Raw genomic sequence first — 64,150 nt, forward strand, 5'->3', positions numbered from 1 at the left:
TTTATACTAACATAAATAGGGAAACTTTTAAACATAGATAAGTTTTTCAGAGAGCATTTATTGTTTGGGGGAGGGGGGCAAATTGAATTTTTTTCTGTCATCAGTTGTAGTCTCTGCTAATAGTCACTAACTTGTTACTGAGCACCTTCCATGAACTTCACAGCAGCTGCCATGCCACATAAAGTCACTCTTCACCCTGATTCATAATCTGGTCCCACTTCACCTCCAAAGCCTTCTTTTCTCTCATTCTTCCTTCACCTACTCTCCTTTCAAGTTACAGATATTTTCCATATACTCAAATATGCCTAGCTTAGGCTCACCTCAGGACTTTGCACTACCTTTCCCCATACCTTATTCTTAGAATGCTATTTTCCCAGTCAGCACATACTTGGTTTTTTCTTGTTATAAGAAATGACCTTCCCACTGAGTTTCCCCCAGACTCAATCTGAGTCACCACCAATGATTTTCATTCACATACTTTAATTGCCTACCTACCATTTAACTGGTACTGTTTGTGTGTATGTTCATATGTGTGTGTGTTGGGTTTTGTTTATCCATCTTCCACCCTAGAAATGTGAGCAGTGATTTTTGTCTTGCACACTTCTCAATTACCTAATCTTACAACACTATCTGACATGTGTTAGGCACTCAATAATTATTTTTTGATAGCTTAATGAAAGAATACATGCATATGCTCATGCCATATGCCTAACACTTGTAAAGTCACTGATGGAGGCATCCTTGGACTTGTATTTTGCTCTACTTGTCCTCTTCCTTTCTCCCATATATCACATAGTTTCTTTAAAAAATCAGCTATGTCTGTTCTTCAGCATCTTTCTGTTTGTAGCGAACTCCTTACAGTCTGGTTTGTGCCTGTGCCTCTTAAATGAAACTGCTCACAACAGTTTCCAGTTGTCAACAACTTCCTGGTTGCTAATTCTGGTGCTTTTTGTAGTCTTCATTGAATTTGATCCATCAATAGCTTTTGACAACTTCTTCCTTGAAACACTATCTGTTCTACATTCATTTTCATAATACCATCTCTTATGAAGAAGATGATCTTCCTAACCTAGAGATTATTTTTCTTATATCAAAAAAAAAAAAAAAGTCCACAAACCACCTATATTTACATTAACAGCAAAATTAGTTGGTAGGCCAATTTGTTGGCATTCTTTGTTATAAGATCCCAATAAAGAACATAAGAAATAAAGTTATTAAGTTTATTCCCATCCTTCCAATCTCCACAAAATATTGGTGGGGGGCAGGGGTAGTTTCTTCTCCTCCTGTTTAAAGCTCCTGCCTCCTCAGGGGTTTCGCTCTATCCAACAGTTTTCCAATACTGTTGAAAAAGTATTTTCAACTTTTCCATGTCTACTAGCTTCCTCCCATGTCCAGGTCTCTCCCATTCTAATGATAAACTCTACCACATCCTCCCCGTAAGTACTGACTAATCTTATTTTGCCCCTTCTTACTCATGTTTCTCAAAATAATATATACCTACTATGTGCTTTTCTTCATCTTCCTTTGATTTATTTTAAAACATTTCTTATGAAATGTAACATACATACTGAAAAGTGCATAAAACATGTGTACAATTCAATAAATTATATAACACACACTCAATTTATATGACACCACTTTGTTCAAGAAATAGAAAACTGCAGCTACCCTGAAACCCTCTGTGGGCTCTTCTCTCCGCACAGGAAATAATCACCATCTTGGCTTTTGTGGGTAATCATTTCCGTGCTCTTTTTTTTTTTTTTTAGTTTTACCACCTTTGAATGCATCTCTTCACTCTTCAACCTATTGCCTTTTATCTTTCTACCTTCCTACTGATTCCAAAATTCTCACAATAAAGTTATCCATGAACAGTTGCTAAATCTAGCAGATGTTTCTCAGTTCTTGGCTCAGTAGGCCTCTCTGCTATATTTGACATTGCCGATCAGGTCATCTGTCTTGAAACTAAGGTCTATGACTATATTCTCTGTGCCTCTGCATCCTTTGACCAGACCTTCTCTGTCTCTTTCCAAGGCTCCTCTGCCTGCTCTTTACGTGTTGTTGCACCCAGGAGTCCATCTTTAGCTTGCTGCTGCTCACCTGGCTATGCCAATTCTGTCCACTCTGGACATTTTAGCCTCTACCTCTATGCAGCTGACTTTCAGATCTAATCTTCAGCTCAGACATGTTTTCTAAGCTCTTTCTTACATGGATAACTGCCTGGTGGACAACTCCACCTAGATGCTCAAGTTCCAAGATGGACTTCATCATCTTTCCCTCTAAATTGACTCTTCCTTCTTTTCCTACCTTCTCTGAATCCGTTGTTAACACTCCTACTCACCAGTTCACCCAGTTTGGAAACCTGGAATGCATCCTAATTTCTCCTTATCCTCTACCTAAAATTCTCCATTTGATTTACACCTGAGTCTTTTAGAGTAAGTTTAAATTTTATATTTCAGGAAAGGCTTTCCCTATGTTTCTCACCCCATCCAATGATGGGTCCCCCTTGCCACTCTATTAATACCTTGTACCTCCTTCTATCCCCATATGCTTACATTGTTTGTCACTGTCTATCTACATGTCTCTCATGTTCCACTAGGCTTTTATTTTTCTTTATCTGAGATGCCTAATACCTAACACAGTATTGGGCACAATGCTGAATGGAATGAGGAGCGAGGAAGGGGAAGAAAGTACACATCGATGTTAAGAATAAAAGAATTGTTATCTTGTTACCGTAATACATAGAACCATCTGAATATGGGGTCCAAACTGTAGGAAGCAGTATTTCCTAGAAATCTCTCACCTAAAAGAAGTTCTTTTGGAAAGAATGAAGTTTTGATTTTATTTTTAATTTTTCTTCTGACATCTACTAAATCTTCACAAATATTCATGTTGCAGACCAAACCTGGACCACCCAAAAAGCCAAAGACCCCTTCTGGACAATCAACCTTAGTGTATTGCTACAACTGTGGGCAAGAAGGCCATTATGGACACGTAAGTTTAAGTGGTATTTGGGCATAAAGCCTTCTTTTGTGTAGGAGTGATTGCTGAAAATGAACTCGGAAAGAATAACTCAGAATGCTTATTTTTTTATAAACTAATATCTTTTTATTTATTTATTTATTTATTTTGTCTTTTTAGGGCTGCATCTGTGGCATATGGAAGTTCCCAGGCTAGGGGTCAAATCAGAGCTACAGCTGCCAGCCTACACCACAGCCACATCAACTGGGGGATCCAAGCCACATCTGCGACTTACACCACAGCTCACGGCAATGCCAGATCCTTAAGCCACTGAGCGAGGCCAGGGATCAAACCCAAGTTCTTGTGGATACTAGTCAGGTTCATTACTGCCAAACCACGACAGGAACTCCTATAAACTAACATCTTAAAGTAAGATTTACTATATTTTCAAATGGTTTACTTCTCTCATCCCTATCAGAGTAACAGATCTGTCAGAGCACATTCCTCTTAATTGTTTTAATTATACATGAACAGGTTAGGCTAAAACAAATACAGCTCAAAAAAATCAGTTAGACAAATAATGGTAGTCAGTAGATGATTACAGTTCTCATGAGTTCTTAGGATTACTAATACTTTGATCCAGACAAATTGTAGTTTTAGAGTATCTGCGTTAATTCTCCAGTATCTCTGCTGTTCAGGTCAGTCTTTACCACTCACATGGAAACCTTGGCACTCGCTAGTGGGCACACAGGAGCTGCATCATCAGCTAGCCTGTGTACCCTACAAATGCCCCAGTTCCCTATCCAGCCTGCATGCTTCCTCACTCTAACGGAAAGGGCCAGACTTGGTGTATTCTAGATGCTGAGGGGTCAAAGCAGAAACTTATTGCAGTGAACTGGGAGTGAATCTCCTAGCCAGTTATCTCATTAAGTATGAAATAGCAGCAGCTTATCCCAGAGACGGGATGCACTAAGAACAGACTCAGAGCCCATACATTCTGGCAATCTCGAGGCAGAGGAGGAAAGACAATGGCACAAGAAGTGGAAAAACTGTATGGAGAAATACATTCCCAGTTTCTGGATAGGGTTCCAACAGCCTAAAAACCAAAATAAACTAACATCAGATCTGATGACAGGAGGCAGAAAGCATACAGGGGTAGAAGGTCCTCAAAATGGATAGAGATGTGAGCAGTAGGTTGGAGTAGTATTGCAGGTCACATCTTGAATTCTGATCGTAGCACTTCTTCAATGCAGACCTTGGGGTTAGAGCTCAACAATATGGGGAGAGACGAAGAAGTTTGGAGAAGAAAAAGTGCTGGACAGAGTCCATCAACGAGTGGAGTTTTTCTTCCACATTGGGGCGTCAGAACCGTCCCATGAAGGGGTAGAATATGAAAGCTGGGGTGGAATTCTTTTTGGCCAAAATGTAGCATATGGAGTTCCTGGGCCAGGGATCAGATCTGAGCCGCAGTTGCAGCCTACACCACAGCTGAGGCAACACCAGATCCTTAACCCACTGTACCGGGCCAGGGTTAAAACCTGGGTTCCAGTGCTCTGGAGACGCCACCAATTCCATTGCACCACAGCAGGAGTTCCTAGGGTGGAATTCTGATGCTCCATTCTAATTTTTCCTCTACTGCTAACTTATCTTTGTAACTTAAAACAACCCACCTTTTCTCTCTGGTCTCCAGTTTCTATATCTCCAAAGCAAAGAAGTTGTTCAAGGAGATCTCTCAGCAATGATTTGGTATTTCCAGTATGATTGGATCCATAGTCTGAGAATACAGATGGAGGAACCCTGCAGTGTAATTATTTTATTTCTGTAGAACTCACTGAAAACCTAGTTAGAGAATACTCTTCATTCATGTATTTATTTATTTATTTATTTTGCGTAATTATCATCTCTAGAGCTTTTACTGCTCTGTGCATTCCTCCTTGTTGCCAAAATCCACATGTTGCCAACACTGTGTAGCAAACATATTCATATAAGCAATCCACTGCTACACAAATCACATAGATGTACAATTTATGCTTGCTCACCTCTTTAAAGCAAAGGGTTATAATTTTGGCATTTATGTTTGTTCAATTAAGGAAAAACAATTATAGTTGGACACATACTGCTTACTAGCCACTCCTGTTAATATAGATAGGAAATATTTAAAAGCATTTGGAATTTATCCCTGAAATCTAGATTTAGATAATTTTTAATTTACAATAAAGCAAATTTGGCAGTCTCATCACCGCCATAGATGAAGAACTCTAGATTATCCACACTAATGAAGAAGATCAGTGGTGTGGCTAATCCAGAATAGTAGATAAATTATATAGCCAACTATCAATTGTCTGTGCTAATGGAGGGGACCAGCGATGTGGATAATCAAAATATAATTTACATTTAGCTTTGGAAAACATTTATATACTGTATGGCTCTGTACAGCCACCTCAGTCTAGACTGTACAGAATCCAAATAGGCTGTGCAGGTGGTTACAGATAGCTGACAAGCTCTCCCCTTCAGTTTCAGAAATTCAGCTCTATACATGTTAATAAATGGCTTCTTCATGTGAAAGATGTTCTGAGGTGAATTGTGGCATAGCTCTTCCCTAATTTCACTCACTCTGTAGTTGAGGTCATGAGCAGCTCCATTTGAGGCAGACTGCAATAGGCAACAGTGGTCAGTGTATAAAGAGATTCCTGCAGGGTGACAGGAGTGCTGGGAATATTCAAGAGCTATAGTACCTTTTTGTAACTGTAATTTGCACTTAATGCTTTATAGGTAGAATCCATCTTAACGCATTCAGGCAGCTATCAACAAACTACCATAGACTGAGTGGCTTATAAACACCAGGAATTATTTCTCACAATTCTAGAAGCTGGGAAGCCCAAAATCATGGTGCTGCCCAAATCTGTGTCTGGTGAGGGTCTGTTTCCTCATAGATGGCGATTTTTTGCTGTGTCCTCATGTAGTGGAAGGAGATAGCTTCGTGAGGTCTCTTTTATAACAGTTCCACTCTCGTGATCTAATCACCTCCCAAACGGTCCACCTCCTAATACCATCATCTTAGGGTTCAGATTTCAGGCTGTAGCAAAATCTTAATTCCACATCTTTCATGGGTATCCTTTTTTCTGGAAACTTGGAGCCACCATGGATAGTGGTTTGTAAAAGCAATTCCTTATGGTAGCGGCCGGGTCTGCCTTATAATTTTCAATATGCAAAAAGTCCAGAAAGATTAAGAAAGTCAACAACAGGGTAAATCTAAAGATAGTTGAAAGAAGGAAATGACAAAGATAAGAACCAAAATTACTGAAATAGAAAGTATGATTAATCATGTTTTCACCATCAAAATCAAAAGTTGGTTCTTTGAAAACATTTTCTTTTCAAAAGAAAAGAGACAGAGTTCTAGAAAAACTACTCAAAAGGAAAAGAGACAGATAAAAATAAGTGAAAAGTGTAAATAGATTAAAGTACAGAATACTTTTTTCATTATAAGAGAATACTGTATAAAATTCATAAAGTTCAGTGTTAAATTTGAAAATGCAGGAGTTCCTGTCATGGCTCAGTGGTTAACGAATCCGACTAGGAACCATGAGGTTGCGGGTTCTATCACTGGCCTTGCTCAGTGGGTTAAGGATCCGGCATTGCTGTGAGTTGTGGTGTAGGTTGCAGACGAGGCTTGGATCTGGCATTGCTGCGGCTCTCGTGTAGGCCGGTGGCTACAGCTCCAATTAGATCCCTAGCCTGGGAACCTCCACATGCTGCGGATGTGGCACTAGAAAAAAAGACAGAAAGATAAAAAAGAAAAAGACCAAAAAAAAAATGAAAAATGAAAAGGCAGGTAAATAATTCTTTGGAAAAATACAAATTAATCAAAATGATTGAAGAACAAACCTACATGAACCAATACCAGTAAAGAGACTGAATTAGTCATCAAAATTCTCCCCACCAAAATACATCAAACCCAGGTAGTTAAGTAGTCAGGTTTTATCAAACCTTCATTCAGGTAGATAATCCAGAAGAATATCGCTCAGCTTATTCTGCTTTTATAATATGAAGCCATTTCAAGATATTTACAGAATGGTATCATTTTTATGAAATCTGAATGCTTCAAACTTACTCTGTTGCTTGTTGGAATATTCATTAGTAGTAAGAGTATTAAAACACATAAGAATGGCAGGCACCAACTTTAAGACCATGGCAGTTTCTGGAAAGAGAAGGAGATGAATGAAAAGTGGGAAGGAGAGTTATACAAAGCATCTCAATTATATCATTAATGCTTGGGGGAAACTGAAGTAAATTAAGGGTACGTGTTATAATATGATAAAGCTAAATGGTAGGTACAAATTTCTGTTACTGTATTTTCTGTACTTAAGTGTATTCTTAGAATGATCCCTAGTTTTTTAAATCTACAAGTTATGTTTCTAAGTGTATGGCTACCAGCATGGTCAGATATCTCAGAATTACAAGTTGATTACATAATGATAAGTCAGCTAAATTCTATTTCACATACTTTTTTCCTGAGAGGTATAGATTTCCCCTGCTATCTGAAAGGAATATTCCTATGAAACCTTTCCTAAGCCAAAGTAGCCATAAAACAACGAAGCAGTTACTTTAGGACACATCTTTCTAAAGGGTGCACAAAATAAATGGAGATAAAACACAGTTCAAAGCAATGGCCACGTCTTGCTGAGATCTGAGTGTAGTTCCTAGGGAAAGTGCTTGGTGGCGCCACTGTTGTTGCTCCATGGTGTTCACTGCCTCTGTGATGGTTGCTGCAAAGAAAACAACTAAACACTATTTTCATCTTTTTAAATTTTTATTTATTTTATTTTTATAGCTGCATCTGTAGCATGTGAAAGTCCCCAGGCTAGGCTACGCCACAGCAACACCAGATCCAAGCCATATCTGTGATCTACACCGCAGCTTGTGCCAATGCAGGGTCCTTCACCTACTGAGCGAGGCCAGAGATCAAACCCACATCCTCATAGAGACATTGTCATGTCCTTAACCCACTAAGCCTCAATGGGAACTCCACACTTTTTTTTTAAAGGTGAAAATTCTCTCAATATTTCTTTCTGTCACTGAAAACAGGTGCTAATATAGGTCTTTCATAAAAGTGGAGCAGTATAAAGCACACTTTTGAAAAGCAAAGAGATACCTGTGTTTTAATTTTTCTTCAATAGCTAGCTAAGAAGTATTGAAGTATTGAACGCTTATAATAAATTTTAGGCCAGATGGCAGAAGACAGAAGTGCGAAAGTTCCAAAGGGAAGTTTCTTTCAAATTAAAGACATTATTTGAGGAGGTCCTGCCAGGGTGCAATGGGTTAGGAATCCGACCGTGGTGGCTTGGGTCACTGCAGAGGTGCGAGTTTGATCCCCAGCCCAGAAACTTCCATGTGCAGCAGATGCAGCCTTTTAAAAAAAATAAAATAAAAAAGTAAAAATAAAAAAGGCATTTGATTTCAGACAAACTGAATGGATATGTGTTACAGATCAGCATAATGAAAGCCTGCTACAGGGGGCATAGCTAAGGCCACAGATGTGGATTTGGGAACTAGCAGCCACAGGAAGGCCAGAGTTCTGAAAGTGAGGAGCTGTCCTGGTGTGAATGAAAAGAGTGATCTCTTCTTGAGTAGGGGAGCAAAGAAAAGAGAGGTTTCCTTGAAAATTACCTAGGAGCACTTTCAAGCTGGGCACAGCCTGCCACCACCCTGCTTTCCGCCGTAAGAATCCCTGCGCTTGAGTGACTGAATTAAAATAAGCTTGCAAAAACCACTTGTGTGGAGGAAAAAGAGGAAAGGGCTAAGAACTTATGCCTCACATTTAGAGTATAAATATGAAGGGAGAAGAAAAGGAGGCTTACTTGGTGGACAGCTGTTAGAAGAGACAGACGAGCCAAGGGGAAATACAACATAATTCCAAATAAAATAAACCCCCTAACAAAGGAACAGGATGTTGCTATAGGAGAGGTTGGCAAGGAGAATTAAAAAAAGATAAGAATTTCGGAGGTAAAGAAGTAAAGGAAAAAAATCCAAGCCTGAAAGAATAGCATGTAAGCATGATTGAATATCGGGCTGGCCGATCCTCCCAGTGTCCCAGCAAGACCACATCCTGCAGCCACGTGAGTGAATATGAGTGATGCGGGACTCATCTCTGATTACGGTGGGTCCATAGTCTTGCAAAAAAAGGTTATCTGACCAGTGTGACCCCGTGATGTCAGAATTTCAAATACAATTTGCAGGAATGTACAGAAAGACGAATGTTTAACCAGACCTTTCCAACGTCTCCATTCATCTACTACTATGATGACAAATATGAAATCCGGGAGAGAGATCAGAGAATAAAACGAAAAGTGAAAGGTATGTTACTCAACTTCTTGCTAGATCATCTTTGCGATAGTTCCTAAATTCCTTTTTGTGTACTGTCTTTGCCTGCTTTGTGGGTCTTTGGTTAGGACAGAAAATGTCTTTAACAATTACTGTGAAAACCAGAAGTATGTTAATCTCCACAAATCAAGCACCCACTTCAAAAATCCTGTGTTGTAATCTCTTCATAATGACAGTTTTTCTCACATAATGATCACTTTAGAAAGTGTCTAGAAAGTATTTCTATCCATGTAGGCAGGTAGCGTTTTTAAAGGCTTCTTTGAGATTTTTCTATTCAACAATTATTTTTTTCCCTTTTTATGACTCTAGTATTTTTCACACAAAGAAAAGCTTTCCCTCCTAGGTGATTCCTTATGATTCCTGGAGCATCCCCCAAAAGAAGTCTTTTTTTTTTTTTTTTTTTATCAGCCACCATTATGAGCAGAGCTCCAGGTCCACATGATTTCTTCTTTTGCCGTTGCTAACACAACAGTCTTTCTCACCAAATTATTTTATAATGTGAACCTGTTTTCTCTACTTCTTTCTTGCTGTGTACTTTAAGATGGTTTACAAAGTTACTTTTTTTTCTTTCAGAATAAAATAGTTCTATGTTTTTCAAGGTAACTCAAACAGTTGTTGACTCTATTGATAGTTTGTTGACTTTTGACCTTTTCATCATTCTCTTCCACACTCTTAAATTCAGTCCTTTCAAAGTGAAGCTACTACTTCTGGAGGAAGCAGAGGAATTATTTATCAACTCCTCCATATTTTGCATATTATATTTTATATAAAGTTTTATTGCAGTTATATAGAGATAAGTTATAGTACATGAAGATAATGTGCTATATAATTAGTCAACTAAATTTTTTAAAAGCTCACAAAGAAATGCACTAGAATGTCATCACTGGATTAAAATATAGTGGTTGCTTTCTCTTTTATTTTCTCTATATTTTTGGTATTTCCCAACCTTTCTTCAATGATTATAAATTTTTTAATCAGAAATACCATTTGTTCTCCTTGTTAACTAGTTACATTCACAACTCGGGCACAGATCCACTTTGAGGCTCACTATGATCCATTGGAATTTATATTTTATACTGAAGTCTATAAGTAATTACTTATGTTCACTCTGTATTCTAGAATTCATCTTTGTCCCGTAAAATACTACCTTGCACTCCATTCCATTTTTTTATTGGTGACTTCCTTAATCTTTCAAGAGTCTGTTGATATGTTAGTTTTTGTCCCTCACCATAACCTCATCTCCCACTTATCCCATCAGAATCACTGCCATCAGACACCGATAGTAAGGAGTGCCAAGTCCTGACAAAATCTAACACCAGATCTGGCACTTAAACCTCTCAGATACAAACATGCATGCACATGCACACACTCACTCTCCAAACCAGTGATCTCTCCTCTGGAGAAATAATCTGTCCCGGATGGCATCCACCTATAAGTACTCTGGCCAGACTTTATCTTCAGAGGATAATTGAAATGTCATATGAGACTGTCAACAGGCTGTTTTATATGTCTTGCTTCACCTTACCATCAAGGACTGTCTCTTATCACTGCAGGAACTTGAATTGGTCAGACATGACTTTTCTTCACAAAGCTAAGATGATTACTGTCCTCACTGGTCCTTGTCTCCGTTGTTTAACCGGTCAAACTGCAGTTGAACAGAATAAATATCATTGGCTTTCTGGATGTTTCCATGTTTGGAAATATGTCATTACAACCACTCAATTTTTACTGAGTGATTTTTACCTTAGTAAGGGCTCTTTAGAATGTCATGTCATTGATGCATTTAATGTCTGGCTTCCCTCTGTGTTAAGTTATTTACAGACCTATGAGAGCTCTGCGTGAACTGTCCAGCTGCTGAATATGCAAAAATACTTTTATATTTTCCAGAACTCCAGAAAAATGGGGACTTTCCAAGACAGTTCAAGAGGCCTCATATGGAAGCAGCAGATAAGAGGTCCCACCGTGGTATGAGGAAGAGCTATGCCTCATGGAGAAGCAACAGGTGGCCTCAAGAAAAGAAAGAAACCCAAAAGGAAACCATGGGCAGGAGCAGCCGAGAGCGTGAGAAGCACAAGAAGGCTGACAGGCGTCATGAAGTGGATGAGGACTTCCCCAGAGGCCCCAGAGTCCACTCTTCTTCTGGCAAAACCCAGAAACCTCACAAGCCCTTTCACCACACATCTCATTACCACAAGCCAAGAGAAGACAAGCTGCCCAAAGAGGGCAAGCGGGGCAAGCACAAGAAAAAGGAGAGCTGCTTGGAGGATGATAGCTATGATAATTTATTTTTCATTAAGCAGAGGAAAAAAAAGTCTAAGCTGTGATTCAGCTTCTGATTTGGCTTCCCAGTGTTTGTCTGGTTTTCATGTCTACAACATCCTGGCAATATTTTTTATTATCTGTGATTAAATAAAATGAGTTTTTTGGGTTTTTTTTTTAATCTCAGCTATATTTAGAGCTGCTGAGCAAAAGTCTTAGGAGATCTCAGTTGTGTGTGTCCAACAGGTTATTAGGTAAGAAAACAAAAAGATAAACTGCCTTCCCCTTTTCCAGGATGTTATTTTTATACAGTACCCTAAGGATAGGAAGAATTCATCTTTTCGTGAACTTTTTTTAATGCTTTGAAAAAAATAAAAGTTCATCAAATGTGATTCATCTGCAGTGTATGAAAATTAAATCCTTGCAGGAAGAGAAATTAATGCTAATATGAAAAATTCAGCATTTTTTTTTAACATCAAAAAGGATAACTGTAAATCTAAATCTGGCTTTCCTTGCTTCTGAAGCTGGTGTAAGGTTCTTCCTTTGGTCAGAGCATCACAGGCCACAAATGAAGCTATCAACATTAAAGCACTAAAGAGGCAGGGAGTTGAGTTTTACAGCAAAATATCAGTAAGGAAGCCATCCAGAGTGTATGTCAAGAGACAGATTTCCTGAAACAAGTGAAAAAGAGTCATCAAAAATTTTAACATAATCACAAGGAAATGGTTTTAACCATTTTTTTACAACCACGCTTGAAGACTCTCCCTCAGATATTTAAGATGAATATTTCCCCAATTAAAAAATTGTTTTGTTCTCCTGAGTTTTTTAACCACCACAGAGTTATACAGAAATTTTTGTACTTGTGAACCTTTTGTACTTATCAAAGCTTAATGTTAGACTAAGAAAATAAAGTGTCTGAAATAGAGTAAATAAATGTGTCCGTTATGTAAAAAGACAATGAGAGTTTGAGTGACAAAGGGTGTACTTGGGTTGGCAAAGTAACTAAAGTTATAAAATCTCTATAAACTGGGGTCAAATCTCTTATTGCCCAAGCACCAGCTCTATGCCAAATAAAATGAGATGGAGAAACAAGATGTTTCTCCATGTTCTTCGGTAATGTTGGAATCTTAAATTTGTGTTTTACTCTTTGTGAAATAAACAATCCACTGTGTATGTGGTAAGGTCAGCTCTCTTTTCTTTTGGAGGACAAGGGAGAATCTCTGCTCTGGAATCAGCCTTCCCATCTTTAGTCTACCACCTTCCCTGTAGCTGCCCAGCTTTCAGCCAAGTGTCCATATTTATTCTGTTGGTCCTTGGCGTCCTAACATCAGCTAGCATTGTTGTGGCCCTAAGGTAAGTGGGCAGAGTCTTTAATACCCTGCTAAAAGTGACAGCCATGAAAAACAGCTTCGGAGAGTGGTAAGCTTTGAGATAAATGGCGTGACTTCCCAGCAGGCCTGGGACAGGTTGGCTTATTATTAATGGTGTGACTGGCATTCCATCAGCTCCAAGGACCTGTGCTTTCAGGGCAGGAATAGGATTGCCATTTTTTAGGGCCTTCCATACTTAGAAAATAGTTCGGAGGAGGGAAAAAAGCTCTTTTTCTCTTTGTTTCTACACATTATCTTATTTTTCCTCCCAAGTTTTATTTTTTTATTAGACAGGCGTTTTGTTTTGGGGTGTAATTTACCCTTCAGGTCCATGCATTTACATGCAGATAGGATAGATGGCTGAGCTGCTTCATTTTGGGGCATTAGGATGGTAAAGAAGACAGAAGCACAAGAGGATCTTCTGTTCCATTTCCTCTTCATTGTCCTTGGCAGCTGGCTCTAACAAGTGTTCAGTTAATGTTAACCAGGCTACTTGCATGTTAACTTTCCATACAAGAATGGAGAACTTAAAATATTTAGAGATTTGGAATTCCCGTTTTAGCTCAGCCCTAAAGAACCCAACTAGTATCCGTGAGGATGTGGGTTTGAGCACTAGCCTCACTCAATGGAATAAGGATCTGGCATTGCTGCAAGCTGCAGCATAGGTCACAGATGCGGCTCAGCTCTGGTGTGGCTGTGGCTGTGACATAGGCCAGTAACTGCAGCTCCGATTTGACGCTTAGCCTGGGAACTTCCATATGCTACAAGGTGTAGCCCTTAAAAAAAAAAAAAAAAGAAAGAAGGAAAGAAAAGAAAGGATAAAATATTTAGAGATTTGACAATCTATTTGTCAAAAAGACTTTAAATGGGTAAATATGATTAAAAGAAAAAGGTAATGTCCCAGACCGTAAGGATTCACATAGTTGCTAAGGTTGAGAAGACTAAACATCTTTTGCCTTTGGTCCCACTTTGATTAGAAACAGCCTGAGTGGTACCTTTCCTGGGTTCTTGCTTGAGTCACATTTGGCATTCTTAGAATAGAGCACAGAGAAGCCATCTCCCATTCTCAGTGGAAAGCCTTGGCTTTCGTGGACCATGTTACTAGCAGTGCCTATTGTTTCAGAACCATGCTATTAACAGTACTTACTACAAGCCCTTTATTATTTTTATATTAGACAAGGAGTACATACTCATTTTGAGGGGAAAATATTTTTAAAAATCTGTTCACCTATTGATTAGGTTGCCACAATAATGCAACACTGAACATAGAGGTATGTATACCTCTTCAGATTAGTGTTTTTGTTTCTTTGGAGAAATTCCCAGACCTGGAGTTGGCTGGATTGTATGGTAATTCTATTAATTTTTGGAGGAACCTCCATACTCTTCCATACGTCTATACCAATTTACATTCCCACCAACTGTGCATGAGGGGGGTCTCTTTTTCTCCACATCTTTGTCAAGACTTATTTCTTTTTGATCATAGCTATTGTGACAGGTATGAGGTACTATCTCATTGTGTCTTGATTTGCATTTCTTTGATGGTGAATGACATTGAGCATCTTTTCTTGTGTCTGTTAGCCATCTGTAGGTCTTCTTTGGGAAAATGTCTATTCAGGTCCTCTGCCTATTTTTTAATTGAGTTTTTTTTTTAATATTGAGTTGTATGAGTTCTTTATTGTTGTGAATATTAACCCTTTATCAAATAAATCATTTGCAAATACTTCTGCCATTCAGTAGGTGGCTTTTTTGTGTGTTTCTTGGGGGTTTTGTTTGTTTGTGTTTTGGGGGGTGGCCAAAACATGTGGAAGTTCCCAGGCCAGGGGTCAAACCCATGCCGCAGCAGCAACTGGAGCCACTGCAGTGACAATGCCAGATCCTTAATCTGCTATACGGCAAGAGAACTCCACATTTTTGTTCTGTTTATAGCTTCCTTTGCTGTGCAAAAGCTTTTTAGTCTGTGCAAAAGCTTTTTAGTCTGATACATTCAGTCCCACTTGTTTATTTTTGCTTTTATTTCCATTACCTACAGAAACATATCCAAAAAAATATTGCTAAACCCAGTGACATTCCAGAAGTTTTCCTCTGGAAATGTTATAGTTTCTTCTAGAAATGTTATGGTTTCAGGTCTTATATTTAAATATTTAATCCATTTTGAACTTATTTTTGCATATGGTATGAGAAAGTAGTCCAGCTTGATTCTTTTGCATATAGCTGTTCAGATTTCCCAGCACCATTTATTGAAGAGGCTGTCATTTCCCCATTCTATATTCTTGCATTCTTTACCTTCAATTAATCGACCATGTAAATATGGGGTCATTACTGAACACTGTATTCATACTCTTTTGACTACTGTAGCTTTGTGGAATAGTTTAAAACCAGTCAGCATGATACCTCCAGCTCTGTTCTTTCTCTAGATTGTTTGGCTCAAGAGTCTTTGTGTTTCTGTACAAGTTTTAGAAGTGTTTGTTCTTGTTCCATGAAAAATGCTGTTGGTATTTTTTGTCTTTTTAGGGCCGCACCTGTGGTATATGGAGGTTCCCAGGCTAGGAGTCAAATTGGAGCTGTAGCCACTGGCCTATGCTTCAGCCATAACAATGCCAGATCCAAGCTGCATCTGCAACCTACACCACAGCTCACGGCAACACTGGATCCTTGACCTACTGAATGAGGCCAGGGATAGAACCTGCGTCCTCATGGATACTAGTCAGATTCGTTTCCACTGAGGCACGATGGGAATTCCACTTTTGGTATTTTCATAGGGATTACATTGAATTTGTAGATTCTCTTAAGTGGTATGGTCATTTTTAACAATTTTAATTCTTCCAATCCATGAGCACAGTGTATCTCCATTTGTTTGTGTCATCTTCAGTTTTCTTCATCAGTATCTTGGAGTTTTCCGAGTATAGGTCTTTTACCTCCTTGGTTAGATATTCCTAGGTATTTTATTCTTTTTGATGTAGTTGTTAATGGCATTGTTTTAATTTCTCTTTCTGATACTTTTTGTTAGTGTATAGAAACATGAGATTTTCACATATTAATTCTGTATTTTTCAACTTTACTGAATTCATTTATTAGCTCTAATAGTTTTTTTGGTGGCATCTTTATGATTTTTCTATATATATTATCATGTCATCTGTAAATAGTAACAAGTTTTACTTCTTCCTTTCCAATTTCAATTCCTTTTATTTCTTTTTCTTGTCTGATGGCTATGGCTAGGGTTTCCAGGATTATGTTGAATAAAAGTGGCAATAGTGGGCATCCTTGTCTTTTTCCTCATTTTAGAGGAAATGCTTTTAGCGTTTCACTGTTGAGTATGATGTTAGCTCTGGGCTTGTCATATGTTGCCTGTATTATATTGAGGTGTGTTCCCAATACCCACATTGTGGAGAATTTTTATCATAAATAGATGGAATTTAGTCAAAAGCTTTTTCTGACTATGTGGTTTTTACTCTTAAGTTTGTTAATGTGTTTATATCACATTGATTAATTTGTAGATGTTGAACCATCCTTGCATCCCTGGGATAAATCCTACTTGATCAAGATGTATGAGTCTATTTAAGTATTGTCGAATTCTGTTTGCTAATATTTTACTGAGGATTTTTGCATCTGTGTTCATTAGGGATATTGACCTGTAATTTTCTTTTTATTGTGGTGTCTTTGTCTGGTTTTGATATCAGGATAATGCTGCGCTCATAGAATGTGTTGAGAAGCATTCCTTCCTTTTCAGTTTTTTGGAATAGTTTGAGAAGCATTGGTGTTAACACTTCTTTAAATGTTTGGCAGAATTTACCTATAAAGCTATCTGGTCCTGGACTTTGGTATGTTTGGGAGGTTTGTTTTGTTTTGCTTATGTTTTTATTGCTGATTCGGTCTTGGAGATTACACATTTCTAGCAGTTTATTCATTTCTTCTAGGTTGTCCATTGGCATATAATTTTGGTGGTAATCTGTTATCATCCTTTGTGTTTCAGTGATGATGGTTATAATATCCCTGATTTTATTTATTTGAGCCCTTTCTTTTTCTTGAAGAATTCAGCTAAAGTTTATTAATTTTATTTATCTCTTCAAAGAACCAGCTCTTAGTTTCGTTGATCTTTTTATTTGGGGGGGTGCAGAAGGGGTCTCTATATCATCTATTTCTGCTCTGATCTTTATTATTTCTTTCATTCTACTAACGTTGAGTTTTGTTTCTTCTTCTAGTTCCTTTACATATAAAGTTAGGTTGTTTATTTGAGATTTTTCTTATTTCCTGACGTAGGCTCATATCACTGTTGGCCTCCCTCTTAGAACTGCTTTTGCTGCATCTAATAGATTTGGTTATCATTTTGTTCCCATCTTCATTTATCTCCAGGTATTTTTAAAATTGCCTCTGACTTCTTCAGTGATCCATTAGTTATTTAGTAGCATATTCTTTAGCCTCCACATGTTTGTGGGGTTTGCAGTTTTTTTCTTATAGTTGACTTATAGTCTCATACAATTGTGATGGGAAAAGATGCTTGATATGACTTCAGTTTTCTTAAATTTATTAAGACTTGTTTCATGGCCTAGCATGTGATTTATCCTAGAGACTGTTCCCTGTGTACTTTACTGGGTTTTTTTCTCATGTGTGTTTTAAAAGAATATGTATTTTGCTGCTTTTGGATGGAATACTAGGTAGGTAGGTAGATAGATAGATTGATTGATTAATGGATGGATGGATGGATCTGGTCTATTGTGTCATTTAAGGCCAGTGTTTCCTTACTCATTTTCTCTTTGGATGATCCCTCCACTGACATAAGTAGGGTGTTGAAGTCCCCTACTTTCAGTGTATTATTTTCGTATTCTCCTTTTGTGTTTGTTAATATTTGCTTTATGTATTTCCGTGTCCCTAGCTTGGGTGCATATATATATTTGCAATTGTGTATCTTTTTGTTGGGTAGATCACTCTATTACCATGTAGTGTCCTTCTTTGTCTCTTACTACCGTCTTTGTTTTAAAGTCTATTTTGTCCAATATAAGTATTGCTACCTAAAGGGGAAAAAAAAATTTAACATAAAAATCATACCTGATTCTTCTACCCAAAGATATGGTTGAAATTTCTTACTGTTTATCCTTCCAGATTTATTTCTGTACATAAGTTTTTTTATAATTTTTTTTGGCTGCATCTGTGGAATGTGGAAGTTCCTGGGCCAGGGATCAAACCTATGCCACAGCAGCAACCTGAGCCACTGCAGTGACAATGCCAGATCCTTAGCACACTGCGCCACAAGAGAACTCCTGATTATATTGTTTCATAACCTGTTTTTCTACTTAATAATGAAAATCTTTTTTTTTTTTTCTTTTTAGGGCCAAATCTGTGGCACATGGAAGTTCCCTGGCTAGGGGTCCATTTGGGGCTGCAGCTGCTGGCCTATCCCATAGCCACAGCAACACCAAATCCAAGCCACATCTGCAATCTATGGCATAGCTTGCAGCAATGCCGGATCCTTAACCCACTGAGAGAGGCCAGGAATTGAACCTGCATTCTCATGGACACTGTGTTGGTTTCTTAACCCACTGAGCCACAACGGGAACACCAATAATGAAAATCTCTTCAGTCAAACATATTGACATCATTTTTAGCACATCGACATGATGTCCTACTATATAGTTATACTGTAGTTTTTTTAATCAGCTCTCTGTTGTTGAACTTTTTGGTTGCTTCTGATTTTCATTATTTAAAAAATCCCTCTACACACATCATATCTTCTGCATTTATTCTATATAAAACAGAATTTATGGGAGTTCCCATTGTGGCTCAGTGGTAATGAATCCAACTCGTATCCATGAGGATGAGGGTTCAATCCCTGGCCTTGTTCAGTGGGTTAAAGATGTGGCATTGCCATGAGCTGTAATGTAGGTCACAGATGTGGCTCAGATCTGATATTGCTGTGGCTGTAGAGTAAGTCAGCAGCTGCAGCTCCAGTTCGACCCCTAGCCAGGGAACTTCCATGTGCCACAGGTACGGCCCTAAAAAGGGAAAAAGAAAAAAAAAAGTATGAGTCACAAAACATGCATATCTTTCATTCAAGTTTTAGTGCATATTGCACATTGCATTCCTGGCAGTGTATGAGAGTGTTCATCTCCACACTCCTACAGTAACATGGTATATTTTCATCGCTTTTTCTGTTTGCCACTCTGATGGGCAAAGAAACGTTATTTGTTAGTGCTGCAGTGAAAAAAAATTGATATGGGCTGTGTTTGTGTAAGGAGAGACAGGATTAACAATTTATCAATGTGTTAATACAATATATGGAAAGAAGTAGCTCGTAGTAAACAATTGAAAATTCTTCTGCCAACAAAAGATTACATGCAAATAATAGAGCTTTTATTCCATCCCAAAATGTCAGTAATGCTGAGGTTGAGAAAATCTAATTGAAACCCTAACCCCTTTGACAAAGGATTTCTCACTAGGAGAGGTGAGTCCAGGTTGCCATCCACATCTGACAGAAAATACCCTATGGGGCTTTTTTTTTTTTTTTTTGTCTTTGCTATTTCTTTGGGCCGCTCCCTCAGCATATGGAGGTTCCCAGGCTAGGGGTCGAATTGGAGCTGTAGCCACCGGCCTACGCCAGAGCCACAGCAACGCGGGATCCGAGCCACGTCTGCAACCTACACCACAGCTCATGGCAACACCGGATCGTTAACCCACTGAGCAAGGGCAGGGACTGAACCCGCAACCTCATGGTTCCTAGTCGGATTCATTAACCACTGCGCCATGACGGGAACTCCCCCTATGGGGCTTTCATTAGACTGTTCTTGTGTTTGAGAATTTGGTAGGATGTGTCCCATTCATCTGAAATAAGGCCACTAGTTCCATGGCATGAAGATCTGGAGACCATTTGGACCCCTTTGTGGAGGGACAAGGCTACTGACAACTCCCAGCTGGGGGAATTACCTATGAGTATAACTAGGAAGCATGGATACAAATGCTAGAGCACCAGGCTGGTGTGTTAGCTCTGTTGAGACAGAGAATCATGGTGTGAGAGCAAAGGGGGTCAGCTGAGGCGGTGGGGAGGGTTGGAGACTGTCTAGTGGGACATTTGGTTGGTTAAGAATGTCAGTAGGTTGTAGAAGTCACCACCAGGACCCAAGTCATCACCAGGGTTTGGACTTAACATTTCAAAGAAGTACCAGCCATGGAAAGATCACTTTATATGATGAAACTGTTTCAGAGTTGCTCTATGCAGAGAAAACAAGTTTCTGGTGCATTTAATGTATATTTAACCTATATAATGGACATGGTATATACCCATCCTGACAATTATGAAATAAATCAGTTTTTAAAGTGATTTACTAGGAAGTGTTCTGATAAAACCCAGTAAGGGGGTGGGGAGGTAGGACAGGGAAGAAAAGAGAATCAAACTGGATGCCTTATCAAGTCAACGTCCCTCAGAGGGTAGCTTTCAGACTCCCCCAAAGAGCACTAGAGACATCATGGGCCATACCTCAAAGATGCCCTGATGAGGGGTAAAGACGCATGTGTCTGTTTATCATTTTATTGTTTTAAGTTAGTCATTGCTTAAGAGCTGCTCCAAGAGCCTTTCCCAATCATCTCCGGCTCTCTGTGCACCCAGGCAAAGTGAGTTTGGGCAGTGAGACGGCAGCCCCCCACCCCCACCCCGACAGAGACAGGGATATGAATGAAACACATCATCTGCTACAACCATAAACTCAGAACGGTCCGTCCCACAAAAAAAATACTTGGCATTCATAACACCAAAATTTTTTAAATAGTTTTTGAATGCAGAAAATACAACTTTGTTTTGATGTATTATATATACTCATTTTCTCAATAAGAGTTGATCAGCTTGTGATAAGGCAACATGAAAGGAGTCCAGAATGTCAAATTTATTGCAGCATAGACCATAGTCATTATCAGAAGTAGCTTCAGGATTTTCTACTTCCATCCAAGACTGGAGTAACAGGGACCAGATTTATGCTCCATCCTGAAACAATGTAAGAAAAAAAAAATATATATATATACACACATACATATAATATAACATATGTAAAGCAGTTTTTAAGACCTTGAACCATAGACAAGGAAGGACTGAATTTTGAGCCATGGCCTTCAGATTGCCTCAGCTACTGCTTGGAGGGTTTCCCAGTTGTGGAGCAAGGAGGGCAAACCCAGGAAGGGCCTCAATGAGGAAACAGGGCTGGAAGCTGGAGAAGCCAGAGTGGCTACAGTTTGCTGGTCATAATACCAAAAAGGAGAGAGCTGTGTGGGGAGAGACCCCAGAGATCTGCAGAGGGTTCCCCAGCTAAGTCCCGTCAGTGCATGTGTGTGAGGAAACCACTTGAGAGAATTAGAGGGAACTATATCTAACTCACACAGGGCGAAGAACAGTTTCTGTTCTCACCAGTTAGAGTGGAAACCCTCATTGTTCATGCAGCATTGACTACGGTACTTAGAAGAGTTTTTGCCCCGGTAATGGGGAAAATTGAGCCCTGGTCTAAACTCTTCTCTGGTTCTGCCTAACCAGCTTTAAAGCAAGACCTTAAAGAGTCAAGGTATTTCCAAATAACCAATTCCATTTAGAAAGCTCAATAATATTTGTAGGAATACAAAAATATGCAGCATCCAATAAGATCAAATTCGCAATGAAATATTACCAAGAAATGCAGGTGAATCTACAGTAACAGCAGATCCATGGTTGCCTGGGGGTGGGGTTGGTTGGAGACAGCAGAAAGATTACAGAGGGGCGCAAGGAAACTTGGGGGTGGTGAACACTTTCATTATCTTGATTGTGGTGATGGTTTCACAGGTGTGCACATATGTCAAAACAAAGTCTGGTTTCATTCATAATCTCCTGGAAACATTTTAATGTTTTTTTCACTGAATTGGGTCTCTTTTGGGAAAAAAAAAAATAGGCAAGGCCAAGGGTCAGTAGTTCTCAGGCCATCCTCAGTTTTATTTCTTGCTTTGCTTATGTGGGGCCAAAAGAAGACTGATTACAAGGCAAGTGTCCAACTATTGGGGCCTGGGGGAGGACAGTAGCCGACCTCTCATGGGTAAACGTCTTGGGCCTAAGGAAATGTATCTCAGAAGCATGCTGGTGAAAGCTTCCTGCACAGCACTCGGGGACCATGGCCCACGGGCTGATGGCTAGCTTCCTGGCCTAACATTCAAAACCCACCCAGCTCGTCTTCTGTTCTTCACTCCTGCTCTTGCTCCTCTACCTTCTTCACTCTTCCAGACCCATTAGATAAATGACTAGTCCCTCCTCAGGTCATGCTCTTGCCTCCTTCCAGAATATCCTTTTATGACATTAATCCTTTCCTCTTTGGTATTCCTATTGCCTTTTGTGTTATTTAGTCAGTAAATATTTGCCATGAACTTTTTTGTGCCAGGTAGTATTATTGATGAAGGTTGACTTAACTAAGAAATCTCAAGCCTCAGGGACTAACAATAAGAGACAAACACAAAAATAACTGTCATACAGCTGAGGAGTAAAGGGATGGAAATGGATCATCCTGTCAAGGAGAGTCAAGAAGGCTGGGTGGGACTTCTCCTGCCCAGGACTTCCAATGGATCTTCATAACCATTGAGTAAAAAACTCCAGGAGATTCCTTTAAGGAGAAGGAGTCTTGTCAGTAAGGGCATGGAGATGTGAACCAGCAAGGATGCAGCCCATCCTCATTTCCAGGGGGCACAAACCAGATGATTTAAAACAACAGAATTTGTTCTCTCACAGTTCTAGAGGTTGGAAGTCCAACACCAAGATGGCAGCAGAACTGATTCCTTTTTTTTTTTTTTTTTTTTAATTGAGGCGTAGTTGATTATCAATACAGCATTAGTTTCTGGTATAAAACACAATAATTCAAAATTTTTATACTGGTCCAATTTTTTTTCTTTTTTGCTTTTTTTGGGCCACACCCTCAAGTATATGGAAGTTCCCCAGGCTAGGGGTTGAATCAGAGCTGCCAGCCTACACCACAGCCACAGCAATACGGGATCCAAGCCATGTTTGTGACCTACACCACAGCTCATGGCAACGTCAGATCCTTAACCCACCAAGCAGGGCCAGGGATCGAACCCGCATCCTTGTGGATACTAGTCGGATTCATTACCACTGAGCCACAATGGAAACTCCCCCAAATTATTTTTACACTTTTTTTTCTTTTTAGGGCGGCACTTGCAGCATATGGAATTTCCCAGGCTAGAGGTTGAATCGGAGCTGCAGCTGACACCCTTTGCCACAGCCACAGCAATGCCAGATCCAAGCTGCATCTGTAACCTTCCTCACATCTTGCAGTAATGCCAGATCCTTAAACCAGTGAGCAAGGCCAGGGGTTGAACCCATATCCCCACATGCACTATGTTAGTTCTTAACCCTCTGAGCCACACCGAGAACTTCCTGGTTCAAAAATTTTTTAGTTATTGTGAAATATTGGCTATATTCCCTGTGCTATATGATATAGCCTTGTAGCATATTTTGTACCAAGTAGATTCCTCTCTCTTTTTTTTTTTATCTTCTTAGGACCACACCTGCAGCCTAAGGAAGTTCCCAGACTATGGTTGAATCAGAGCTGTAGCTTCTGGCCTACACTACAGCCACAGCAATGTGGGATCCAAGCCATGTCTGCGACCTACACCACAGCTCCAGAAAACACCAGATCCTTAACCCACTGAGCAAGGCCAGGGATTGGACCCACATCCTCATGGATGCTAGCCACGTTCATTACTGCTGAGCCACGTTGGGAGCTCCCAGAGTAGGTATCTCTTAATCATCAACCCCTATTTTGCTCCTCCCTGCTTCCCTCTCCCCACTGGTAATCACTAGTTTGTTCTCTGGATCTCTGAGTCTGTTTCTGTTTTGTTATATTCATTCATGTTTCATTTGTTTGTTTGTTTTTTAAGAGTTCACCTATGTAGGTGATAACATACAGTATTTGTCTCTCTGTGATTTATTTCTTTAAGCATAATGCCTTCCACATCCACTCGTGTTGTTGCAGATGGCAAAATTTCATTCTTTTTTATGGCTGAGTAGTATTCAGTTGCATATATATACTACATCTTCTTTATCTATTCATCTGTTGATGGATACTTAGGTTGATTCTGAAACTTGGCTGTTGTGAATAATGCTTCTATGAACATCAGGGCACATGCATCTTTTTGAATTAGTGTTTTTGTTTTCTTTGGATATTTACCCAGGCATAGCATTGCTGGATCATAGGGTAGTAATATTTTTAGTTTTTCGAGTAACTTTTATACAGTTTCCATAATGGGTTCATCAATTTATGTTCCCAGTGTACGTGGGTTCGCTTTTCTCCACATCCTTGCCAATATTTGTTGTTTGTGGCCTTTTTTGATGTTAGCCTGACAACTGTAAAGTGATATCTCATTGCAGTTTTTAAATTTGCTTTTCTATGATGACTAGTGATGTTGAACATCTTTTCATGTGCCTGTTGGCTATCTGTATGTTTTCTTTGGAAACATGCCTATTCAAGTCCTCTGCCCATTTTTTAATCTGATTTTTTTTAATATTGCATTGTATAGGCTGTTGATATATCTTGGATATAATCCCCTTATCAGTCATACCATCTGCAAGTATTTTCTCCCATTCCATAGGTTGTCTTTTCACTTTGTTGATGGGTTTCCTTTACTGTGCAAAAGGCTTTAAGTTTAACTAGGTACCATTTGCTTATTTTTTGCTTTCATTTCCTTTTCCTTCGGGGACAGATTCAAATAAAAAATATTGCTAAAATTCATGCCTAAGTCCTAAGAGTTTTATGGTTTCTGGTCTTACATTTAAGTCTTTAATCTATTTTGAGTTTATCTTTGTATATGGTGTGAGAAAACATTCTAATTTTATTCTTTTACACATAGCTGCTCTGTTTTCCCACGCACCATTTATTGAAAAGACTGTCTTTTCTCCATTGTATATTCGTGCCTCCTTTGTTGTAGATTAACTGACCTTATGTACATGAATTTATTTCTGGGCTCTCTATTCTGTTCCATTGATCTATGTGTCTGTTTTTGTACCAGTACCATACTGTTTTGGTTACCATAGCTTTTTAGTATAGTCTGACGTCAAGAAGAGTGATACCTTCAGCTCTGTTCTTCAAGTTTGTTCCTTCTTGATGCTTCAAGAGAGAATCTGTTCCATCCCTCTCTCCTAGATTGTGATGGCTTGTGGCAGTCCTTGACATTTTGACATGTAACTATAATCTCTGCCTCCATCTCCTCCTCTGTGTTCTGTGTGTCTTGACTTTAGGGACTGCTTTAAACCCAGGAGGGTCTCAAGGATCTCTAAGGATTCACGATCCTTAATTATGTCTGCAAAGACTGTATTTCCAGATAAATTCACATTCATATACATCTTTTAGGAGAACACTATCCAACTCACTACATACGCCCTAGAACTGTTAGAGGAATTGTTTCTACCATGTTGCACTTGGTTTTTATTCCCTAAGCTTTCGTAGAAGGGTGCCATATTTCATAGGTTACCTGTTATTTTTCTGTTTGCACCTCCATTCTGATTTTTACTTTTCTTAAGACTAATTATTCAGAATTTCTCATCTTGCATTTATCTGTATATCTCGATTCCTTTGTGAAACATATGTTAAGCAAATAAACATTGGAACTGAAAAGCATCTGTCAGATTTGGGGCTATGCCTTTACCAAAGGAGCTCCAAAACATAGTAAGCCAAGAAGAAGCCAGATTGCAGTGCACTGAGGAGAGAATGAACAGCTGAGAAGAAAAGAAAATGTATGTCTCTTTGTAGACCCTTGGCTCTGAAAATGTGACCGGACAGTGGACTCTGGCTGAAGTCCAGTTGCCATCAACAGGAAGGTGCTGAGAGGGAAGGGGATGTTGGAGAGCAGAAGAAAACTCAATTGATGTCACTCAAGGAGGAGAGAAGGAATGGATCCAGAGGGATGCCCAAAAGGAGTTGAGGGCAGGTGTGCACACAGGTGAGCAAAGTGAGGAAATGGTATCCAAAGAGCCCCCCTTCTGATGGAGAAGCTTTTTCTAAGAATAGAGGAATAGTGTTGAGGGAAGAGGGGAGCTACAGAAGGACCACCAAAGGAAAGAGGAAAAGGGAAGTCTCTGGGGGGGCACTGGAATGGTGCTGAGGACCCAGGGCAGGTCAAAGATGAGGACTTTCCTATCTCTCATTCACTTGAGGGATTGTCCTCTCTGGAAATGCCCCATGGCTGCCTGAGTGAAGGGACGATGCGGGTACACGTGCAAAGGCAGGATTTCCTGTGGAAAAACCAGACCATCACTTCCTTCCCTCTGAGTTACCTGCTTCATGTCAAAGAGCTCAGCCCTATACACACCATCGACTAGTCCTTACAAATTTCCACATCCGTCCCTCTAAGTATGTCCACCAAACATAATTTAGTCTTTTAAACATGTAAAATGTTGCTAATCAGATGCTATCACAAGGACGTGTGCCTTTTTGAGCCCTGATTACTTGTGACCTCCTCTCTGAACCCCAGTTTCATCATAACATTGGAAGCAGTGGGATCATCCTGGATGAGTTCTTAGTCACTCCCAGCTCTGCTCTTCTGTGGCCTAGTGGTCGCTGGAAGCCCTGGGCTTAAATCTTAAAGAGAGTTTTAGGTAAAGCTTTCTACATATTACTGTGAAATAACAGTCATCACTGGCTTCACTCAAGAACAATCCTGACAACCAATGTGCAGCACAGCCTCTCCGTGGGCAGCCCTCCGTCTATCAGCAACCCAGCAAATCCCCAGACTGCCCAGCTCTGTCATTGTATTCACAGTAGCAACTCATAGCCATTACAAGAAGCATCACCTGGCTGTCTTTCCATGACCCAGCTTCTGAGAACCTTCTTACTCTACACACTCCCCTTCCCCATCCATTTTTCCAGCTGCTCGTGTTGAGCCCAGCCTCTCCCCCAGGAGAGTCTTGCAACTGATTCCTTGGGGCCCCACAATCCCACATCATGCCTCACCAACCAATCACTTAGACATGGCTTGTGAACAGCCTAGGAACTTTATATAAGTATGCCATGAAAGTTGATTAAACATCACACTTGTGGTCCTTTTTTAGGAAAAATTGGGTATCAGTCCCTTGATAATGAACATAATCCCTCCATTTGAAATTATTTCAATGGGAAGCCCAGTTTCAATGTGGGTCCTCTCCCCTCACAGCATCTTTTTGAGCACACAACTAGTGATAAGTTTTTAGGACTGGCTCTTCTATGGCAGCCTCATAGAGACAGGAAATGGTATCTACAGAGCCTCCCTTCTGACGGAGAAGCTTTTTCTGAGAATAGAGGACTAGAGTTGAGGGGGGCTATGGAAGGACCACCAAAGGAAATAGGCAAAGGAAAATCTCTGGGGGGCACTGGAATGGGGGCACTTTAACGTCCGTATAATTAATAGTACAATTCCTAAAGCTGCAAGAAAGGAGCAGAGAACACGTAGAGAGTAAGAGCTACAATTCCCATAGCATGGCAGGTGGGGACCCATAAAGAACCCAGAATTCACACTCCAACCCATGCCCTAGGCAGGTGTGGCCCACACTGGACCTCCTCACAGGGACATCCAACCAACTCAATCAACACTTTTGAGTATCTCACCTTAGCCAAGTCCTGTGCTAACATGGAGGGTGCCTCTATCCTTGAGCAGCTCTCATTTCCTCTAGCGGGTGAGACAAATGCAAACCCCATTCAGTCCTACAACAGGTATTTATAGGATAGCTATTATGCACCAGGCACCGCACTTCAGTTAAGGCAGAGTGATGAGCCAGACAAATAAGATCCATGCCCTCTCCGGGCTTGTCGCCCACAGAGAAAATAGACTTCACACAAGTGAGTCAAGTGCTATGAAATGCATGGTTCCTGGTATAGAGTGGGGGCTCCAATATATGTTGACAGAATAAAGAGATAAAGGCCATGTCATCTTTCTCCTTTCTCACAGGGTCCAGAATGGGGCCTGACACAGGCTTCAGTCAATGAAGTCAACTGACTGGTCCCCAGTACTGTTCTGTGCCTGATATTACCAACATAGGGATGACTAAAACCCTAGTCCACTGGACTGGGAGGTTGTCCTTCCAAATGGAAGGATGCACAGTGGTTCCATCAGGAAGGTGGCTAAAGGCTGGAGAGGGTGAATGTGGGGCTCAAGGGTTTGAGGGTTACAGAGCTTGCTGGGTGATGCTGTCAAGCCTCAGGCAGATTAAACAAGACAAAGCTTTCTACATATTAATGTGAAGTCTATCATTCAAGTGGAGGATAAGAACAAAGAAAATACAAGTCTACTAACATGATGCTGGAGCAGAAATAGCCCTGATCTTTCAAAAAACAATCACATAGACACTTCCTTAGAGAAGTTTAGTCCAGGAGGACTGATTTTTTTCTAATCGAAGTTCCCTATTTTAGAAAAACAAACAAACAAAAAAAAACCAAAACCCAAAAAAAAACCCTGTCTGTCATAATCCATCAGACATGCTTCCTGCCCTCAGAGAGATTCCATCTTAATTGGAGGAGAGAGAAGCCCTGAAACGGAAGACAGTAACTCAGGTTGGAAAGATATGAGACTGTACAGATTCTTCCAGGGTCAGAGATGGTGGAGACCTAGGAAAACTTCACAGAGGACATGACCTTGAAATTGGTCCTTAGAGCAGAGTGAAGACTCTGATGTGTAGGATAAGAGGAAACATATTTCAGAAGAAACCCAGGCACAGGCCATAGCCTGGCCGTGGGAAATCTAGAGCACTCTCAAATAAGATGGTCTAGTCCATTTGCCTTGGCTGTGGATGACATGAAAGCGTCAGAGGGAGATAAATTGGAGAAGATCACTGAAGACTTCAAGTTTCAGGCCAAGGACTGTGGTCCTCTGTGTTTTATTTGTCTCACCTGTAAAATGGAGATAACACCCTCTCTCCCGCAAGAGTTAAAATATCTAATAGTTATGAATTGTGTATATCACTTTCTTAGAGAGTCTGATAGATAGAAAAGCTCCATAAAGAGTAGCTAACACTGTGGCAGTAGAGCCATGGGAAACCATGACAGATTTTGAGTAGGCAGGCGGATGGCACCCTCAGAGCTGGATTCAGATTAACACAGCACTTTTCTAATATTAATCCTTTTATACATTGCTCCTCGTCTAAGGAATTCAGTGTTCTTTATCTGCCTTTGCACAGAGAGAAGGTAGATGATTCCAACCATCAGGATTCTCCAGAAAAAAGAAACCAATAGGATATGAATCCAGAGAAAGATTTATTTAAGCCCACGCAGGTGTTGAGGTGAGCAAGTCCAAAATCCATAGGACAGGCCAGTAGGCTGGAAACTCAGGCAGGATTTCAGTCTTCTAGAGTTTTGAAGCAGAATTTCTTCTTGAGAAAACCTCAGTTTCTGCCCATAAGGTCTTCAGCTAACTAGATGAGGCCTCCCCACATTGTGAAAGTCAGTTTGTTATAGATCTTAGTCACACCTACAGAACACCTTCCCAGCAGCATCTTGACTAGTATTTGACCAAACAATTGGGCCCCATTGCCCAGCTAAGTGGACATAGAGAATTAACCAGCACAGTGGTCTTTATCTCCAATAGGGAAACTGAGGCAGAAACTTGACAAAACCCCAATCCCTAGAACATGATACCAGGCCTGCCAGCTAACTTCCCTACCTTGATAATAATTGTACATCGTTTATTCCTGCATCCTATATAAAACTCTCCACAGACCAGAACTAAGCTGAACATCTATGGGATATATTGTGCCAAATGCCGATGCCGCTAGAGATGCAGACTTGGACTTGATGCCAAGAAGCCCTTCCTGACTGGAGTTGTCAACAGTGGAACAGACCACATGGGATGCAGTGGGCTCGTGGTCCCTGGAGGTGAGCAACCGGGAGAGATTCAAACATCTTCTGAGCGTGGAACTGGGCCTGGGAGGAAGCCCCTGGGTCTATGAATTCTGATAACCCTCGGTACTAGAAATGATGCTCAGAAAAGTCCCTGCCTCCCCACACCCTTCCCATACCCACAAGTGAGGCGTCAGAAATTTGGGCAGAACACGGAACCTCCCCAAAATGGAAACCATCTGCGTGGCTTTCTCACCCTTCCTCCACCAGGCCCCTGTCCCCAGCCAGCTTCGCCTGGTTAGTTTTTCTGGGAGGGGAGCTTGTCACACACCCCTCTGCCTCAGCCTCCTTTCACACCCCACCTCATCCTCCACACCTACCCCCAGTGGAGCCTTGGGGGGCCCAGGGGATCCACCATCGTCCTGGAAAAGTCATGGGTCAACAACCACCTCTCTTCTGTGCCTACACCCAGTTAATCATCTCTTCCTGGTGATTTGCATGGCAACCCTCTCGCGCTTAGCTACTCAGGGGAGTTTTCTGGTTTCATCGCCTCAATTAACATTGGCCTCCTGGGTCACTCTGGATTCCCCTGCCGACCCACCACAGACCTGTCCTCAGAAGCCTGCCTTTCTATGCTCCAGGGGGTCCTTGTCTTCCTTTACCATCAGCAAGCCAGGCTATACATGTAGCACCATCTTGCAAGGCATGGGGAGATCTTGGCCATTGTAATGCACACACACACACATATTTGCTTTTTAGGGCTGTACCTGCGGCATATGGAGGTTCCCAGTCTAGGGGTCCAATCAGTATCCTTAAATTCTTAAATCCATTCTTGTGGATGTCAGAGCTGCAAAGGCCTAAAAGATTGTCTGGTTCACTCTGGCCCACAAGACTTCACCCTCACCTTAGAGGTGAGGAAACTGAGGCCAGAACAAAGAAAAGCCTTGCCCATGATCATACCTCAAGTCAGAGCAAGAGCCAGGCCTAAGGTTTGGGGCCCTCCCTCTTAGTTCCCTCTGCCAGCATTTGTCAACAGAAAACAGAAAGCACCTCTGAAATTGTCAACATGTTAGGAGTGAGGGAAAAGGTCTTCAGTGCTTAAATATTGAATCTCAAAGCCTAGTTCCTTCCAGGCACCCTCTGCTCAGACAACGGCTGTCTGCAAGAAGCACTGGGCTGTGGCGTGGATGGAGCCAGGGGGCAGGGGAGAGAAGAGACCTTCCTTCCAGCCAGGAGCCTTTCAGCAGAGTGTCCTGAGCACCTTCTCAGTCACACCTCCCACAGTGTCATCACCAGGAGCCAGGGTACAAAGGAACAGGAAGATATGGGAACCAGACCAAAGGACAGGAGAAAAGTAGAAAGCAAGAGGGAAGCAGCTGCAGATCCTGGGAACAGATCCTGAAAGATCGCAAGTTCCCAAACCATCAGTGGCTAACACAAGTCCCAACCCTTGGCTTAGAAGAGATCGTCTTGGGGGTCCAATAAAAGAGAGACTATCAAGATCAGAAAATTACCATTCTCGGAGTTCCCGTAGTGGCGCAGTGGTTAACGAATCCGACTAGGAACCATGAGGTTGCAGGTTCGGTCCCTGCCCTTGCTCAGTGGGTTAACGATCCGGCGTTGCTGTGAGCTGTGGTGTAGGTTGCAGACACGGCTCGGATCCCGCGTTGCTGTGGCTCTGGCGTAGGCTGGTGGCTGTGGCTCTGGCGTAGGCTGTTGGCTATGGCTCCGATTAGACCCCTAGCCTGGGAACCTCCATATGCCGCGGGAGCGGCCCAAGAAATAGCAAAAAAAAAAAAAAAAAAATTACCATTCTCCAATTTAGAGGACCTTCAGAAATTATCAAGTCTAGAACCCTCTGTGGTACTTATGGGTAAACTGAGGCCCATATCCTGCACTGAGTTAGGGGAAGAGCCAGGACTGGAGCCCAGGCCCCTGCCTTCTAATGTGAGACTGTTCCATGAAGCAGAAAGGGCCACGGGGCCAAGGTTTGGAGGAGGCTCAAATCAGGGGATGTCAAAGACGGGGCATTGGGCTTTTCGGAGCCCTGGCGCTTGGTGAGGCAGAAACACCACAAAGAAAAGCCGGGGTGTCTGTGACAACAGACTCCTGAGGTCCTGTGGAGAAACCGGTGTGGTTGTGATGGGGAAAGAAGGGCTGTGAAAGTGAAATTTGCAATTTGTGAGAGATGGAAACTGAAAATGTGCTCTCCATCCCATGCAAAGTATCTGTGGCTTTTTGTCCCGCACCTGCAGCGGCTCACAGCATATACAGCACCAGGATTGCTGGGGCTTGGTTCCCACAGTCTGCAACACAGGAGAACGGGAGCAGATGTGCTGGGATGCCCAGGCCGCATGTGTGGGTGGCTGAGGCAACCCTGTTAGGGACTACCTCTTAGGGACAGCACTCAGGGACAACCCCCCACTCTGCCGCCCCACCGCCCATCAGCTTATTTTCCTGCCTAGCTCGTCTCCCGCCAGTCTCCTTTTGTTCTGCTCCCAGATACCTGACATTTGCACTCCTGTGGAAATTTGCTCACCTTTTTATTTTTTTTTCTTATTAAGGCCACCCCTGTGGTACATGGAGGTTCCCAGGCTAGGGATTGAATCAGAGCTACAGTCACAGCGACGCGAGATCCGAGCCGCATCTTTGACCTACACCACACCTCATGGCAATGCTGTATCCTTACCCCACTGAGCGAGTCAGGGATCAAACCTGCCTCCTCATGGTTCCTAGTTGGATTCATTTCTGCTGTGCCATGGCGGGATGCCCTCCTTCCTTGCTTTCTCACCTCAGCCTGGTCAGAAACTCCATGAAGAAACCCTCCTCTACTCCAGGCACCATCGATGTGTCTCTCAGCTGTGCCTCCCACCCCCCTCATCTCGCCCCCGTCAACTTTCACTTGTCTGTTTACACTCTCAGTCTCCCACAGTAGACTGCGAGCCCCTCAAGGGCAGGTACTATGTGAGGTTCATCTTTGTATCCCAAAGGCCAAGCACATTGCTTGGTGCCCTTTAGAGGCCAGGTATGGCAAACATGCTGCCACCATCCCACTTGGAAGCAGGACAGACATTGCTAATCAATCACGAACACCCTTCCCTTGGAGACTCAAAAGACTTCACTCTTCAACATAGGGTTCCATGTAGGCACTGCCCAGCAACCAAGGTTGGCTTTTTTTTTTTTTTTTGGTCTTTTCAGGGCCATACCCCAAGCATATGGAGGATCCCAGGCTAGGGGTCAAATTGGAGCTGTAGCTGGCAGCCTACACCACAGCTCATGGCAATGCCAGATCCTTAACCCACTGAGCGAGGCCAGTGATGGAACCTGTGTCCTCATGAATACTAGTCAGATTCATTTCCACTGAGCCACAATGGGAACTCCCAGATTGGCTTTCTTGATGAAACGAGTGATTCATTAAACGTGTGACTTAGATTTCAGCTGGGGGCTACTGGCCCCTCACAGCTTTGGCTGCAGCACATGGTCTGTGCTTGCCATGACTGCTGCCTTCCTCATGCTGTCCTCATGCTGCCGCAGCCTCACTCCTAAGACAATCCAGGAAGGAAACCCACAACCTTTCTCAGTGCACACACACACCTACACATGCACATACTTGCCCACATGTACATTCCCACGTGTTCACACTCACCCACACACACCCACTAACACATGTGTTATTACTCATTCATGCCCACATCCACACATGCTCACATACATACACATGCACACACTAGCACACCCAGTCACACATAGCCACACAGGTACACGCTTGTATCACATGTGCACAATCACAGACTCACAAATACACACCCATTAAACATCCTAAGAGTTTGGGGAACTTCAGTGAAGATTTCAGGGCTGCAGGGAGGTGTCATATGACACAATGCAGACCTTCCCACTGTCCTTACTTTTTTTTTTTTTTTTGTCTTTTCTAGGGCTGCTCCTGTGGCATATGGGGATTCCCAGGCTAGGGGTCTAATCAGAGCTGTAGCCACCGGCCTATGCCAGAACTACAGCAACGAGGGATCTGAGCTGCGTCTGCAACCTACACCACAGCTCACGGCAATGCCAGATCCTTAACCCACTGAGCAAGGCCAGGGATCGAACCCTCAACCTCATGGTTCTAGTTGGATTCGCTAACCACTGAGCCATGATGGGAACTCCCCACTGTCCTTGCTTTTCCTTCCACCCACTCCGTCCTCTCTCAGTCTCTTCCCTGGCATTCCTCCAGCACCGCCCCACCCCAGTGTCAAAGTTTTGTTCCTCTGTTTTGCAGAGCCATTCTGCTGCCCTCTGTGGGGCTGGGGACAGTCCATACCTGTGCCCGAAGGTCACAACCCTCCACGTAGAGTCTTTCCCAGAGTCACTTGAATCACACGTTTTTCTCTACCCAGTTTCAAATATTGTTATGAGTAAATGGATGGTTTTGACAAAAGACGTTTGTCTGCAGTGCTCCACTTCCCATTCTAAACTAACACAATTCAATGACAAGCACCATTTTTAAGCCCCTACTTGGTGCTGGGCACTGTGCCCAGCACGGCAAATAGAGACAGCACTGCTCCCAAATGGCACCCAGTCTGTCAGCAAAAACAAACAGTGACAAGTGGAGGGCGTGGTTAATGCCATCCCTGGAGGCGGAGGGATGACTTCCCTGCTGTGATAGGAAAGATGACCAAAGTCCAGGTGAATGAGATTGGAAGGGGCTTGTCAGGCAGGAGGGACAGCATGCACAAGGGGGCAGGAGGGAACATGAACAGTGGCACCCGTGTGGGAGTGGAGCTGAGGGTTCTCGTGGAGAAGCAGCGCAAACCAGCTGAGGCCACAGTGCACCTGGGCCTGGGGCTGGGGCCATGACTCCATCCTGCCAGTGATGGGATCCCCAGCCACTTTCGAAAGTCATGGTTTGAAGGGGAGCCAATGTCACAGGCATCTTCGTCCCAACCACTGGAGCTCTGCGCCCTTCTCTCCATCACCAAGGCCTCGGAAAAGTGTCTTTTCAGGATCTGACTCTCCTCCAACAAAAACACAGTCATGTCTGATTGCTGTCACTGTCGATGAGTTTCACCTCTACTTGAACCTCGTCTAAATGGCATCATCCAATGTGGACTCTTGAGTCTCTGGCTTCTTTAGCCACTGTGTCTGTGAGCTTTGCCCCTGGATAGTAGAATCTTTTAGAACTTTGTTTCAAACATCGAGCATTGGGGTGCAAAACTCAGAGGAGCCCAAACTTAACCCAACAGTTCTCTAATCACCCCACCACAGAAGCAGGGCTCTCATGAAAATTAGCTTTTATCCTCTTCCTTTAAAAGCTTACACAGAACATAAGCCTCAAGGACCATGATGTATCTCGAGCTTCCTGACCCACATTGAGCAACAAGAGTCTCACTCCAGTCCACGACTTAAGAGACTCTATTAAATCCAGGATGGATTTTCTATGCCCAGTGGTTTTCCATTTTGTCTTTTAATTTTTACTTTAAGAACTTAATTTTAACAAAAGAGCCAAATTACCACCATGCTTTAAAAGGAACTTGTTTAGGGGAGTTAAAAACAGGCTTTATAATACAGAGTTTTAATTAACTTTGGAAGATGGTAATTAAACAGCCCTTGTGCCCAGTCTCATGTTTTGCAAAAGCAAAGAAGAGACCAGAGACTGGAAGTTCTCACCTTGGCTAAACACTGGAGCCACCCAAAGAGCTTTAAAGTTCCCCACAACCAGGCTGTACCCCCAAACAAATGACACTGGAATCGGCTGAGTTGGGACCCAGACACCAGAATTATTTTTTAAGTTCTAAGATTCTAATGTGCATCAGAGATTGAGAATCTCTACTTAAGACTGATTGACAGCTGTCAACAGTGATGGGCTGAGAGATGAGAAGAAAGGGAAACAGGCTGAGAGACATGGAGAAGACTTCACAGCAAAAGGCAACTCAGCTTTGGAAGGTAGCAAAGGGGCCACTACCCAGTCAGGTGACACCAAGGAACATTTCCAACCTTTAAGGAAGAGTTTTGTTATGGGATGAACTGTGTTTCCCCAAAAATGTTGAAGCCCTAACCCCCAGTACCTCAGAATGTGACTGTATCTGCTGATACCGCCTTTAAGTTACAATGAAGCCTTAAATTAATCCATTAGCATGAAACTTAATCTAATATGACTGATGTCCTTATTAAAAAAAAAAAAAGAGGAAATTAGGATGGACAGAACACCAGAGGGCATGCACAGAGGGATGACCCTGTGAAGAGGCAGCAAGAGGGCCACCATCTGCAAGCCAAGAAAAGAGGCCTCAGAGGAATCCAAACCTGCCAAGACCTTGCTCTTGGACTTCTAACTTCCAGAACTGTGAGAAAATACATTTCTGTTGTTTAAGCTACCCAGTCTGTGGCATTTTGTTATGGCAGCCCAAACAGATTAATGCATTCCATGTCAGCTCTTTGGCCATATGTGTGAAGAATCTTATGAGAGTTATTTTCTGGCCCGATATCTCTGCTTCTGGAACTCTACCCTATAAATTAACCAGAAATGTCCTTAAAGAAGTCTCTGCTAAGATGTCCACAGGATATTCTTTATAGTTGTGGCTACTGGAAATGTTAAAAGTGGGAGAATGGAAAAATAAATGAGAGCAATCATACAGTTGACAAGAAGAAGCCACCAGGTTATTAAGTTTTTTTGTTTTTGGGGGTTTTTGTTTGTTTTTTTGTTTTTTAGGGCCGCACCCACGGCATATGGAAGTTCTCAGGCTAGGGGTCCAATCAGAGCGGTAGCCATGGGCCTACACCACAGCCACTGCCACCCAGGATCCAAGCTGCATCTGAGGTCCCAAGTCACTGTGCTTTGGGATGCAGATGAATGGGCCAGGTACAGGGCTAGGCTCGATGAGTCTCTGTGTGTGTGGAGGGTGGGGGGAACTGATAGAGAACTTAAACTTTGGAGGCCAAAGACCACAGGCACTGTGGAATGAGATGACAAGATCTCAGGACAAGGTCTTGGGTTGTGGCCTTGAACCCAAACTGGCTCAGGGGTTCCCGGGTGATCTGTTTTCTCCCTTATTTGTTTTTATAAGATCAAATTGAAAGGATTCTTGGCGATTCTCCTCCTCATTTTGTTTTACTTTGTAATGACCTTTTACTGCCCACCCCCATCTCAATTTAAAGAGGGCAACACTAAGGCCCAGAGATGGGTAGAGAGTTGAGAAGGAAGGGGAACATGGGTGGGTTAAACAATGTGAACCAAGCACGTAAGGGACCTGGCAGGTGTCCTGGGCTTGGCCTGGGGCCGGCCGGCCCCCTCAGACTCACTTCAGAGCAGCCTAGGCCAGGGGGACCTCACAAGAGACCCTGCCCCTTGTCACCCAGAAAGGCCCTGAGCCAATCATTTCAGGAGTGTGACCCAAATGTGATAGGGAAATGCACCTAGTGTATGTACACATATTAGCAGCAGTTCCTTCTGAATTTCTGTGGGTATTTTGCTTGGGTTTTTTTTTTTTTTTTTTAATTATCTAGATTAGCATTAGGTGAATTCCGATGATTAAAGGGTCCCCATTTTGTTTGACCAGCTGTCAGAGTGGAAGTGAGCACATGCTGGGCTCGCCCACCAGCCACTGTTTAGTGGGCAGGGGACTCTCTACTTGATTACGAATGTATTTCTCCTCACTGTGTCAACGACACAGGTTTTGTAAATGCAACTCTCTCCTTAATGCTTAAGTACAACATATTTTTTAGGGCCGTACCAGCAGCATGTGGAAGTTCCCAGGATGGGGGTCCCGGCCACGCCAGATCCTTGACCCACTGAACGAGGCCAGGGATCAAACCCTCATCCTCATGCGTACTAGTTAGGCTCGTTACCACTGAGCCACAACAGGAACTCCCTTAAGTACATTTGCTCTTGGAATGAGCTGAGACCCCAATAACTGCTTTGAAGTGCCAGCCAGCCCTCTTCTCCCAACAAGCCACCCCCTGGTTTCTCATGGTGGAGGGACTGAAGGGGCTTTGGCAAGAAAACAAAGACATGTGCTGTGAATAAAGATGTGGGTCTATGCATCTGCCTGTAATTCTTTGCCGAGGGTCTGCACTGTTGAGGGGCCACCTCATCAGCCACCCGTAGGCCTTTACCTCTGCCATTCCTTCCCTTGGCATCCCTCCCGCAGATCTCTCTGTCCAACAAAATCCTACCAGGTGCAGCGGCTGGCTCAGTGAAGCCTGGCTGAGAGTGTGGGAAGTAGGGAGCTCATACATCAGGGCGGGCAGGCCTCTCAGGATTGCTGTGGGTGTCCCCCCACTCACAGCGACCATCAGGGCCACCTCATTCTTTTTTTTTTTTTTTGGTCTTTTTATGTTTTCTAGGGCAGCACCCGTGGCATATGGAGGTTCCCTGGCTAGGGGTCTAATTGGAGCTGTTGCTGCTGGCCTACACCACAGCCATAGCAACACGGGATCTAAACCTCGTCTGCAACATACATCACAGCTCACAGCAATGCCAGATCCTTAGCCCACTGAGCAAGGCCAGGGATTAAACCCGCAACCTTGTGGTTCCTAGTTGGATTCATTAACCACTGAGCCATGATGGGAACTCCAGGGCCACCTCATTCTTGCACCAGTCACTTGTCTTCTAGGTCCCCCCAGCACTTTGCATATTTGCTATGCTTTGTTTCAGAACAATAAGCATTAAAGTTGCAGATCTGAAATATTCTAGATCCTTTTTTGTTTATTTGATTTGATTTTTAAGGCCATGCCCATGGCACATGGAAGTGCCAGGTCTAGGGGTCCAATCAGAGCTACAGATGCTGGCCTACACCACGGCCACAGCAACATGGGATCCAAGCCGCATCTGCAACCTATAGCACAGCTCATGGCAATGCCGTATCCCCGACCCACTGAGCAAGGCCGGATATTAGTCAGATTCGTTTCTGCTGAGCCATTTTTTTTTAAATGAAAATAAAACTACTGTTTATGTAAACATGAATATGGATGTTTGGGAATGTGTGAGTATATATAAAGAAATATGTCTGTGGAGTTGTCACCATGGCACAGTGGGTTAGGAATCTGACTTCAGTGGCTCAGGTCTCTGTGAGGGGTGGGTTCCATCCCCAGCCTGGTACAGTGGTAAAGGATCCAATGTTGGCAGATTCAATCCCTGGCCTGGTAACTTCCATATGCCCCAGGTGCAGACATAAAAAGAAAAGAAAAGAAATATGTCTGTATATTCATAGAAAGAAATCTGTAGGATACTACCAAACTCTTCCTCTTGCTTATTATCTCTAGGTAGTGGGTTTGGTTTCATACAAAGTATTGTTTGAATGTATTATGAGCATGTATTAGGCTTTTAATCTTACATTTCTGAAAGAGTTTCCTGGGTTTGAGCTGTTTTCTCCCCTTGCTGGACCTGCCTCTGTCCCCCAGTGCTGGTCCAAGCCAGGGCACAGCACAAAGTGGGCTGAATGTTTGCTAAGTGAATCATAGAGAATGCAAGGGTGAGCCCTGGCCAGCCCTTCGTGAGGCAGGGACTTGATGCTCTCAAATTGCAGTGCTGGAAGGACGTTTGTGAGGCCTCAGGAAATGTTTGTTAACTGAGTGAATGACTGAATGAATGAACAAACACGTGAAAGAGAATCCAGTCTGAGTAATCATAAATTCTTTTTTTTTTATGTCTTTTGTCTTTTGTCCTTTTAGGGCTGCGCCAGTGGCATATGGAGGTTCCCAGGCTAGGGGTTGAATCGGAGCTGTTGCTGCTGACCTACACTGGAGTCACAGCAACACCAGATCCAGGCCACATCTGCAACCTACACCACAGCTCAGGGCAACACTGGATCCCCAACCCACTAAGCGAGGCCAGGGATTGAACCCACAACCTCATGGTTCCTAGTCAGATTCATTTCCACTGTGCCACAACAGGAACTCCAGAGTCTGAGTAATCATAAATTCTGAATTCTTGTGCTTGAATTAATGGCTTTTTTTTTTTTTTTTGATGTTTAATGTTGGGAACCAAAGAGACAATGAAATAGAAGACATCAACTGAATGGGTCTTAATTATCTATAGCTATACATTTCTTTTCATTATAAAGTAACACAACTATACTCCAGAAGTTTGAAAAATAAAGAAGGAAAGGGTATAATCACACCACACTAATATAGACACTCTGTATTTTCAGGCAAACTGCGTGAATGTGTGCGCTTTTACTGAATCTACACATTACATAGTGGGTTGCTTGCACCATTCCGTATCGTGCTTTTTAAAAAAAACTCCTGGTCTGTCCTAAGCCTTTTTCTTCTTGTTAGAAAGTCCCCAAACTCTTCTTTTATGAGTGCAGTTGACTCCACTGAGAAAGCATATATAATTTATTGAGCCAGCCATCTGCTGTTATATTGAAGAAGCTTCTTTTCTCTATCACGACAATGTATTAATTTTTTAATTACTTGCTTTTGCCCAGTGTCTTATCATTTTACTCTAGGGTGCCATTCAGAAATGCTTGGGCACCTCAGGTCTGTGTCCCCAGAATCAGAAGAGAGCTGAGTAGTCTCAAAGAGGCTGAGCCACAAATTATTAGTTTACCAGTCCACACATGATTAAGAGCTTACTCCAGAGAGTTCATCACTGCCTCCTTCACTGAGAAAGTCCTGCTGTGAAGAAAAGTCAGCTGAATGAAACAGTGAGCTTAGTGACACAGCAATGTACATTCTGGTGCAAACACCTTTTTCCTTCATGGACATCTAACCAAGAATTTCCAGGCTAGTGCTGTCTGCAGGTTACATTCTAAGAAGTACTTGCCTATAGAGCTTCACTAAGAACAAGTGGTTTTGGTGGAAAGGTGTACCTTGGAATGGATTAGTGAGTGGTTGGGTCTTGGAAAAGAATAACAATCTGAGCCTGGCACTGAGCTATGGCCTTCCCATGCAACCATACACAAAGGGCGTCCAATCCCGCAACTGTCATCCTGCTTGCTCCCAAGCTCTTGGGGGTTTGAACCATCTTCCTGCAGGGTACACTGGTACACACAGGTTGTAGGACTTCTGTGCACTGTCATGCACAAACATGAACAGCCAGGCCTGCCCCTGGAAGGGAGGAGAGCCAGGGCAACCCAACCCACAGGGCCCCCGTGATGGTTGTGCTGTTGACATATTTATTTCATAGGGCCCTTAGGATAGTGCTAAACTTTTTCAAGTGAATTTCATTTATTCTCAGAAAAGGGGAAAGAAGGATTTTCAGGATTTTGAACTGGAAAGTGACACGATCATATTTGCACTGTAGAAGGAGCAAACCTCTCTGTGGAAAGTAGATGAGAGAAGGTGAGGCCGGAGGTGGGGATTCTAGCAGGGAGGTCAGAACTGGACAGTAGCCTTCCCCCTCCCTCATCCACACTCTTGCCACAGCCTCATGGTGGGAGGAATGTAATCTCCTAGCCCTGGACTTTGAGCTTGGTCTCAGGACTTATGTTGATCAATGGAATGGGGCCAAAGTGACTGGATACGGGTTCTGAGACTAGGCTTTTTTTTCTCTTTTTGGCCATGCCTGCAGCATGTGGAAATTCCCCAGGGCCAGGAATTGAACCTGAACCATAGCAGTGACGATGCCAAATCTTTAACCATTAGGCCACCATGGAACTCTGAGACCGGACCCTAAAGCCTCACATATTTCTGCCTGCCCTGTTGTGCATCTGTCATCACCAAGAGAAGGATGTGCCTGGCTGGCCCACTGATGCTGGTGGATGAGACAGGTAGAGCAGACCCACCCTTCCTGCTTGCAGACTCTCGAGCCAGCCCAGCTGAGGTCAGTAAACCTGCAGAACTTTGAGAAAGAACTGCCTGTTATTGTAGCCCACTGAGATGTGTGGGTGTTTGTTAGGCAGCATCGCTGCAGCACCAGCTAACTGATACAGTGAAACTGGGAGGAAGTGAACAAAGCCAAGGAGTACATAGGAAAGCAGATGAAGCTGGTGATCAGCTGGGCTTGTGGGTGAGACTCTTGGAGGGCTTGGGCCTCAGGTTTCCCAGTGATTGAGATGTAGTGCCTGGGATGAGGAGCCCAGGGAAGAAGGACAGGAAGTGACCTCCCACTAATATGACTTATGTCAGTATCTCCCTCTCCTTGCCCCTGACCCTCTTCTTCTCTTTGTTTTGAGAGGAAACCAGGGCTTGTATTTGCCAGGATAAGCCCCCCCAGGGGCCAAACCACTGAGCGGGATTATGTGCAGCCCTGCCATCCTCAGTGACCCACTGGCCTCCGTCTCTGTCAGAATATCTCCTTTACAGACTGATTTGGACAAGTCCTGATTTGGATAAGGGGGTGGGTGAGACTTCCCACCCAGGGAACCACTCAAGAGAGAGGCCCTGAGATTTCCCAGGGCTTCCTGCAGAAACGGCCACCTATTCTTATTACTTTCATTTACTTAAAATACCTGCCTTTGCAGCAGCGAAACCGCCCAAAATATTCACTTCTTTATTTCCAGCTAGACAAGCTGAACTCAATTTGCATTGGATAATTATTTTCAATTAAGTGATAACAATCCTGTTTTGTGCAAAAATAATCTTGTCCAAAGGCCAAACAGTTTATCCCATCCAAGAAACAAGGAGGCAGTGACAGAGGGAGGCCTGTCAGCGTGCTCTCTGTGCAGTGGAGGGATGCCCAGCCGAGTCCCTTGTGGGGCACCTCTGACCCTGTGGGCGAAGTGGAACCATTGGTCTGGTCTGCCCTCCGAGCCCCTGCACTGCAGCCGCTTTTTTCTTCTTTGAACTAATAAGGAAGCACCTCCTAACAATGGCCAAGTGCTAGAAAAGGCAGCTGAGGCAGAGGAGCCCAGAACAGAGGCAGGAGACCTGGGTTCCCGACTTACTGTGTGGTCCCAGGCAAGTCATCCCCACTCTGGGCCTCAGAATCCTCTGTATGGGGAACATTGAGGTTAGATATACGGGACTGCTCCAGCTCAGACGGTCTGCGATTCTGTCCCAATTACCCAGAGCAGCCTAAGTCTAGAGAAGCCAGGTTTTCTATAGAGGAACCAGCTCAGCAGCCAAGTCCCACTTCCTGGCTCTTCTGTGTGCTGCTGAGGTGGAGATTCATCTCTACCAGGCAGAGGGAGAAGGGAGTGAGTTCTGAAGCCTCATTCAGGAGGAGCTTGTTCAAGCCTGCTCATGTGTCCAGGAGTAGATGGCTCCAGCCAGGGGCTTTGGGAGCTGGAGCACTGAATCCCAAAACGTCACAGAGATGGGAAACATCCTAAGGTGTCATCGTTGGTCATGTGCTCCCACACCTGTAGCAACAGAGCACTCACTTCCTCCCCAGGAGGCCCTTTGCCACAGCAGCCCTTGTGGGAAACCTGTCTGCAGGCCCTCCCACCCTCCCAGGACTCATGTGCCCTGAGCAGTCTGTCCAGTCTACCCACCCTGACGACCTCAGCCAGTGCCCAGTCAGGCCTTGATACAGGTTTATAGAAGCCATGACGCTGTTCACTTAGCTGTATAGGCTGCACACCCAGCCAGACCCATCTGCCACCACACCCACTAGAGAGCATGATGGTCAGTGTGTGCAGGTTATTTCAAGTCCATTTTCACACTCGTTGCTCTGTGGTGTATCTTGTACAGCTCTTCTTAGAGCCACATGCTTCTCATCACTTTATGGCAATGTCATAAAACTTCCCTTTACAGCTGTCGCTTCTGTTTCGAATCTGGGTAAAGCTCCTCCCCATCGATTCAGCTGCTGGGAACATCTCCCACTGAGGTCTTTTCCTTCTTCCTGAGGCTACATTTTCATTACAAGTCTAAAGGTAGATGCATTTATAGTTGCACGCTGAGAAAGACTCTTATTTAAGTTTATACATTTCTTATCGAACTTGAACTTGATTAGATTTATCAAGAACAATAAAACACACAGCCCAGAAACCTCTTCCCCAAACTGAGGTGGTTCGCTGAGCTCCAGCTCTGTGCAGATGGCGGCAGAGCCCCAGGGCCCCCGCTGGCCTCCTGACCCCCCTCCCCAGGGGACCTCAGGGAGGCCTGGGGACAATTTGGGAGAAATATGAGGAAGCCACGACAGCACGTGCAAGGCTGACTATTTTTAAACAACCCACTCAGCCCTTAAAAAAGATTCATGTTTGCATGGGGCAGGGAGAGAGAGGGGAAAATGTTTTTGATATATTAACTGATGTAAATTATTTATTCTATAAATATTAGTTTGTGTGGAAAGATTTGTTTATGCAGGAAGATGTTTATAAATATTTGTTTATATGGAAATAGTATATATTTCATAATTGAAAATGAAAATGACAATGCATATGATCCCATAATTGGGTGAAAAAAGGAAAACCCCCCTCCTACCCACCCTCCACATAGAAATGAGGCTTCAGGTGGTTCAAAGAACTGATCTGAATTCCGATGCCCAGTACCTCAAATATTTGATGCTTCAGGAAAGGTTGATACAAGAAACCAAGGAGGAAAAAAAACCCAAGATTGTTTTCTGTGATTCAAAAATCTAAGCTCTAGGTATATGAAATTCCCCACCCATTCAAAAAACTGAGGCCTTTGGGCATGAGCTTTATGCCATCAGCAGTAGATCTAAAGGATACTGATCACTAAAGCCAGCTTTTCCTACCCCTGCTCTCCCCTAAGTTTGTGTAAATCTCCCCCAGGCTGGAGGAGGAAGAGGAATGAAAGGGAAGGGCCGAAGTGTGATGCTGCTGGGGCTGCCGAGAAGGGGCCAAGTCCTTGACAGGCACAGTAATAGCCCCCCATGAGCTGAGGGGTCTGAGAGCAGAGAGGCCTGCAGCCTTGGTGCCCCACTGGGTGGAGGCAGCAGTGGGTTGAGACAGCTGCTCGGGATGTTTGGGCAGACTCACTGGGACAGCCTTAGAAGCTGAGCCAGGGGCCCCAAGGTTCCCAGTGTGACCGGGAGGGCACCAGGCTCTCTGCCAGCCGCCCCCTCACCCAGCCTTGCTGGTCCTCTGCTTTTCCAGCCTTGGCCAGTGCTCCTCAGAGCTCAGACAGTCCTGCCATTGGTTGGCCAGGTTGGGAAAGGCAGCAGGGCTCCGTGCTGGGGGCTCCCGTGTATTCCCTGGTGTGCGGCTCTCCTACAGCCGTAGTCGCTTACAGATAAGGAAACCGAGGCTCAGAGTGGTTATGTGGTTTGCTCAGGTCACAGAGTGCATTCAGACCATGGTCTGGGAGTTCCCGTCGTGGCTCAGTGGCTAACGAACCTGACTAGTATTCATGAAGACACAGGTTCAATCCCTGGCGTTGCTCAGTGGGTTAAGGATCTGGCGTTGCCATGAGCTGTGGTGTAGGTCGCAGGTGCGGCTCGGATCCCATGTTGCTGTGGCTGTGGTATAGGCCGGTGGTTACAGCTCCGATTAAACCCCTAGCCTGGCAACCTCCCTATGCCATGTATGCAGCCCTAAAAAGACAAATAAAAGATAAAATAAATAAAAAAGACCATGGTCTGATTTCTCATCGGTTTCAACTGACTTCAGCCCCCACATTCCTTTCTCTGCTCAGTGGAGATGAAAAGAACAGAAGTGGCAGTGCCACCTCCTGTGCCCTCGGGAAGCCTGGGCCCCAAAACCAGACAGGACAGGAGGGAGAGAAGAAACCACCAGAGCCACCATATCTCTTAAGTACAGTTTGCTGTATTCAGATTAGGCGGTGCAATCTCCATGAATAAAATTACAGTTCCCAAAGGGATCACGCCCAATTTAAATGTATAAGAGGCCATTAACGGGCCAGGCTGGCTATTAGAATTTAGCACCAGTGTCATTTGTGGTGTGGTTTTGCTATTAGGCGAGGCGCTCTGGGGATAATAGAAGCGTAAGGCACACGGGCTGGCTGGGTGCTAAGGACCAGAGTCACCCAAGCAGCTCTGACCTGCCCTCCAGAGGGTTAGCAGAGCTTCCCTCTGTCCAAGAAGGTCGGACATCCTTCCGGAGCCTCAGCCACCCCCCTACCCCACATTAGGATGCAGCTGAATCACCTTGACAAACGCTGCTGCAGGTGGGGTTCCTGAGGCCGACTCTGCCAGAATTCAGCGAGCAGGAAGTTTATGCACTAGGTTCCTCGGATCGAGGCCTGAGGAAGGGAAAGGAGGAGGCAGGGGTGAGCAGATTCTAGCTGTAGCCGGCTGCATAAGGAGGGGAGACGGCTAAGTGGAATGTCAGAGGTGTCTGGAGTTACAGGGAGCAGAGCTGGCCAGACCTTAGTAGCCCCTCGCAGGTCCGGCATCCAGGAGGAGTGTGACCCTGGGCTGGGCCAGTCCCTGCAGCTGCGGCCAGGCAGCTGGTCCTCCACGGAAGAAGAGGGGCTGGCGCACAGCAATGACCGACACTCCCTGGAGCTGCATCCTGTCTGTCCAGTGAGGGTAATCCTGACCCTGCCTCAGGGCCGCCGGGGGCAGAAAGAGATAATGTGCATGAAGCCTAAGCTCAGGCCCATGCACAATCAGGGCTCAACATGCATCAGCCCTCCTGTGTTCTGTCCTGGACCCAAATCCCAGGATGACCTGCCCTCTGTCCTGATCGAAATCCCAGGATGACCTGCCCTCTCGTCCCTTGGCCTCCTACTCCCTCCCCCACCTCTTGCACACCTCCCCCGACGAACAGGTCACTGCTTACCAAACCAGCCCAAGTCACTGTGAGCAGTTTTTTTGCTGGTTATTGTGGTAAATGTATATAACATAAGATATACCTTTTTGTGTGTGTGTCAACAGATTTTTTTTAAATTTTTTTATTACTCAAATGAATTTATCACATCTGTAGTTGTATAATGATCATAACAATCTGATTTCACAGGATTTCCATCCCACAGCCCAGGCACATCCCCCAACCCCCCAAACTGTCTCCTCCGGAGACCATAAGTTTTTCCATGTCTGTGAGTCAGCATCTGTTCTGTAAAGAAGTGCAGTCTGTCCTTTTTTCAGATTCCACATGTCAGTGAAAGCATTGGATGTTGGTGTCTCATTGTATGGCTGACTTCACTTAGCATGATAGCTTCTAGGTCCATCCATGTGGCAAAAAATGCTGGTATTTCGTTCTTTTTAATGGCTGAGTAATATTCCAGAAAAGGAAATTAGGGAAGCAGTCCTGTTTACCATCACATCCAAAAGAATGATATACCATTTTAACCATTTCTAAGTGTACAGTGTGGTGGCAGTTAAGTACATTCATAATCTTGTGAAACCATCACCACCATCCATCCCTAGAACTTTTTTATCGTCCCAGACTGACTTCCTAGACCCATTAACGCTAATTCTCCCCTTCTCCCCTTCCCCACCCCCCGGGCAGCCCCCCTTCTACTTTCTGTCTCAATTAATTCGGCTACTCTAGAGATCTCCTCTAAGTAGAATCATACAGTGTTTGTCCTTTTGTGCCGGCTTATTTCATCCAGCATAACATCTTCAAGATTCATCCTGTTGTAGCATTTGTCAGAATCTCATTCCTTTTTGTGGCTGAATAATATTCCATTGTGTGTCTATACTGCATTTTGTATATCCACTCATCTGTTGCTGGACGCTCAGGTTGTATGCATCATTTGGCTCTTATGAATAATGCTGCTGGGCAAATATCTCAGGTCCTTTCAATTCTTTGGAGTATATACTCAGAGGTGGGATCGCTGGATCATATGGTAGCTCTGTTTAGGTTTTGGGGGCAGCGCCATACCATTTCCCACAGCACCTGCACCATTTTTGTTGAATGGCTCTGACTGAGAAAACTGTCTTCTGTGCCCTCGGCCTGCCTCCCTGTGGTTTCTCTCTCTGGCCTTGGCTTTGCCCTCCAGGCCACGTCCCTTATCTGCCTGCTGTGCCCTGGGTTGGCCCTGCTGGGTCTTGGTGGCAGCCTGAGGGCCCTGCTGGGCTCCCTCTGCTGTGGGCAGGTCTCCCCCAGGTCCCATGTTCCCCCCGTCGGTTGGCTCCCCACATACATGGCTCCCCCGGCTCCCCTCCTACTGCTTCCTGCTCAGAGCCCATTTTCTTTTGAGAAACTCCCCAGGCTGGGAGCATCCAGGACTCCCTGTTGTGGGGTAAGGGGACCTCAGAGTTGGGAATGAGCTGGCCATGGCACGAGGAATGCCCACCCCACACCTTCCAGCTGATTCTCTCCCCACACTGGCTTCCAGCTGCACCAGCCTTCCATCTGCCTGCTCCCCAACTCAAAGCCCCCCTCATTCTTACCATTCAGGTCTCAGCTCAAGAGTCACCCCCTCAAGGAGACCTTCACTGGCCACCTGGAATGAAGTCCCCACCAGCATCCTCTCTGTCACCTCCCAGGCTTGACTTCCTCCACCACGCTCACCGCTGTCCTCCAGAAGGTAAGCCCACGGGGCTGACCTCCGCTCATTCCTTGCTCTGACCTGGTGCCTGGAAGATGCCTAGCACAGAGGAGACGCTCAGTGGCAGCTGTATGAATGCCAGGAACCAGTGTCTCCCCTGCTCGCTACTCCTGGCCTGGGAGTCGAGGGCCTGGGACCGGGACCCTCCCCCTGGGGTCTCCCCTGGGGTCCTACTCTTACTTCTGTAACCTGGCCTCTCCCTGTTTTTGTGATTCTCCTAAGTTCATTACCCTGCTAACAAAACAAAAATGTTTAAACAGAAGTACAAATGCATCCTCCTGGGAAATTCTGAAGGCATTTTACACATTTCAAGTAGAAACATAGGTTTGAATTGTAAATTTTACTCTGCTCTGTTTCCTGGATGAGACTGAAATTTCCTTTGATATTCAAAAATCTGTAAAATATTAAGCCTCCAATCCTGAAGGAATGAAGACTTTCTCTTCCCCAGCCATTCCTAAAGACTCCCAATTTCCCTGTCCTGGGACATTTTCACCTGTATTAAGTCCAGCCAGTGGGACAGTGTTCGCGTGCGTGCGCGTGCGGTGAGAGGAGTCGCAATGTCGGGGACAACAACGACTAAACCCAGATCACACTTCCGTGGGGGTGGGTAGTGACCACAGCTCTCAAGATAGCTGCCCCAAATGTTGAACCCACATGTGTTCTGGCTCAGTGCCCTTTTGACACCCACGGGAAGGGTGCCGTGGTGGTGCTTCTGCTGCTGCATGGTGAAGCCAGTCCAGACCCAGAGCAGCACAGCTGTCACAGGACACTCGGGGGGCTCAGCCCGAAGCAGGCCGGGCCCGGGAGGGCCATTGAGGACTCGGAGGGCCACAGGGTCAGGGCCACGGGAGCGCAGGCTCTGCTGGGGAGGGAGTGGGCTTGCTGCACCCTGGCCCAGCCTGGTCCTCAACCTTGTCAGAGGCTGGGCGCCCAGTAGGAGGAATACGGAATGCGAGTTCCCTCTGCCATCCAATGTGGACCAGACACACCTCGACTCTCCCCATTTATAAACCAAGAGGGTTAGAACAGATCTCGTCCAAAGTTCTCTCTGTGTGTGATTTCTCCTTTATTCCTGGCCTTGTTGCAGCCCCTGGGGTGAGAATGGGGAAACCAAGATGAACAGAGCGATGTGGTGCTTCTGTCCTCACTGAACTCAGAGATGAAATGTGGGCATGAATGCTACACAGGAGACTTGAGTGTAGCCCAGGGAAGTGTTCTGGGAGCTCAGAATGGAGAGTCCTGCGGGGAGACCAGAGCTGCTTCCCAGGGAAGCAGGACTAAAGCTGAGCCTGCAGCATTCAGGGGATGTGTGTGTGTGTGTCGAGACGGCCGAGGAGGATGGGAGGGAGGCTCGGCCAGGCCAGCAAAGTGGTCCAGACGGAAGTGCAGGTGGCAAAACAAAGTGGGTTTCTTGGTGCCCCAGTACTGTGGAGCAGGGGAGAAAGGACTAGGGGGTTCGAAAGGACTAGGGTCAAAGTGTGAATAAAGAAATTTTTTTTTTTTTTTTTTTTGCCTGTGACAGTAGTTGGTCTCTGGCCATAACAGGGGCTTGTTGGCTGCATGGATGAATGGCTGGAATCCTCCAAATGAGAGTCCCCAGGAGGACTAGCCTGTACTGTATTTTATAAAAAGACATTTTAATAACAGTTACATAAAACCATCACAGGAAATTTGGAAAAGAGGAAAAATGAAATTAGCCCCAGTCATCTCTTAATACCACCGCTGAGATACTGGGTGCGTTTCCACCCAGCGTTTTCCATGAACATGGGTGGGCCGGGTACCTTCTCTCTGCATCACATGCTATGGATCAGACTGTTCATGCACATTTTTATCCTGCATTCTTCCACTTGCTTCTTCTTCTCCCACAATAACACCTCTGTATCCATCAGCTGTTGCTGAATAACAATCTACCTCAAATTTCATGGCTTAAAACAAGATTTCTTATTGCTCATGAGTCAGTGGGTCAAGTGGGCCATTTTGCTGATCTGGGCAGGCTCAGCTGGTCTTGACTCAGGTTGCTTATGCATCTGTGGTCAGCTGATGAGTCTAAAATCACCAGCTACTGCCTGGTCAACCGGGGTGACTTGCCACATTTCTCCCCCTCCATCACATTCTATAGGTCAAAGCAAGTCGCAAAACCAGCCCAGAGTCAGAATGAGAAATTTCAGGTTTAAAGGTGTGGATGCAAGGAGGCCAGTAACTGTAGCAGCAATTATCGCCATCCATCTGCCATACTCGTAATTTTGGGGGGGCAGTAGAATTTTTCACAGATGTACCACTTTTCATAAACGTACCATTAAGTAGGGATAGATCACATCTAATCTTTTGAAAATTTTTCTTTTAGGGGTTGCTCTAGAACAATGTGTCTCAAATGATGTCACTCAGCTGTAAAAGCCAAAAAGATGCCAGGGCCATCCTTCTTACAAGTATTTTTAAATGCATATGAAACACACAAGGGGATACCTGTGCCATTCTGCCTGCCCTGCAGGGACCCACCTTGAGGAAACAGTGCCATGTATAGAGCAGAAGGGGCAGAGAGAAATTTGCCTGGATGGCACATGCAAGGGTGATGTTAGATGTGTGTATCTGGGCCAGGCAGTCATCATAAGGCTGCCGACGAGTGCTGGTTTCTGTTCAGTGTCGTGTAATCTCAGTATGTATTTGTGACCTTGCTCGGTGTTCATTGTCTGTTAAATGCACTATAAAATTTAATTCCCACGGTTGGTGGCTGAATGAAGGAGCTTTTAAAAGAAAGGCATGTGCACTCTAACTCATGAGCTCTTGTTATAATTTTTTAAGACTTTATTTTATGTTATTTTATTTATTTATTTTTTTTAGGGCCGCACCAGCAGCATATGGAGGTTCCCAGCCTAGGGGTCCAATAGGAGCTGCGGCCACAGCAACGTGGGATCCCAGCCGCGTCTGTGACCTACACCACACTTCATGGCAACACTGGATCCTTAACCCACTGAGCGAGGCCAGGGATCAAACCTGCGTCCACATGGATACTAGCCAAATTCATTAACCACTGAGCCACGATGGGAACTCCAAAGACTTTATTTATTTATTTATTTATTTATTTATTTAATCTTTTTGTCTTTTCTAGGGCCACTCCCGTGGCATATGGAGGTTCCCAGGCTAATTGGAGCTGTAGCCTCTGGCCTACGCCAGAACCACAGCAACACCGGATCCGAGCCACATCTGCGACCTACACTACAGCTCACGGCAACGCCGGATCCTTAACCCACTGAGCAAGGCCAGGGACCGAACCCGCAACCTCATGGTTCCTAGTCGGATTCGTTAACCACTGTGCCATGAAGGGAACTCCAAGACTTTATTTTTTTAAAAGCAGTTTTAGATTGACAGCAAAATTGAGAGGAAGGTACAGAGATTTCTCATATACCCCTTCCTGCAGCTGCACAGCCTCCCTTGTGAACATCCTGTACCAGGGTGGTATGTGTTTGGTACAAGTGGTCCAAGGATGAACGTACACGGACATAACATGATCACCCGAAGTCCATTGTTAGCCTCACTCTTGGTGGTGTACCTTCTACAGGTTTGGACAGATGTTTGATGACATGTATCCATCAATATGGTGTCATATAGAATATCCTCTCTGATTTAAAAACCCTCTGTTCACTGCCTATTAATTCCTACATGCCCACTCCTACCTCCAGCAACCACATATCAGTCTCCATAGTTTTGCCTTCTCCAGAATGTCATAAAGGTGGAATCATACAGTATGCAGCCTTCTCAGATTGTCTTCTTTCACTTAGTCATATACATTTAAGATTCTGTCATGTCTTTTTATAACTTTATAGCTCATTTCTTTTTAGCTCTGAATAGTATTCCACTGTCTGAAAGTACGACAGTTTATTTATTCATCCACCTACTGAAAGACATCTTGGTTGCTTCCAAGTTTTGGCAACTGTGAACACAGCTGCTATCAACATCCCTGTGTAGGTTTTCATGTGGACCAAAGTTTTCAATTCCTTTGGTTGATACCAGGGAGCACGACTGCTGGATCCTATAGTAAGAGTATGTGTGGCTTTGTAAGAAACTGCCAAACAGTCTTCCAAAGTGGCAATACCATTACGCATTCCCATCAGCACCAAATAAGAGTTCCTGCTGCTCCCCATCTTCTCCAGCATTTGATGTTGTCGGTGTTCTGGATTTTGGTCATTCCAATAAGTGTGTGGTGGTATCTCATTGTTGTTTTAATTTTCATTTCTCTGATGGCGTATGACGTGAAGAAGCCTCATTTCATATGCTGGTTTGTCTTCTTTAGAGATGTATCTAAGATCTTTGGTCCATTTTTTTAACTGGGTCATTTGTTTTCTTGTTGAGTTTTAAGAATTCTTTGTATATTTTGGATAGCAGTCTTTTATCAAATATATATTTAGCACATAGTATCTCCCAGTCAGAGGCTGGTCTTGTTACTATTTTAAAGAGCTCCATGGATCAAATAAGTGAACTCCAACTGTGCTTTGAGCTCTAAGCCTAGAGAAGAAGTAAGGAGAAGGGATGCTTGCTTTTTCCTCCCAGCTGGGTTCAGAGACTAGAATGAGCAGGGCCAAGTGGTACTTCTCAAGGGCCACAATTCCTGATGGCCTCATGCATTGCAGAGACCCTGGGGATAGAATTGGCAGTGTCTTGATTAGACTTTTTCTGGCTGGTGTGCGGAAGAGGACTTTTTGACTCTGTGGTAGATATATTGTTTTGTTCGCAAGTTTCCTTGGGAGAACCACTCCTCCCCAACTCTTTGAGGCTGTCAATTATGGTGGCTCCACCCTCCACCCTGGCTCTCTGAGAGAGATGATCTCAAGGACCACTCCGTTCCACCTCTCAGCACAGTGATTGGTTTAGGAGGAGGCATATGACTCAAGCAGCCAATCAGAATCCTTTTCTGAGATTGTTGTATAGTTCCTGGGAGAAAAGGGATCTCCTCTGGATAGCTTTGTGTTGCTGGGAGGTTGTCTGTCTGGGCTGCCCTTCACCGCCTTGCCTAACTCATGGAAAGAAGAAAGCCAAGCAGAACCAAGAGATGGGAGGAAAGAGACAAGACCCTGACAGCACTGCCTGAGCTCCCACATAAATCATGCCTGGTTGCACCCAGACTTCTACCTTTTAGGAGCCAATGAATTCCTTGATTACCGAGGTTCAAGCGAGTTAAGTACCTCTCACAACCAAGAGTTCTTCAAGACCCACTCAACAGGGCTGCCCTGTACAGTTTTGCAGGTAGGCACTATGTAACCATAGGGGGCACTCCAGATTTATATAATACACATTCTGCTCAGCTTGAAGTAGTATGGTGTGCAATCATCACCTCCTCTCAGAAGCCCTCCTTGATTTCCCCAGGCAGAGTCAGTCACTCCCTCCTCTGTGCTTCCAAGTATCTTGTCGAGAATTTATAATGTGGGAGTTCCCGTCGTGGCGCAGTGGTTAACGAATCCGACTAGGAACCATGAGGTTGTGGGTTCCATTCCTGGCCTTGCTCAGTGGGTTAAGGATCTGGCGTTGCCGTGAGCTGAGGTGTGGGTCACAGACACAGCTCAGATCCTGCGTTGCTGTGGCTCTGGCATAGGTCAGAGGCTACAGCTCCGATTAGACCCCTAGCCTGGGAACCTCCAAATGCCATGGGAAGTAGCCCTAGAAAAGGCAAAAAGACAAAAAAAATTATAATGTGGATCTAATCCTCTATCTTGCAATTTACATGCATACACCCTTGCCTGTCTCCCCATCGGACTGGGAGGTCCCTGGTAGGGATTAGATCTGATTTATCTCTTATCTCCTCAGTGACCCAACCAAGAATGTGCTTCAATGTTTATTAAGTGAATTATCATCAAATCTTACTACAACAAACAATTGGAATATCCCATATAGTTTATTTCCCTTGTAATGCCTCAGAAGAGCACTATAGATCAGGAGTCAACCAGCTTTTTTCTCTAAAGAGCCAGAGAGTAAATATTTTAGGCTTAGCAGGCCACATCATCTCTGTCATGACTTTCATTTCTGCTGTTGTAGCGCAAAAGCACCACAACATATAAGTAAATGAAGCCAGCTGTGTTCCAATAAAACTGTATCTATAGACACTGTAATTTCACATAATGTTCATATGCCAAAATATTCTTCTTTTGATTTTTTTCCAACTATTTCCAAAGTAAAAATCATTCTGAGCTCTCAAGTGGTACAAAAATAGGCAGCTGGCAGGAGCTGGCCCACAGGCCTCAGCTTGCCACCTCCTGGTGTAGAAGGCCACCAGACACCCGCCTCTACAAACAACACTGGGTGGAAGCTGCATCTCTCCTCTGACTTTGGGTCTCAGAGCTAGAAGGGCTATCATCTGGTATAGAGCCTCGGCCTTCACCTGCCCTCACTTTGTGAATCTGAGGTCTGGGGCAACCCTGGGTGAGCCACAGGCTCGCAGTGTGTCAGAGCAAGAAGGGCACAGCACAGATGCACTTACTATAGACCCAGGGAGCCGAGGCCACGTAAACCTGCAGACTGGCCCAAGGTCACACACCTTGGTGCATCTTGGTCCCATGGGACCGGGTGTGCTGTCATCAGGGAGGCTTTCATCAAACCACCCAGAAGTGACAAGAGGAGGTGTCTTCCTTTTGCCACGACCCTCCGGATGCTGGTTTCACCTTTACGTACCCTCATGTGCTTGTCTCTCAGCTGCACCAATCTCCCCTCACCCCAAATGCTGTCAAGCCGTGACAGTCTGACAATGGCCCTCCGCCCTCCCCTGTGAGGCCCAGGTCTCTACCCAGATGCTGTGGGCCTCACGTGCCAGGTCCCTCCCAGCCCCCAGTGAGCCCAGCCCATAGAACCAAGAAGGCACCTTTGTACAGAGGTCTATTTCAGAGGCCCAGATGGCTCTGAACGTGTCTTCTCCATCTGCAGGAGATAACAGACATGCATTTAAAAAAAGGAATAAATACATATTTAATGATTTAGTTTAAGGAACTGAGCAAATATTCATTTTCTTAAACTGTTAATACATAATTAACTGATAATAAAATTAAGTGGGTAAAACAGCCTAAAAATAATGTAGCACTTATTACATGAGGGAATATAACTGCATTGAAAGAGGTTTAATTGTTCCGGAGACCAAAAAAGTCCCCAAAAGCAGAAAAGGGAAAAGGCTTGGTCCAACCATTGGATCAGGGCTCAGGATGTGGGGCTCCCTGGCCCCCCTGCTGGAGCGGGGGAAGGTAAAACCTGCCCCTTGCAACTCAGCAACCTGACAGTGGATTTAGAGAGCATCCCAATGTCCACCCCAGCCCTGACAGCACCCCTCCACCACCACCAATTCCAAAAAGGAAAGAAAGAAAAGGAAACGAAATCCACTATTCACAGCCTTTGGTTAGATTATAAAAGACAAATCTTGCAGAGACCTCGTGAATTCATCCCTCCCACTAATACGTGCCAGTCTCTGAACTGGACGTGGCAGAGGAGGCTGCATGGCTGAGTCTCTCGTCTGGGAGGTCTGGGGTGTTCAGGGAAGAAGACATGGGTGCAAAAGTCCCATAAAAAACCACACAAAGAGGTGAGGGTGCAGGTGGGCTGGGGTGGGAGAGCGGTCAGAGCAGGGGAAGGTGACCTGGCAGCAGCCAGGATGGATGGGCTTTGACTGTGCAGATGGGGAGATATGCCAGCTATGGCCCCAGGCAGGAAGGGGCAGAGGATGCACAGGAAACAGCTAGGACTTTTTCTGGCTGAAACAGGACCCAGGAAGGGCTGGGACAAGGGGTCACCGGCATGCAAGGAAATCTCGGGCTCTGGCCACCGTGCCTGGGACAGCCCAGCAAACTCTGGGTCCCACTGTAGACCCTGCCTTTTATTATTCATCTCTCTTGTGAATTCAGGTGAGGAAAGGTCTGCTGAGAGTCATGCCAGAATTCACAGGAGAAAGATTCTGTAATTTCTTTTAGCTCTGTGACTCTGGACAAAGTATTCAGTATTAATGCAGTTGACCATGACGTCTTCTGTGTGCGCGACTGACAGACCAAATTACCTTTCCTTATCTCGTGGGGAGAAAAAAGGACCATTTATTTGACATATTTCATAATCATTTCACCTGCTTGCCCCCTACAGAGAGCACCGGTGACCTGGCTCCCTCCCTCCCCCACAACTCAGGAAGCATGTCCTCTAATAAAGCCCAGTTTCTAAAGAATGCTCTTAATCTTGGAATAGTGAGCGTGAGTTTCAATTGTATTTTTAATTCTCTATCTACTTTTTAAAAGGCCACGTTTCCATCCTGTCTAATGCTCAGCTCATCAGAGCTGGGAGGGAGCTGGGACATCACGCGCTCCCATCTCCTGCTTGGCATCTGCCATGTGGAGAAGGCACTGGGAAAATTCTGCTAGGGCTTCAAGGTGAGGGCTCTGTGCCACCCACTGGGCACTGTTCTCTGGGCACTGATGTTGGCTTGGAAATCCCCCGCCTGGGTAACTACAAAGCCCTCAAAGCATTCTTTTTAATTGTGGTAAAAGACACGTAACATAAAATTTACCATCTTGGAGTTCCCATTGTGGCTCAGGGATTAATGAACCTGACTAGTACCCATGAGGATGAGGGTTCGATCCCTGGCCCCCTTCAGTGGGTTAAGGATCCGACATTGCCATGAGCTGTGGTGTGTCACAGATGCAGCTCAGTTCCTGTGTGGCTGTGGTGTAGGCTGACAGCTACAGCTCCAATTTGACCCCTAGTCTAGGAACCTCCGTATGCTGCAGGTATAGCCCTAAAAAGACAAAAAAAAAAAAAAAAATTACCATCTTAACCATTTTAACTGTGCAGTTCAGTGGCATTAAGCCCATTCACCAATCACATTGTAATGCAACCATCCCCTTGGCATATGGAAGTTCCCAGGGGTCAAATCAGAGCTGCAGCGGCCGGCCTATGCCAGAGCTACAGCCCACACAGGATCCCAGCCACATCTGTGACCTTCTATAGCTCATGGCCACACCTGATCCTTAACCCACTGATTGAGGCCAGAGATCAAACCTGCATCCTCATAGATACTAGCTGGGTTCATAACTCACTGAGTCACAACAGGAACTCCTCTAGAACTCTTTTCATCTTGCAAAACTGAAGTCTTACACATTAAGCAGTAACTCCCCCTTCCCCCCTCTCCCCAGCCCCTGGGAACTACTATTCCACTTTCTATCTCTATGAATCTGACTACTCCAAGTATAATCATATACTTTATGTGACTGGCTTATTTCACATAGCATAATGTCCTCAAGGTTCATCCAAGTTACAGCACGTGTCAGAATTTCCTTCCTTCTTTTTTAGGGCTGTACCCACAGCATATGGAGGCTCCCAGGCTAGGGGTCCAATCAGAGCTACAGCTGCCAGCCTATGCCACAGCCACAGCCATGCCAGATCCCTGATGCGCTGAGCAAGGCCAGGGATAGAACCCACATCCTCATGGATACTAGTCACATCCACTTCCAACGTGCCACAACGGGAACTCCTCCTTCCTTTTTAACGCTGAATAATACTGTATTGTATGTATACACCACATTTTGTTTATCCGTTCATCCACTGAGGGATACTTGGGTTGCTTCCGTATTTCGGCTATTGTGGATACTGCTGCTGTGAACAGAAAACTCTCTCCAAGTCCCTGCTTTCAACTCTTGGGTATATACTCAAGAAGTAGGATTGCTGGATCAGATGGTAATTCTGTTTTTAATTTTTTGAGCAGAAACAGCTTTGACTTACCACTGCTCTGGCCTTCTTCCACAGCTCAGAGGCCAAGCCAGGCAGTAAGCACAGGGAAATGTGAGAAAGCAGCCCACCCTGGAGGTTCCCCGGCCTACTGGGCTCCTTAGGGCGTCTCCCATGGAAGGGAAAACCAGCTGTGGGATGATCTGCGTCCACCCAGCAGGTTCTGCATGTGGCCTCTCAGGGCTCCCTCTGGGGATTTCAAGTCAGTGTTGACCGGGATCTCCTGAGACCCTAGCTCTGGACCTTGCTATTGGGAGCCAGCAAAGGACACACTGGCACATCAAATAGATACAAGTCTGGGACCTGGGAGGTAGGTGTGGTCATTATCCCATTTTACAGATGAGCATACTGATGCTCAGAGAGGTTCAATGAGTGGTCCAGTGTCCCAGCTAGGACGTGGCAGGACTCAGTCTCAAGCCCAGCTCTGTCTGTGTTCTTTCCACAACCTCAAACTGCGCCTAGTGGCGTTTAAGTGCAGTGTGCAGAGGTACAAACCTCGTGCTGCAGGAAGACATGTGTAGGGGCAGAGACCAGGGGAAACTGATTCTGTCGTAGGAAGCTGGAAGTTTCCTTGTGTGAAAAACTCCTTGAATGGTTCTATCTGGATGGAGACAAAGAAAGGCGATAGGCCTTAAATGCAGAAGAGATTTTTTTTTTTTAAGACTCTAGACTGGCTAGATTAGTAAGTTTGAAAAGTGCACAAATGGATAATTTTACATGAAAATAAGCATTTACAAAGTCAATTAAAAAAGAGGCGACAAGAAATTGGAAAGCTTTCACTTCCTTCATTGTATATGTCTGTAATATTTGAACTATAAATGAACATATGTTACTTGTGGAATCTGAAAAATAAATACATAAATTAAATAGACATATTATTGTGTAAAAATATGTGTGCTATGTGGTTAAATGCAAGAAACCAGATTGCAAATCAGTGTATATAAAGAACAACCCCATTTATGTAAGTTGGTATGTGAATGTGAGTGTTAATTTGAAAGGATATATACCAAACGCCTCTTGATATTTATCCCTGGGAAGCAGAATTATGGGTGACGTTCTTTTTTCTATTATTTATATGTGACACTAAGAAAAAAATTAATTTGAAGAGAAACCTAGATCACCTTGGATGTGGTGAGGCCTTTTTAGATAAAACACCAAAGGCACAATCCAGAGAGAAATAACTGGAAATAAGCTGGATTTCATTAAAATTAAAGACTTCTGCTCTGCAAAACACAATATCTAAAGAGTCAGATGACAAACCACTGACTGGGAGAAAATATTTGCAAACGATACACCTGATAAAGGTCTCGTATCCAAAACACAAAGAACTCTTAAAACCCAACAATAAGAAAACAAACTATCTGGTTAAAAAAACCGGCCAAAGATCTTAACAGTTCTTTAACCTCACCAGAGAAGATAAACAATTGTCAAATAGTATGTGAAAAGATGGCCATGTCATGTCATCAAGATAATTGCAAGTTAAAGCAACCATAATATACAACTACACACCTATTAGAATGGCCAAAATTCAGAACAATGAAAAACACCAAATGCTGGGAAGGGTGTGGAGCACGGGGCTCTCATACATTGCTGATGGGAATGCAAAATGGTGCAAATATTTTGGAAGTTCACCAGTGTTGTGGCTTCTTAGAAAACTAAACATACTCTCAGAACAGGATCTAGCAATTGTGCACCTTGTTATTTACCCAAAGGAGTTGAAAACTTAATCCATACAAAAACCTACACACAGACATTTGGAGCAGCTTTATTCATAATTGCCAAAACTTGGAAGCAACCAAGATGTCCTTTGGTAGATGAATGGATTAGTAATTTGTGGTACATCCAAGACAATGGAATATATTTCAGCACTTTAAAAAAAAAAGAGTTCCCACCCTGGCACAGTGGGTTAAGAATCCGACTGCAGCATTTCAGGTCACTGTAGAGGAGTGGGTTTGATCTCCTGGCCCAAGGCAGTAGGGTAAAAGGATCCAGTGTTGCCACATCCATGGGTAGGTCGCAGCTATGGCTCCAATTCAGTCCCTGGCCTGGGAACTTCCATATGCCGCAGGTGCAGCCTTAAAGTAAATTTTAAAAATTGTTTTACAAAAGCGCTATCAAGCCATGAAAAGACATGAAGGAATCTTAAATGAATATTACTAAGGGAAAAAAGCCAATTTGAGAAGGCTATATCTTGTATGATTCCAACTTATAAGACATTCTGGAAAAGGCAAAACAATGGAGACAGAAAAAGATCAGTGGCTGGCAGGGGTCAGAGGTGGTAGAAAGATAAATAGGTAGAGCACAGAGGATTTTTAGAGCAGGGAATGATATGCATGGATATCATTGGTATGATATGGTATGATAATGTAATGATGGATACATGTCATTGTGCATTTGTCCAAACCCACAGAATATACAACGCCAAGATGAACCCTAAGCTTTATTATGGACTTGGAGTGACAATGATATGTCAATGTAGGTTCATCTTTGGTTGAAACTATACCATACTGGTGGGGATGCTGTTGATGGAGGAGGCTGTGCATATGCGGGGACAAGGGGTATATGGGACATCTCTGTACCTTCCTCTCAACTTTGTTGAAAACTTAAAATCGCTCTAAAAAAATAAGCCTTTAGAAAGTTAATGTGAAGAAGAAAAAGAAACTAAAACTTGTTCCAACCCTACTGTTGCAAAACGATATAGGCAGTTGTCAGGGTGAACCTTGTCAATGTTTCACATAACAATTAATTTCTATGCTATTTAACTTTTTCCAGAGCTTAGGGGAAAGTTTTTAAATTTCTAGTACTTAAAAGAACTCCAGTACCAAGATTTGATATGTCTTTAAAAGCTCATTTATCTAAAATCAGGAGCCAACATCACACTCAGTGATAAAACTTTCAATTCTAGCCTAAAGGGATTTATATGACGAGAGCATTGGGTATCAGCAAAGCTAGCTGCTATAACAAACAAAATCCCGCATCTCCATAGCTTAACACAATAACAAGTTTATTCCTTATTCACATAAAGAACAATGAGCAACCCTGGTCAGCAAGCATTTCCAATTAAGTCTTTCATGGACCTAAACTCCTGCCTTCTGGTTCTGCCATCACCTAGAACCTCTGCTAGAGCCTTTGACAGCAGACAGAGAAAGAGAGGGAAGGGTGGTAGGGGAGGTTCGGGGGCCCAGCAGGAAAATTGCTTATATCATTTCCACACACCATCCAAAGGCCAGTCCATAGGGCCACACAGAACTGCAAAGGGGCTGGGAAGAGCCATCCAGCTTTGTGTCCAGGAGAAAGGAGACAGGTGATGATGTAACATTCCTTCAAGAGTGTGTTCCACTGTTATTTCACTTTCTGCACGTTTTGATGTGGGACAGTGATTATACACACATCTCAATTTCAGAGATTTAAACTGTGAAAAACTTAGATTCAATGAAATACTGCATCAAAATGATAAGAAATGCTCTATTTGTAAAAGCCCAAGGATGAGCAAAGGCTTTCCAGGCATGATCCCAAGGAAAAAAGCATATAAGATAGACTTAGCTACATACAAATGAGGAAAAAAAAAAGGAAAAGAAAAATCACTCACATCGAAAAAGAAAATTAAAAGCAGAAGGACCCATGGCTAGTGGAAATATTTGTAACATCTGTGATAGATCAAGAATCAGTAGGCTATTTTAAAACCTCTTACAAATCATCAGTGAAAAAAATGAAGACTCCAAGATAAAAATGGACAAAGACCCGTAACAGGAAATGAATCAAAAAAGAACTAAAAATGGTTAAATATATGAACTACGTAAAACTATTTGGTAGTCAAAGAAATGCAAATTAAAACCACAATAGGATACCTTTTTTTTTTTTCTTGCATCATCAAACTGGCAGAGATCTGAAAATTGATAATGGTGTTTGCAAGAACTGGAAATTAGAGACTATTTCATTTCTGGAAGAGGGTAAAATGGGTTATTTATTATTATTATTCAGCCCTGTGGTTAAGCTCTTAAAAACATGCGTGCCCACTGACCCAGCAATCTCACTTCTGAAATTTTTTAAATTTAGATTTTTTACTTTTATCAAATTTAAACGTACATGTATACTTTTAAAAGTTGCAAAATTTCCACGGTTTCTTATGGAAAGCAGCAATTCCCTGAAGCCCCTCCCCCTCCCCTACCCACCCACCCTACCCTTCTTCCTCAGTTCCAGAGATGCAGAGTCCAATCTTTTTTTTTTTTTTGTCTTTTTTTGCTATTTCTTTGGGCCGCTCTCGCGGCATATGGAGGTTCCCAGGCTAGGGGTTGAATCGGAGCTGTAGCCACTGGCCTACGCCAGAGCCACAGCAACGCGGGATCCGAGCCGCATCTGCAAGCTACACCACAGCTCACGGCAACGCCGGATAGTTAACCCACTGAGCAAGGGCTATATTTTTATCTAAATACCATGCTTATATTTTTACTTTTGAATGTTCCGGTTTGCGCATTATCTAATAATTTCTCATATAGAAAGAGGATTTAACACTCACCAACCTGCTCCCCACCAAACACATACACACATTCCACCCACCCACACCCCCACACACACCTCTGGTCATCAGCTTTCCAGTATAGTTATTTATCATTCTTATTAGATCAATATTCATTTTTGCCTTATTCCGACTGCAGATCTGCTGTCAAATGAGCTACGTATAATACTCTCATTTTTTTTTTCCTGTACAAAACTTTTTTTCCCCTGGAATGAATAATTGACTTGTTTCATCATTGGCTTAGTTTGCTCATTTTTATCATCAATTTAACTACAAACTCTCAGAATTTTGAACTTGTTACTCGATTGTGTTCTGGCTTCTACCAATGCTGTTTAAAAATCAGTGCCGTTCTGAGCCATAATCCTTTGTATAAACCCACTTTTTCTCTGCAACCTTGTAGGATCTTTTCTCTGAACACACCACCCCATATTAACCCCCGTCCTGAGATACTTGGTGAGCCTGGGTTGGGACCTCTTCATGGTTCTGCAGTATAAGTATAAATCAGCCTTCTTTTTCCACTTTGGGATCTGGCTTTCTTGGCCTTGTTAAATCCACCTACTTTCCAACTTCCAAAATGCTGATGGCTCCTCCATCATTCTCCATCCTGTGCATTTTTTCTTTTTTAGTTTACTGCAGTTTGGAGAGAAAGCAGCATTGCACCAAGGTTAGGTCTGGAGTCCTGCTTCCTGTGGAGGGTGTCTATTAGATACTTTCTCCCTGCACTGGGTCCTGGGCTTCCACATTTATCCCCTCATCCTGCAGTTCTGTCAAAGCAGCTTTCGTTTCGCTCAGTTCAGCTCGGGGGGCAGGGGTGGGGGGCAGACACCCTCCCAGCAAATAAATGACCTTGGTGTCCAATGTAAGAAGTTTAAAAAATATATAATAAACCCCAAAGTAATATAAGGAAAGAGATTTTAAAAAATGGAAATCAATGAAATGGAAAGCAAAAATGCAGTGATGAAGACCAATAAAACTAAAAGTTGATTCTTTGAAAAAAAGAACATAGAAAAATCTCTGGGAAGATTGATCAAAGAAAAAAAAGAAAATATACAAATAAATGATATTATATATGAAAAGAGTAACATGACTGTAGTTAAAATGGAGGTTTAAAAGATGAGATAAAGAGAGCCAACTGTCTAGAGATTTTTATCTTTTCATGTGGCTGTATTTGCAAATAAAAGATTACTGAGAAAGGTGTTCCCAGCGGAAATGAATCAGACCAGGAACCATGAGGTTGCAGGTTTGATCCCTGGCCTCCCTCAGTGGGTTAAGGATCCAGCATTGCCATGGCTGTGGCGTAGGCCAGCAGCTGTAGCTCCAATTAGACCCCTAGCCTGGGAACCTCCATATGCCACAGGTGTGGCCCTAAAAAGCAAAAAAAAAAAAAAAAAAAAGATTACTGAGAAAAAAATATAGGAGAATGCTGCTAACAACTTTATGCCAACAAATTTGAAGTCTTCATAGAAACAGATAGATTTAAACTGAAAAAAAAATAGTCCTAAATAGTCCTAAAACTATTAAAGAATTTGAAGCAATAATTGAAAACATTCCCACAAAGAAAACTGAAGGCCCAGATGGTTTTATAGGTGAATTCTACCAACATTTTAAGAACAGATAATCCCAATTTTGTATGAATTCTTCCAGGAATAGAAAAATAAGTAGTCCCAAGTTCATTTTTTGAGGCCAATATAATCTTAATACCAAAATTAAAGACGTATAGCATGAGAAAGCAAATTGCAGGCCCATTTCACTCACACATTTAGATGTAATAATCCTAAGTAATGTATCATTTAAATACTCAATTGTGTACAAAAAAGATAGTGTACCATAAC

General features: G+C 43.7%; 1 protein-coding gene and 1 long non-coding RNA gene across 6 annotated transcripts in view; both read left to right on the plus strand.

The window, feature by feature from the left end:
* The window catches only part of ZCCHC7 (zinc finger CCHC-type containing 7), a 248,274-nt gene extending 235,503 nt beyond the window's left edge, over positions 1-12,771 (plus strand). For all 4 annotated transcript variants that reach the window (XM_047767945.1, XM_047767944.1, XM_047767947.1 and 1 more), the window contains 3 exons: positions 2,896-2,991; positions 9,195-9,312; positions 11,227-12,771. In XM_047767945.1, the coding sequence (XP_047623901.1) occupies positions 2,896-2,991; positions 9,195-9,312; positions 11,227-11,663 (651 nt within the window). In that variant the 3' untranslated portion in view covers positions 11,664-12,771. The remainder of the gene's footprint in view (positions 1-2,895; positions 2,992-9,194; positions 9,313-11,226) is intronic.
* A 12,259-nt stretch (positions 12,772-25,030) lies between these two features.
* On the plus strand, positions 25,031-48,421 carry LOC125120138 (uncharacterized). Of its 2 annotated transcripts, XR_007133258.1 has the most exons (4): positions 25,031-25,910; positions 29,653-29,809; positions 41,351-41,528; positions 47,917-48,421. It is a non-coding gene; the product is annotated as an uncharacterized LOC125120138 (long non-coding RNA). The 2 variants fall into 2 exon arrangements; XR_007133257.1 differs by lacking the exon at positions 41,351-41,528 and having other exon boundaries at positions 25,045-25,910.
* Positions 48,422-64,150: the final 15,729 nt, after the last annotated feature.

The sequence above is a fragment of the Phacochoerus africanus genome, chromosome 2 (genome assembly GCF_016906955.1).
Source record: "Phacochoerus africanus isolate WHEZ1 chromosome 2, ROS_Pafr_v1, whole genome shotgun sequence".
NCBI classification, from domain to species: Eukaryota; Metazoa; Chordata; class Mammalia; order Artiodactyla; family Suidae; genus Phacochoerus; species Phacochoerus africanus.